At 32.6% G+C, this 72,089-nt stretch overlaps 1 long non-coding RNA gene across 15 annotated transcripts; it reads left to right on the plus strand.

Annotated features, from left to right (window-relative positions):
* The first annotated feature begins 9,717 nt into the window (after window positions 1-9,717).
* LOC139896308 (uncharacterized) lies at window positions 9,718-28,332 on the plus strand. Of its 15 annotated transcripts, none has more exons than XR_011776200.1 (12): window positions 9,718-9,941; window positions 10,027-10,484; window positions 15,246-15,292; window positions 15,535-15,657; window positions 15,745-15,804; window positions 15,961-16,045; window positions 17,311-17,410; window positions 17,497-17,595; window positions 17,680-17,766; window positions 18,125-18,501; window positions 20,920-20,991; window positions 21,490-21,644. It is a non-coding gene; the product is annotated as an uncharacterized lncRNA (long non-coding RNA). The 15 variants fall into 15 exon arrangements; XR_011776197.1 differs by having other exon boundaries at window positions 9,722-10,242; window positions 10,336-10,484; XR_011776206.1 differs by having other exon boundaries at window positions 9,725-10,484; window positions 18,125-18,223; window positions 18,302-18,501.
* The last annotated feature ends 43,757 nt before the right edge of the window (window positions 28,333-72,089 follow it).

Genomic DNA, 72,089 nt, shown 5'->3' on the forward strand with positions numbered 1-72,089 from the left:
ATGGGGGCCCGTTTACCCGTGATGAAACCCGATAATCCAACAATTAGTAAATAAATGGGGACACGACATGTATGGGTCCGGGTTTGGGAGATGGTTTCTTAATCGAGTTTGGGTTTAAGATTACTTAAAGCTGGCCCAAACCCAACCCAATAACATCTCTATTCCATAATCTTATTCTTCCAAAACATATGTTTCGGCAGGGATATGCAAGCCCTGTGTTGACTTTGTCAACCCATCCAGCGGTCCCCCGTAGCCCACTGGAGCCTGGCGAAACACCTTCACCCATAAATCACCACAATATGTCAGCGCCCAGATTCGAGCCTGCGTGAAGTCATTCTTCCAACACTTACATATGTGGGACCGATTGGATCACAAGAGCCGGGTACGGTTAAAGCAATGCTTCGTTGGTATTCCATAATCTTATTAAAGTTACTGAAACTTTATAACTTTATTTATGTTATAATTCAGTAGGCTTATAACTACCTTTAGTGGTTCTTGACTGTAGAAGGTATATAGAGATAGAGATACTGTAAAACGGAGAAAACAAAGGTTGAACAAAAGGTATGAGTAATTGGTTTTTTATTTATAGAAAAATGTACAATGAGAGTTTGGTGGCATTTGGAATTTAGAGAGAGAGAGAGTGTTTTTGTTAACCAAAAAATACATACAATAAACTCTAACTCAACACACCTATTTATACTCAAAATAAAATATACTATGCAATATCTATAATAATAATAAAATTATCATCCAACTATTACTTTTATAACACTCCCCCTTGGATGATAATTTTATTAGTGAATAACTAGTACTGCCTCGTTAAAAACCTTGCTAAAGAAAACCCTTTGGGATAAAACTTTAGCTAAGGGAAAAAGAGTGCAGCATAGAGTTGACTCCCCCTCAAGTAGGCAACGCCTGAGTTGTTACATCTTCTGAACATGCCTCATGCCAATATTATGAACGTGTGTTCTGAAAATAGCAGTTGGAAGTGCTTTGGTGAAAAGGTCAGCAGAGTTTTTGCTGGACTGAACATATCTCATTTCAATCTGGTTGTCCTTAATGAGATTTTGAGTGTATGAGAAGAATCTAGGGGGTATGTGTTTTGTTCGGTCACTTTTGATATACCCTTCTTTCATCTGTGTTATGCAAGCTACATTATCTTCATAGATAGTTGTTGAACTTTTATTGCGTTCTAGTCCACAAGAATCAGTAATGAGTTGTGTCATTGATCTCAACCAAAAACATTCCCGACTGGCTTCATGTAATGCAATTACTTCGGCATGATTTGATGATGTTGCAACAAGTGTTTGTTTTTGAGAACGCCATGATATTGCGGTACCTCCATTTAGGAATACATATCCATTTTGAGATTTAGCTTTATGTGGATCAGATAAATAACCTGCATCTGCATAACCAACCAAATCTTGTTTTGATTCGTTAGAATAAAATATTCCTAAATCAGTAGTTCCTCGAAGGTATCGAAATATGTGTTTGATCCCATTCCAGTGTCTTTTGGTAGGAGCTGAGCTGAACCTTGCCAACAAATTAACCGCAAAAGAAATGTCAGGTCTTGTACAATTTGTAAGATACATAAGAGCTCCAATTGCACTAAGATATGGTACTTCTGGTCCCAGAATATCTTCATGATCTTCACAGGGACGAAATGGATCAGTGTCAACATTAAGTGATCTAACAACCATAGGAGTACTTAATGGTTTTGCCTTGTCCATATTAAAACGTTTTAAAATCTTTTCAGTATATGTTGTTTGATGTACAAGTAAACCATTAGGCATATGTTCAATTTGTAAACCAAGGCAATACTTGGTTTTTCCGAGATCTTTCATTTCAAATTCTTTCTTTAGAAGTTGAATGGCTTCATGGATCTCTTTATTTGTACCTATGATATTAAGATCATCAACATAAACAGCTATGATCACATATCCGGATGTTGTTTTCTTAATGAAAACACATGGGCAAATAAGATTATTGGTATACCCTTTGCTTATCAAGTAATCACTTAATCGTTTATACCACATGCGACCCGATTGTTTCAACCCATATAAAGACCTTTGTAACTTGATTGAGTGCATTTCTTTGGGTTTTGCATTGGTTGCTTCTGATACCTTAAATCCTTCAGGTATCTTCATATATATATCACTATCAAGTGATCCATAAAGATAAGCAGTCACAACATCCATGAGATGCATTTCTAAATTTTCAGAAACTGCCAGGCTGATTAAGTATCTAAAAGTAATTGCATCCATAACAGGAGAATAAGTTTCCTCATAATCAATTCCCGGTCTTTGAGAAAAACCTTGAGCTACAAGTCTAGCTTTATACCTTGTAACTTCATTTTTCTCATTTCTTTTTCGCACAAAAACCCATCTATATCCCACAGGTTTCACATCTTTAGGTGTGAGAATGATAGATCCGAAAACTTTTCTTTTATTGAGTGATTCAAATTCAGCTCGTATTGCTCCTTTCCAATGATCCCAATCATGTCTATTTTGACATTCCATGACAGATTTTGGTTCTGGATCATCATCATCATTCATGATGTCATATGCAACATTATATGAAAATATCTCATCAAGATTTTTCATTTCATTTCGGTTCCATAATATTTTTGAATGTGCGTAATTGATTGAAAATTCCGTATTGACATCATCAATCTCCTCTGCAGAAGGAGTATTGATTTGTAGTTCTTCTTGAACACTTTCTTTTACCTCATTATCAGCTGATTTTCTTTTTCGAGGATTTTTATCTTCGGAACCAATTGATCTTCCACGTTTGATGCGTGGCAAAGACTCAACAGTGACATTATTGCCAGCTTTTGGAATTTCAGTTCGAGCTGGAGCATTTATCGCTGGTATATATGATTTAGTCATTTTTTTATATCTGTAAATGCATAAAGTAATTAATTTGCAAGTTCTTGCATATGCATTATTTTTGAACTTTCGTTTCACATTCTTTTGTGCGAGTTCAATATACCTTAATTGATGTTCGCATCATGAAGCATCATTTTATTTTTTATTTTTATTTCTCCCTCTAATCTAGGGAACAATGTTTTATTAAAATGACAATCAGCAAAACGTGCTGTAAAAACATCACCCATCATGGGTTCAATATATCTTATGATTGAAGATGTTTTATATCCAAAATATATTATCATCTTTCTTTGAAGAACCATTTTATTGTGTTGTGGTGATACAATTGGAACATACACTGCACAACCAATGTTTTAAGGTAGAAAATATTTGGCTCTTGGCCAAAATCAAGTATTAAGTGAAAATATTTTCGACTTCCACATGGTATAATGCGAATTAATGTCGCAGCATGTAAATTTACATGTCCACATATAAATATTGAGAGATTTGTACTCATTATCAATTGTCTAGTTATTAGCTGTAAGCGTTTATCTATTGATTCAGCTAAACCAATTTTGTGTATGCACATGAGCAACTGGATGTTCAACAACAATCTCTGTAGATATATAATGATCATTAAATGCTTGAGATGTTAACTCACCAGCATTATCAAGTCTCATCCTTTTAATGGTGTAATCAGAATAATGTGTTCTCAATTTAATAATTTGTGCAAGAAACTTTGCAAATGCCATATTACGGCTTGATAACATACAAATATGAGACCACCCGCTAGATGCGTCTATTAGAACCATGAAATATCAAAATGGTTCACATGATGGATGAATTGGTTCATATATCTTACCTTGAATTCTTTCAAGAAACATTTGTGATTCTTTTTTACAATATACTTTTCATTAATCACCATATGTGCTTTCCATTAATCACCATATGTGTTTTTTTTTTTTTTTTTTTTTTTTTATAAATCACCATATGTGTTTTTTTTTTTATCATATATCCTTTTCACCATATACGCTTTTAATCATATGCGCTGTGTTTTTCACCATATGCGCTTTTAATCATATGCGATTTTCATCATATGCGTTGTGCTTTTCATCATATTCGCTTTTTATCATATGCGCTTATCATATGCGATGCGCTTTTTATCATATGCGCTTTTTTATGTGAATAGTAAATTAATTAATTTCGTTTTAATCATAAAGAATTGACGGCTGACCTACTTTTGTAAGTGTATTTCGGCTATCATCCCGAAAACGCACGACCTTTTTTTTTTTTTTTTTTATGAACTATTTGTTTCATATCTAGCTTAGGCAATTATTGTGAACATTTGGTCCCTATAAGAGCATTTATTTTTTAGACTTTTAGTTGATTTGTACTTGTCACAATTAGGGATAGCACCCGCGGGTCGTGGATGAGGATCCATTGGATCCATCACCCGTACCCGCGGATTTTTTTTTTTAAGAGACATCCAATTGAACCCTTGTTCGTTGAAACAATTTGACTATATTTTTACTCCCCATTATTAAACGGGCCATTTTGATGCACACTCTTAAAAAAATAATTTGTTTTTTAAGTTTTATTATTCAACCTCCCTTTTTCAACGGTCACGTTTTTAATAAAACATTTGACAAGTTTGGAAAAAATTTTTTTATTGATTATCATCAAAAGTTTTCTATTGTCACTCTACTGGATGGAATTATGGCATACAACCAAAATTGCAACCCAACACTACATAAGAACAAAAAGGTTGTTTTTAATTAACATATGTATATGTGTTAAACTCGGAATAATAATAACTTATTTTAGAAAATTAACATAAGACATGTTGAAACATTTTTGTCACATTTAGCTCATCAAGTCTAATACTTATCATTGATAGATTTTATCACGTCTAGGAGATGTTTACTTTTTTCTTGTATTAAGTCCTACTTTCATTTACCTTTGTTTGGAAAAAAATTTTTTTTTTACTTTGCTTTCCCCCTTTCTGTAAAACTCATTTAAACACTTTCTTTGTTTTTTTTTTTTTTTAAAAAACTTCCTTTTTTTTACGTTACCCGTAAATTATAAATATATAAAAAAAGCTTTTTGTTTAAATTTTTTTTTCTAGTTTTTAAAAGGCCACTTGACCAATTTTTTAATTCTTTCACAACACCTGATATCGTGATCGTGACCTTTCACCAAAGCAAGAGATATTCTTGATAAACTAAACACGGACTCGTGTTTGAAATTGTCGGCCACAAAAAAATTCATTTGATAAAAGTATATATTTTTTTTTTAGTTATAGAAGGAGACCACTTCATTTTCAATACTTCATTTTTGACAAAAAAAAACTATTCCATTTTACCATCCCCTTTTTTTTCTTACTTTAACTTTTAAGATATACTTTTAATAAAAATACAAACTACTTTTTCTTATTTTAACTTTTAAGATTTACTTTTAATAAAAATACAAACTACTTTTTGTATTTTAACTTTTAAGATTTACTTTTAATAAAAGTACAAACTACTTTTTCTTATTTTAACTTTTAAGATTTACTTTTAATAAAAATACAAACTATTTTTTTATTTTAACTTTTAAAATTATAAATTTAAGAATAAACATTAGTATGCATGAAATAAATAATGATTAATTGCATAAGTAATCATAAATGTTAGATAACATATAAAGACCCCGTCGTATTCGTATTGATCGGAATTAATCTCGACCCATGGTACCGTGTTGTCAAATGACGTGTTGCGTACATAAAGTACCGTGTTGTCAAATGACATGTTGCGTACAATCATGAGGTCTTATTAACATAAATATAAATGTTAGTGAAGTTAATAAGAGTTAGATTACAGAAAATATAATTCAGGCGGTATAACCGGCCATATATAACTTAAATAACATAAATATAAATGTTAGTGAAGTTAATAAAAGTTAGTAAACATAAATGATAGTTAGGCGACAGTGTCGACCATATATAATTTAGGTGGCAGAGCCAACCATATAATAAGAACAATACAAATGCACTAAGAACTTAATAAAAATTAGTAGTTCAAAATGTTAGTAGTCCAAAATTTGATATGTCCGAGTCTGAAAAACCTTAATAATTTCATACCTTGATTAGTGACTTGTGATCGTTTGAGATATCCTTTGATTACACTAAGCTCTTCGTGCTGATAACGTGTTATAATTCAGTAGGCTTATAACTACCTTTAGTGGTTCTTGACTGTAGAAGGTATATAGAGATAGAGATACTGTAAAACGGAGAAAACAAAGGTTGAACAAAAGGTATGAGTAATTGGTTTTTTATTTATAGAAAAATGTACAATGAGAGTTTGGTGGCATTTGGAATCTAGAGAGAGAGAGTGTTTTTGTTAACCAAAAATACATACAATAAACTCTAACTCAACACACCTATTTATACTCAAAATAAAATATACTATGCAATATCTATAATAATAATAAAATTATCATCCAACTATTACTTTTATAACAATTTATGTTTAATGTTGATGTTTTTAAAGATTCGAGTTCTTTTTTGTTGAGATGTATTTACGTTTAGCATAATTACATCTTTTGTACCTCAATTATATATAAGTAGTTGATGTTACACCAAAACACCAAGTGTACATGTTACAACATGTGTATATGCAACTATTAGTTTCATGAACATACACTATTGATTTTAGAGTACATACTTTTCAGTACAAAGATATATATTCTAGTTATTCCACCACCATAGTTGTCATTTACTGTAAGTTCATGATCAACCTTGTCTAATTAAAATATTTTTCTTTAATTCGCATAGTGACAGATATATAATCTGAATATGCTAATAAATTAAAACAAAGATGCACATAATGCACACCTAACCGGTAAGGTAGGTTTTTTTTTATTACAATATAAGCGCATACAAATTTGTGATCAATGAAGTTTTCTAGATTTAATGACTAATTGAGACCTTATATTTTAGCACGTTGTTTTAACTGACCTCTTTAGTTTACTATTTGACTCCTCAGATATGAAACACTTTTTTTCAGAAGGCTGTGAAATTTTGTTAATAAAAACCCAAAGAAAAAAACACCAAGATTCACCCACCAGAAATGGGCACAAACCATTACTTAACATACAATTTAAACTTCAGACATTAAACAAACAGGACACCCTCAGATCATTTTATTTTAACAGCTTCCATTGAATTTGACCTCCATTTCTCCAAGTCTTCTATTTTATTGCCTCTGCTTGATAGCCAAAGATGAGAAGGAATTTTAGATCCCTCTAGCACGTCTTCTTTGATGCTTTAACTTTCGCGTGCCTCATGGGACACATCGCTTATGAACATCCTTGATTGTATTTTGTACATGAAAACCCACTGCTTCTTAAATCAAAAGACATCACATATATGTTTCGCTATAACTCGTAATCTACATCAACATTTACACATTATCTCAAGTAATGACGGGTCAAGTAATGGATCAAATGACGGATGAAGTAATGGATCAAATGAGTTGACACGCCAACAACTTATCTTCTAAAATAGTCATAAAACTAATTAGCGTATTAAAATAATGATTCAACCAAGTATTAATTAATCAGTAAGAGAATTTCTTCCCGTGCATACAGAAAGACTAATTCAGTGACAAACAAATTACATAGAGAAAAGTTTTAAGACCTTACGAAGCCATCCAGTGGTATTTCCATGTCTCTGGTCTCATTCCTTCAGCTTGCACCTCAATTCGAGCAACTCCGAAATCATTAATTTTGATTGACATATAAGCTGAAATTAATAGATTATCTGATTTCAAATCTCTATGAATCAGTCCAAGCGCATGTACGTATTACATCCCCTTAGCACATCCAAAGCTTGCTTCGATCACTCCTAGTTTCAAAGGCATGGAGCTGTTCTGTGGAACCGAACCACCTTTGCATACTCAGTAATAATACACCAAAACCATCGTTTTCGGCCAGCATCAATGAACCTAACTATGTTTGGGTGTTTTAATCTTCCAAGCATCATAACTTGGTAGTAATTAATCAATGATACACATATTGTCAAATATGTATAATAATAATTTTTATAGTTTTAAGTATAATACATTCACTTTGGATGAGTTTTAACCTCAGTTACCATTGTATTGTAAGTAATTTTTATGTACTTGTTTGACCCGCGAAAGATAAAGCATGGCCCAAATCAACCCTTTTGTAATTAGTGGGCCACTATTTCCACCAAACCAAAATATATGCTTTTAACATTTTTACCTGTGCATCTATTAAGCGGTGAAGTGTCTTCTTGCTTAGTTCTTGAAGTTCGCCATCTAATAATATCTCATCTAATATATAATAAGCCTGCAACACCAAGAATAATAGGAAAAGGATTAAGTAGTGAAGAACCATAAATAAATGACTAAAGAAAGTATACATACTCAACTTGTAATATGAATGAGCCAATCTATTTAATTGCTTTAAGGTATTCAAGTCATGCTCATTGTATAGATATTGAATGCTATAATTTTATCTGCCTGAACATGTGCAAGTGCAGCTATCTTTCAACCATTGCCTGATATTTGACCATTGCCAACCTTATTAAATCACACTAAACAATCTCATTATATCTTGGTTCATCATGTTCATTTAGTTATAGCATAAAAGAAACTGTATCAGGAATGAATTTAGTGGACCACAAGTTAATGGGTATCAAATTGTTGGGTCAACTACTTGATATAGATATAAGCACTACACAGTTTCTCAAGTTTTTGTACTCATATATGTTTTTCTATGAAAAATTCAGAAAATGAGACACACATTCAAACGTCGTTACCTCTGCAAAGATAGTATATATATTTTTTTTTTTTAAAGGCCACTGCAAAGATAGTATATGCATTCTTTTGACTTTGTTACAGACCACTTCTATTAGACCCCACTTGTGATCTCCCATTGGTTAGTTCTATCAGACTCCATTTGTTTTGGTAATTCCATAAATTGGTCTGCAATTTTTATTTTTATTAGAAATTAGAATTATGTGCCCCTAAAGAATTTGAGTATCTAAATGAAGTATTCACTTATGCAAAATATAGTTTGATATCTCACCATCATGTGTTGCTATCAAACAAACTAAAGTAACAAATTGTCAGACCTTCAAACAATCGTCTTCATATCAATTTTAATCGAGCCTTTTTGCTTCGCAATGCTTATGCCAAAATCGTGAAAAGACGGATAAAAGCTATCATAGGTAAAAAAAACACGTTGTTCATAAATCAAATAAAATCCATGCATATATAAGAACAAAAGTGTCATTTGAGAAGAGTATTGTGATATTCAATGTGTAGTAAGATAATAAACCATTTTTATATAGCTGAAATGATTAAAAAAAAAAAAAAAAAAAAGATAGGAACAATTTCTTAAAGTTTTCATATTCAAGATAATGCAGCATATCACCTTTCAACACTTTAATGTCTGCAAACATATCAACTTCTATTTCTTACTGACATAGTATTAAGATAAAGATCTTCATTTAAGTGGGATTACTATACTTTTTTTTTTTTTTTTTTTTTTTTTTGAAAGGCAAGGTTAGTTGTTAGTTGTTAGACTCGAACCTGGATCACTCTCGAATCCATGAAACATGGATACCAATGAAGCAAGGCCTCATTGGCAAGTGGGATTACTATACTACATTCGCAATAGTCTACAGAGAAGCAATAGTATTAAGGAAAACTCAATCCGCTCAAAGTTAACGATGCAAAAGGAGTAGGCCAATGAAATAACCAAACAACCCAATTAAAAACCCTAATAAAAAACCTAAAATTAAAATCAAATTACCCAATTCATTTATGTAGACCACGAAACCATATCTAACGTCTTCTTTATACTCTGACTAAACAATTAAACTCATGACAAATATCGATTCTATTTTTACCATGAAACATATAAAAATATAAGCATGTTTCAAGCACACCACAAACAGGTTTCAAAACCCAAATTAATGTTATGATGCAAGATTATAAGCACCAGAAACAATATAAAATCTAATTTTACAAACCTTTGGTGATGGTTACGACGGTGGTTGTTATGCCGGTGACTCTTCAACCGGCTGTCTTTTTTTTTTTTTGTCTTCAACCGCTGTTCCATCAATCGATTCATATTTATGATTTGGAAACAGGTTTCTAATGGTCTTCATACGCACGATTCAGTCACCGGCGACGGTTCCAGCAATCTATTATTCCAGATATGACTGTTTGAAGATGACGATAATGATGGTGCTTTTAAATCTGGATCTGGCCAAATCTTCAGTCGAATGAATGAATTGATGAAAGAATAATAATCAATTACCTATATAATCAAGGATAGATCATTATTATCCTATATACTAATTAGGGTAATTTTATCGGCTAAACACCCATAATTCCACTGTTATACTGTAGCGGGCTTCTTTTTTTTTTTTTTTAACGAATCAATCTACATATAACAGAACGAGATCTTCAAGGTCTCAATCAATAATCTCCATCGCCACCATCTCCATCAGTTGCCATCGCCGTCGTCACCACCAAAACCCACCGCTCTCACAAAGCGACTACCCCAAAAATCGTGCCGGAACGAACGAATTGTGCAATCTTTCAGGTTAACCCTTCTTCTGATTCATTATTGGGTTCTATTTTCAGTTTGTGGCTGCAAAATTACTTTAGCGATGAACGTCATTGCTAGGGTTTATTCTACATAATTCTTTTTTTTTATTTTAAGCAATTGATACACGAAAATAGGGCTAAATCTTGCAGCTTATGGTTTGATTGATTATTAGGTATGGTTTTATCCTTTATTTGATTGATATGTCTATGTTGTTGAATCCATATAACAAGGAGTTAGCTTACATAAGTTTCCTTCCATTATTTCAATATACTTTTGCACCTAACGGTGCTGTTTACACTTCTATTTGATTCTTCATTACATATAACTACTTATTATTTTTAGTTACAATTTTTTCCCATATACCTACTGTTTTTTTTTTTTTTTTTTTTTTTTTTTTTTTTTTTTTTTTTTTTTTTAGCATTATTCTGTATTTATAATTTATAATATAGATTCCTTTAAAAAAAATTTTGAGACCCCACTTACCCTGTATTTGTTTTTAACGGGTTAAGGGTACTACTTACCTTTGTTTGTAACTAGCTGCCTCGTTTGGTTAGAAGGTTAGTGTTAAATAGCTTTGATTTTCAACCTGTAGGAATCCTGTTATTCCTGTTACTACTTATTACGGTATTTGTTTTTTTTTTTTTTTTTTTTTTTTTTTTTTTTGCACTCTTGCTATCGTTAGCGTTTTTGCTAGTTGTTTCTACTTTGTCTTTAGCAACTCTTTTCTACTTAGTGCGCTGTTTATAGGGTAAGATTAACTCGTCACATACGCATGGTTACTTGAGGTCATGTCCTATTAGTTTAGGGGCGGGTAGGTCTAGAGGGAGTAGAGATACTCGCGTTAGGATTAGAGTAGGTAGTTGGAATGTAGGAACTTTGACTAGCAAAGCCCGTGAACTTGTAAATACGCTACGTAAGAGTAAAGTGGACATATTGTGTGTTCAAGAGACCAGATGGAGGGGTGAAGCGGCGGTTGACGTGGACGACTACAGGTTGTGGTTCTCGGGTTCTAGAGTAGCTAGAAACGGGGTAGGGATCCTTATAGGACCCCTTTATAAGGATAATATTGTGGGTGTGGATAGGTGTAGCGATAGGATTATGTCGGTTAGGGTAGTTATCCAGGAGGAGACTTACATGGTCATTTGCGCTTACGCACCCCATGCTGGTTTAGGAGATGATGAAAAAGTTCGCTTTTGGGAAGCGTTAGATGAAGTTGTGAGGAGTTGCCCCGCCGACCATCGATTGGTTATTGGGGGAGACCTTAATGGTCATATAGGAACGATCTCGGACGGATATACGGGTGTCCATGGGGGCTTTGGGTACGGAGTTCGGAATGAAGAAGGACGATCTATTCTCGAATTCGCTGTTGCCCACGAACTGGTTGTTGCAAACTCCTCCTTTAGGAAGACGGAAGCACAACTAGCTACTTTCCACAGTGGGGGACATAGTACCCAGATTGACTATTTGCTGCTTCGCAAAGGGGACCTTAGAGCTTGCAGAGACTGTAGAGCCCTGACTACCTGGACTTGTTCCACCCAACACAGATTATTGGTCATGGACTTGGTTCTGCAGAGGCGGGTTACTAAAAGAGTGAGACCCGTCCAACCTAGGATCCTTTGGAAGAATCTGATTGAAGGGAAAGCCGAAACTTTTAAAACTTCAGTGTTGGAAAGAGTAGAGGCAGGAATGGATACCGTTACTCAAGTGGACGCAGATCAGATGTGGAATAGGATGGCATCTGCTATTAGGGATGTTGCCAAGGAAACCTTAGGTGTGGCAGTAGGGACATCGAGAGGACATAAGTCTAATAGAGAATCATGGTGGATTAGTGATGAGGTTCAAACCAAAGTCGCACTTAAGCAACAGAGGTTTAAGGAGCTCATTACATGCCGGGACGGGACACGTGAAGATAGAACTAGGGCAGAAGAGAGGTATAAAGAAGCCAACAGAGAAGCTAAGAAGGCCGTTGCACGTGCAAAAGATAAAGCGTATGAAGACTTGTATAGGAAACTAGACTCCAAAGAAGGAGCAAATGATATTTACAGGATTGCAAAAGCTAGGGAGCGTAGGAGGAGGGATATAGATAACATCAAGTTTATCAAGGATGAAGCCGGTCAAACCTTAGTGAAGGAAGAAGAAATTAGGAAAAGATGGGAAGGGTATTTCTCAACTCTTTTCGTGGGTGAAGGACCTGGGCGCCAAGAAGTTCCGCAGGACTTGGGAATAGGACAATTCCGGAACAACAGTTTCTGTAGGAGAATCAGGAAGGAAGAAGTAAGTTCGGCACTACGAAAGATGGGTAGAAACAAAGCTGTAGGACCAGACCAGATCCCAATAGAGGCGTGGCGGTGCCTGGGCGAGGATGGTGTCAGGTGGTTGACGTGTCTTTTCAATAAGACGCTTAGAAGTTATAAAATGCCTACGGAATGGAGACTCAGCGAGATTATCCCTATTTACAAAAATAAAGGGGATGCCCAAATCTGCGGTAATTATAGAGGCATAAAATTACTTAGTCATACTATGAAGCTTTGGGAGAGAGTGATTGAGACTAGACTTCGACGCGAGACTACGGTTTCAGAAAACCAATTTGGTTTCATGCCAGGGCGCTCTTCGATGGAGGCAATTCATATTTTAAGAAGCGTTATGGAGAAGTATAGGGAGAAACAAAAGGGCCTAGAGATGGTCTTCTTAGACTTAGAAAAGGCCTATGATAGCGTACCGCGAAAGCTGATTTGGAAGACACTTAATGTTAGGGGTATCCCAAGTAGATATATTAGAGCTATTATGGATATGTATGATGGGGCGAAGTCCTGTGTCAGGACGCCTGTGGGAAACACAGAGTATTTCCCGATAGAAGTAGGCTTGCACCAGGGATCGGCCCTTAGTCCTTTCCTTTTCGCTTTGATTCTCGACGAGCTGTCTCGAGGAATACAAGAGAACATCCCTTGGTGTCTGATTTTTGCCGATGATATCGTGCTTGTATCAGAATCAAATGAGGAGCTTAACAGAAGACTAGAACAATGGAGGGAGGCCTTAGAACAAAATGGGTTACGGATCAGCAGACAAAAGACAGAATATCTTAGGTGCGAATTCAGTAGGACTGAGGATGAACTAAATGGTGGAGGGATTATCAACATTGGGGACCAGATCTTGCACCCACAAGAGTCGTTTAGATATCTAGGTTCGGTCCTCCACAAATCGGGGAGGATAGACGAAGACGTGACTCATCGTATTAAGGTAGGTTGGTTGAAGTGGAGAGCGGCGAAAGGGGTCTTGTGCGACAAGAAGATCCCACTCAAATTAAAAGGGAAATTCTTTAAAGTAGCTATTAGACCTGCCATGTTGTACGGATCAGAATGTTGGCCAATGACGAAGGCCCAAGAGAGAAGGATGGAAGTAGCAGAAATGAGGATGCTTAGGTGGACGTGTGGTAAAACCATGTTAGATAGGATCCCAAATGGTGTGTTTAGGGAAAACCTTGGAGTCTGTAGCATCATCGACAAGCTAAGGGAAGAACGGCTTCGATGGTTTGGGCATGTGATGAGGCGACCTCGTATTGCCCCGGTAAGGAGAGTCGAGGCACTCACGGTCGATGGCGTAAGGAGAAGGGGTAGACCTACACGTAGGTGGATGGATAGACTTAGGCTCGACATGAGAGAGCTTTCGCTGACTGAGGACATGACTTCTGATAGGGGTGCGTGGAGGGCTAGAATTAGAATAGTCGAGTAGGGTTACGTCCTATTATGTTATTTTTTATTTTTAATAGTATTTCTCATTAGGTTTCTTACTTTTGCTTTTTTTTTTTGCTTTTTATTACTTTTTTTATTATTATTATTACTATATTTATTATTATTATTATCTCTATATTATTATTGTTAGTTTTTATTATTATTATTATTTTTATTATTATTATTTTTATTATTACTATTATTTTTATTATTATTATTATTATTATTATTATTATTATTATTATTATTATTATTATTATTATTACTATTACTATTAGTATTATTTTTATTATTGTTACTACTACTATAATACTCTTGGTATTACTAGTACTGGTACTATTACGACTACTACTATTACTTTTATTATTATTATTTTTATTATTATTATTATTATTATTATTATTATTATTATTATTAGTATTATTACTATTATTATTATTATTACTATTATTGTATTATGGGTGTGTTAATATTAATTATTAATATTATTTGTGGTATTAATATTATTACTATTGCTTTTAACTATTTTTTACTAACACTAGTACTAGTATTAGTATTTTTATTTTTTAGCCGCTTAGAGCCTAAATTGATTTTCAGGGAGACTTTTAAACCCATGAAATTTTGATTCTATTATTTTCATGGCGTCTCAATATATATATATATACATATATATATATATATATATATATATATTTTTATTTTTTTTTTTTTTTTTTTTTTTTACTATTTTTATAAATAAATCAAAAAAGGCCGGAGGTCCACTCGGAAGCAATCTCTTTATCCGCCGAATAAAGAGAGGGATGACTTTCTCTACTTTTCTGGGTGGAGAAATGACTTGTTTTTATTCTCGGATAAGGGAAGGATTGTCTACATCTCACCTCCCCCATACACCACTCAAGTGGTATTGGGTACTGTTGTTGTTGTTGTTGTTGTTGTTGTTTTGTTTATCATTCATTATGCATATCTATTAATCTGCTGTGATTTCAACAAGTTTGAATAGAATTGATTTTTTTCATTGTTGTTTCAGGTTAGTGAAGTTGCCAAAATAACTTACAACTTTTTTTGGCTAAACAAGTAATCGGCTTTACTTCTTTTTATTAGTTGTTTCTGACTTATGTGCTAACTGATTCATTATTTTCATTTTTTTACAATTGACATTTGAAAGGTGTTGGGGAAAAAAAGATGAATATAAAGTAGCATTTATAATAGTAGTCGTGATGAGCTTGCCATGATGAGTGTAGCTTTGTAGCTATTTCATCTTGATTTGGTTCCCCATCTATTTTTTTCCAGTTTTTATATCCATTTTTATACAATAGGCAAGTTGTTGCAACAATTTGAAGCCAATGGGTGTTAGTACAATTTGAATAGAAAAGACATGTACTGATTTGTTGATCTCTTGCGAGTGGCGAAAATCGGGGAATGAGGAACAAGGTGTAATGGTATTCATGAGATTAATTGTTAGAATATCTTGCTAATTATGTTTGCAGTTGCTAATGGTCTGTTTTTTTCTCTCTCTTTTTTTTCAGGTTATGTGCAAATTTACATATCCTTTTCCGATTTGCGACTGCTGTTCTCTTTTCTTTAAGGTAATCTATTTAGTTGTTATTGTTTTTGTCCATTTGTTTTGTATTATTATTGCTTCTTCTGATTTTTTGTTGTCTTCTATATTTATTTGGTTTTGTATGTCTTAAATAGGTAACGAAAACGTAATCAATAGCCTTAACTAATAGGATGTATAATAGGTATCGACAGAGAAGACATAAAAACAGTAGTGTTACGTTGATGTTTAATAGATATGGGCAGAGAAGACATATTGTATGCGCACTGGTATGTCCTTTCAGGTTAATGTTTTGTTTAATTTTTTGCTTGCTTTTGTGGTTTTTTCAATATGTATTATTTTGTGGTTGTTGAGTGGTTTATGGTTAATGATGTTTTTCTTCTAAGTTACACACTTATATTTGCGATACTGATATCAACATATGTCTCTAGGCAACCTGTTGCATATTTGATAAATGCGAATCAAATGGATATTGTATAAGATTAGTCAAACTTTCAAATAAACAACACTATTTGGTGATTGCGAAAAAAATTATATATCAATTCAGTAAAAGCTAAAGTTTAAGCGTTGAATTGGATATGAGTTTGCTGTTATTTATATTTGAACTGAGTTTAAGATTTGATGTCAACATCATTTGCACTAAATATCACTTACATTGTTCGTTAACTCACTGATTTATTGTTATTAGTGAAAGGAAACACTTGCAGATATTGAAACGTCTTAGTTTTGACTATTTGGACAATTGACCCGTTTAGGTAAAACTGGGTCAATTCAGGTAACGGTCAATCTAGACACGTCCCATATGTCAAATTAGATGAGTATGAAAGTTTTGGTGTCTTGAAAATTAGCTATGGGCATATATTTTGGTTAAAAAAGGAAATTTATAACCCGTTTGAGTCATACGTAGTAATTTTGATCCGTGTGCCTAATTTTCAGAAACGGAAGTCACCAACACATTTAAAATGTCATTTTAAGCTTATGGTATGAATTGGATCAGCCCAGGTTAGTTAGTTGAAATTTCAAGTCATCAGCGGGAAACTTTTACCATTTTTGTAAAAACGCCAAAAACGACTCTCAAGTCTACTTTGAGGTCGGTCTCATTATTTTCTATGCTCATATAGGCAACATTTATGTGACTACCAGTTTTATTGATCTATATATAACATTACATGTTTGTGATTACAAAGCTATGACATTTTATCTTTGCTCCAGACTGTTACATGCTTAATGTGATAACCATTCTTTTTTATTAAAATTTTTATTTTAAAATATAAAAAATCTCATAAAACAATATATCATAAAAGTGATTTTCAACTTATATATCTGTATATGTAATTATACAGTCATATGTTTACCTATTTATCATTTAAGGTTTTGCTTCATATGCTTCCCAGTTCCCACTTTATATCAATATGCTATATGCAAAGTGGTTGTTTGTTTTGGGTACACCCTTATTTTCTACCACCAGCTTACCTAACTTATACACTTTATCCTATCAGACATTCACATATCTGTCAACATAAATGTAAAACAGATTACATTGGAGGTGTCCAAGATGTTGGAGAAGTACAAGAAAGCACAAGCTCTAACGAAGACCAAAATCTGAGAAGATCTATCGACATAATCAACCTAAAGTGAGTCACACTATATATAATACAGTAGTATACACAAAAACAAAAAATAACCAATTTTCCTTTTCCTTTTCTCCTACAACTATCAGGTCATGCAACTAACACTATGGAATGATCAACCGACAAAACTTTGAACTCGAAGGCAGTCATAATAGCTTCCAGTGCCTAGTGGGTAAAAGAAAATAAGTGTAAGCACCCGTTTCACAGATATATACAAAACCATGAACAATACCATCATGATTCTACTAACCATATATTTTAACATACCCCAGTCAAAGCAGAGCTGTAACTATCTGGAACATCAGGAACACACGACTATTTCAAGCGGATATCCAAGAATGTTAACAATCGCTACCAGTGTAAGTAGCCTTCACTTACAATCTAAAGTTCCAGATTTTTTAGAGGTTTAACCAGTCGATTTGAACGTCATTATTGTCATTGTCACAGTAATTGAACATATTAAAAATCACTTTTACCCCATTATCGTACCCGCTTATGCTCAAATCGTGCTAAACCGACTATCCCCGCCGCAACGCGCAATTAACTCAGATTTTGAGGTCTATAAAAACTATCGGATTTAAAGTGATAGTCTTCAGCTTTGCTGTTAGATTAGGAATCATTTATGGGTAACAAATTCTTAGGCTAATTTTGTACTGCATTTAATTTGATTTTGTTTTTATAAACAATTTATCGCGAATTGTTCGACTAAATTTGCAGATATATATAACGTTGATGATTATTGGTCGCATAACGGTATAAGGATTCAAAGATTGGTGATATGGCGTGATGAAATAATTGATGTACCTATTTGAGAATGTAAGAAATCAGCGATTTGGCGATTGTCGTAGGCATCGTCTTTTATGTTGGTCGATTTGATGTTAAACAATCACCCAGATTATGTTAATGGCCAACAGGAGAAGGGATACACCCTACCTTATCATTTGGCACACTATCCTACCCCGGCTAGTATTCCAATAGCAAATGAAAGAGAGCCGGTGGCTGTTGGTTGGCCGCCATGCCTTGCTGCAGTTGCCGGCAAAGCAACTACAGGATGAATACGAACAGAAGCAGATTCTTCCCAACAATTGAACAAGGTTTGTTCTTTTTTTGTTTAATCCATTGCAGACTTTTGCACCTCCAATATCAGTATATGATGCATTCTTTACCATCACTTTATGCTAATAAGCCATATGGGTATATCAAGAGTGTACATGGTGCACTATATATCATAATATTTTCTCTGAAAACGAATTGGGTAGGTGTTTGGACGCGTCAATTTAAGACTTCGAATTCACCATATAATTAGTCAAAGTGAATTAGTTTTTTGAAGTTCCAGTGATAATTTATTTTCATATATGCAATTCAGTAAATATATCAAATACTTTAGAATGCTTATGATAAAACAACTACTTATAGTCATTTACATTTTTGTTTAAAACTTTAGCATAGACTCTATTTGTGCACCATATACACTCATCTATTCTGAATTATGTACTATCTCAATATCGTTTCATCCCTTTCAAAACATCGGACAAAAGAATATACGGATGTGACAACTCGGAAATTTTTGACCAAATTTAAACTTTATCTTTAAATGATTTAACGTTTCCGACAAGATAAGCAAAGTTTGAAAAACCGAATCTCAAAATTTTTGAACTATTCAAGTACCCTTCGGTTGTTCTCAACGATTCGCGAACCATTATATGTAAATAGATACATATATATACTATAACTTGAAAACGTAACAAAGTTTTAATTGCATGATACCATACATTAAACTTATTGGTTTATATATCTATTTGAATATATATGATTTCAAGTTATTTAGTAAACGATAGTAACATTCGATTATTGATTCGATTGATATTTAGATAAGTTAACTAAAATGTTTTAGATGAACCAGTAAAACACTAATTTGCTACAGTATTTTCGAATTGCTACAGTACCCGAAAAGCTACAGTGTTTTCGAAAATCACTATTTGCTACAGTAACTTTGCTACAGTAAAACACTATTTTAAAATGAAAATGTATATATGTATAGATGTATATGTATATACTACGAGACAATAATGTATAGAAGTAAATGACCAAAACACTCGAAAGTTTAAGATACACTTTGAGTGATATAGTTTATGGATAATTTAAGGCTATATTTTGACAAATGTACGTGTCACGAAACGTAAAATGCAAGTTTTCTCAGCGTACGAAGGGACACTCAAAAAATCGGAACCGGGACATAAGTCGCGTGATGACGTACGACTTATCGGAACAAAAATTACAAGTCAACTATGCACGTGAATTTAATATAATATATAATTAATTATATAAATTATATATTATAAATATAATTAATAAATATGTCGACAAGCGTAGGACAAAAACATTTGTGAGCTGTCATACCTTCCCATGCGATCGCATGGGAAATGGCTTGGGAAGCCATGCGATCGCATGGCACCCTTTTGCTGGCCACATCTATAAATTCGCGATTTCTGTTTCTGATTCATTCATATATCTATCTCTCGACTCTCTCTAAATATATATTATTATTATTATTATTATTATTATTATTATTATTATTATTATTATTATTATTATTATTATTAATCTTATTATTAATAGTATTAGTATTATTATTTTTACGATACAAAAATAATAATATACATAAAATATTACGACAAGGTTATGTCCAAACGATTTCAAAAATGGTTATCGAATGAGTCAAAGCTAAGGAAACTATGGGATATAGCTATGGAGGTTATAGGTAATGTCGTGGGTATTATTGGCAAGACAAACCTAGTGTTAATCATCTCCGTTACGTCTACGTACTTTCCTACAATATTGAATCTCAATATTAATACGTAAGCACTCATATTTTATCTTTTATATATTAATTGTGTATCCATGTCTAGTGCTCGAATATATGTTTATACATGCTTGTATGCTAAATTTCGTCGTTAAACAGTTTATAATGAATCATGAATTAAATACATATATTACTGGAAAAAGGTATATGATATGCATGTTTTTGAAAAGCTGGCAAAAAATCAATGACTTTTCATTTAGATATCAAATAGTTTCGATGAACGGATTAAAAGATATGATCAACTGAATTATGATTGACGTTAATTGAAATTTCTTTTGAATTTGCAATTAAGATTTAAACAACTTGTTTACGAGTTTGATAAAATGAATTTTTAAATATTACCAACCGAGTAAATGAATTCTTATATAAGGCACGTCTCGTTTTGTTGAACAATTGTCAAAACTGATTGTTTTATCATATTTTAAAGCCTTATAAAAACTATAGTTTAATTTTACAAAAATTGGGAAATTATGAGAAATGTTAAAATGATTCGATTACCATGATTATTCAACTATTGTATTGAGTCAGATTGATTTTTTTGAAATAACTTTTGATAACTTTTGTATGTCGATCTCGAGCATTAGGATTGTGATACACTATGACCTGACCTAGCTTGATAGACATTTATTGACCAACATATGTTCTCTAGGTTGAGATCTACGGTTATTTGGTAATCCGAGTTTCGGTCGCGTTTTGGTGAACGACTTTATATGCTGCTAAGGTGAGTTTCATTGATCCCTTTTTAATTGCTTTTGCAATACATTTTTGGGCTGAGAATACATGCACTTTATTTTAAACGCAATGGATACAAGTACATACTAAATTATACACTGAGTTTGAACCGAAAATCTCTTAGCTTTGGTAACTAGTAACTGCCAGTTATAAGAACTGGTGGGCGCGAGTAGTAGTATATGGATCCATAGGGCTTGACATCCCCATCTGTTCCAGGTATAGAAACCCTAGCCTGAACTATAAAACAGACGTATGCTATTTGAGTGTATCGTACATGTTGGTTGCATGCTAAACACATGGGTACTTATTAGATAGACGGTAAAGCTTAGTTACCAGGGTGCTCAATCTTGTAGAATAATTTGATAAACGTTTCTGGATGAAACAACTGAAATCTTGTGATCCACTTTTATATACAGATTATGCGAAACACTAAAACTATGAACTCACCAACCTTTGTGTTGACACTTGTTAGTATGTTTATTCTTAGGTTCCCTAGAAGTCTTCCGCTGTTTGCTTATATGTTATACAAGCTATGTGCATGGAGTCTTGCCTGCTTTATTCAAGAAAACGTTGCATTCACAAAACCATCATCATGTATCTATTTCGACTGCATTGTCAACGGAAGTATTATTGTAAACTATTATTTACGATGATTGTCTATATGTAGAAATCATCAGATGTCGAAAACCTTGGATTTAAATATTCATTTATGGTATGCCTTTTCAAAAGAATGCAATGTTTACAAAACGTATCATATAGAGGTCAAATACCTCGCAATGAAATCGATGAATGACGTGTTCGTCCATATGGATTTGGAGCGATCGTCACAGTTGGTTTCAGAGCGTTGGTCCTAGTGAACCAGGTCTTGCATGAGTGTGTCTAACTGATAGTTGTTAGGATACATTAGTAAGTCTGGACTTCGACCGTGTCTGCATGTCAAAAGTTTTGCTTATCATTTCTTGTTGGAAATTACCTGCTTATTATTCCTAGTCTAGACACGTCTTACTGCATTGATTGCATGAATAGTGTATAGACAAAATTCGTATCATAGCGTATATGCTAGTTAATATCTTAGCGTATATGTTACTGTAAACTTTGCTTGACAGCTTTCGAAAGTTCCTCCGTAATTTACGGATCCCTTGTATTATATATAGATATTCTATGTAATTAGAATATCATCCGATATCCAAAAATCATTTCATATCAAAAAAAAAAAAAAAAATCCTTTATCCAAACCGTGTAAGATGAATTCCGCATCTAGTTCAAATCCCTTAAACTCCGACAGCTATTCCGATATGGATATTCACCTGAATTCCGAAGACAGTGTAATCGGAATGGATCAACCAATCAGCCATCACCTATTCTGGATGAATTATGGATGGGTTCGTAGCTTACTTAATCATTGGAGACAAGAAGAAGGCGATCCCTTCCATCCACCACATTGCCCTTTTGGCGAAGAACCTGAAGCACTTACCGGCGAACCTGTTCGTAATACCATTTTCTCCCTCATCTCCAGAATATCTCGTCATGATCATATACTCTCTCAAATTCTGGATCTTATTCATCCGCTCGTCTGAACCGCCAATCATCCCGGTGTAGTAGAAGAAGTCAACGAGCTTCGCGCTCGGGTAGTGGCTTTGGAGAATATGGTGCAAAGGTTACAAGCACCAGCAGAATCACCGGCATCAACAGTACCACCGACAACAACACCAACAGTACCATTACCACCACCAACAACATCCGCACCGCAAGCCTCAACATCACAATATGTACATTGAACATCAACGTCATACGCATCATAGTTACCAAGAAATACCAGCAACAATAACCGATGAAGTATTAACTCATTTCCCCTGAAGAAATTTTATGTATATTTTATATATATGAATTTTGAAATCAAAATAAATCTTTTCATACTAAGCTATTCAATGTGAATCTTAACTGGTAGGTACTACTCGGTTAGTTCATATTACTAATATGCAATGATGTACATCCTTCCTTAACAACTTAACCATTGTTAACTATAATCTCTGTTTCAACTTAATGAATTCCATTTCATAATAAATCAAGTGTATTATTCAATTACATAATTGATTTTACATTTTCATTTTCGATGTACTCGAAACTTTCCAGAAAACATCATCTGTGCCTTGTAAGGTTCACAAAAATTCCACGAGCATCAACATCCTTCACCGAGGAATGAGAATAAATAATGTAATATCGATTACATTAGCGAAATACTCCGCAAAGATTATGTAATCTTTAATGTTTTAGAGATTAATCATTTCTAAGTCAAGCCGAAAATTAAATGATCTTAATATGATATTAACTCATTAAATCTGTGTTACATCTGAAGAAAATATACATACATATATTTTCATAAAGACAGTAATAAAAATTCTTTTGTACAAAGTATTAATTATGAAATCTTTAACGGGTAGGTAATACCCGAAAAATATATAAGTTCGCAATTAATATGTTATATTGTACATTCTTCAACTTTGATTCAAAAAAATTATTAACAATGCTCACAATGATACACAATCGTTTTCATACAAATTCAATTACATATTCTGATATTGACGGATCAGAATTCAAGTCATAACTCTGAACCGGTGACATCATTCTTAGATCTCTACATCTTTCAAAGCTATACTTTAAGTTTAAATCTGTGCAAGATCCATTAGCATTGTTTTTACCGAAAATAACCTTGCAATTCCTTTTCAAAAGTATCCAGTATTATCAACCGTTCAACCTGTCAACGACGACCTTTCAGACTTGTAACTTTGGCATATACGTTTTTGTTACTGGGGAACCTTTCATGTTCCACCACATTAACAGTAAATGTACCAGTAAATTCATTAATCTGTAACTTAAAGTCTCTCCGAAAAACCATTATAATTGTTCATTGAAACCCTATCATGTACTCATCCACATCTTGTAACGGTAATTGCCATACCAACTACCGGGAATTAGCAATCAGTATTTCGAATTTCGCAGCAATTCTACGCCAACAGTTATATATATATATACATATAATGTCTATCTCCTAGACTTACTTACTTCGAATGTGAAGTTTCTGAAAAACACCCCAAACTGTGAAACTAGTCCTCCGAATTTTGGAAAAATGCTGATGAAGCAGCAAAAACTGTAAACGACCTCAACAGTCGAAAGTTTGATGATAAAGAATAGTATGGTGGTAAAGCTGAGAAAAAGAGAAGGTTTGGAACTGAAAACGGATTGAGCAGACCATGAAGGAGGCTGTGGACAAATCACAAAGAATAAACCTGCCTTCAAAGAATACAAATGATTCAATATCTGCTGAAGTCATTAATGAATACCTTACTCCTGACTCAAAATCCGTTACGAACAAATCTTCTTCATTATCCTTCGATATTAGAAATTCTAAGATATTATCATATCTTTCATTATAAATATCTTCTATATTTCTGAAGATATCTTCATAACTATTATCATCCGAAATTATTTATCTCTTCACGCTATCTGTGTTACATCATAAAAGAAACTATTTTAGTTTCTAATTTCTGAAAATTTCGAAAAATGGATGTTTTTGAAGTAGTGTTGGGAATTGAAGCATGAGTTAGTATAATATAATGACATTTGATCAACGTGATTATATTACAGTAAGTCATGCTGAGTTTTTAATGGAACGTGATAAAGGTTCACAGATCATACCCTCATCATGAACCATGTTACATAACTCTTTCATTCTATTTAACCTCTAAACATATCAAGAAAATATTTTTCTTGATGATTCGGTCTTTTTCGAGGTATTCTGGTAATTTGACAAGTCAGATTGTGCCATTACCGTTTCTTTCTTAGAACATTAATTATGTTCATTCTGAAATTCATACCTACGAATTCTGGACCATTATTCGCTTGACTTAAAGTCGGGAAGAAAAAAAAATGAAAGCATGAAGCTCCGAAATATAATGAAAAATATAAAGCCCAAAAACAACCCCGAAATTACAAACCGTGTATATCAATGCGTATAGCAATATAAAGACACGGGAGAATGAAAAACAATATAACCCCAAGGTAATAGTAGAAGAAAATAACCTCCTCTGGTGGCAGATGAAAAAGAAGAATGAATGATATGATAGCCAAGAAAATATCAAGAATCAGAACTGGATGAAGCATTTTCACAAATCTTTTGTAAGTATGAAATAAGAAAGAAGATTATAGGAGTGGTGAAAATAAATGAAACGGAAGAGGTCAATTTATAGCAAAATATCAGACATAGCAATCGAGGCAGATTACGCATTTAATCAAAGGAAATCCCAATTTCCTTAAATTTCGAAGAATCAAATCTAATTTAAATTATGAAGATTTTCTATTCCTTAAATTCCGGAAATCAATCGTTACTACATCAAGAGATAAGACGAATCTCTATTCTCCATTTCACTATATTACGATAACTTCTCTCATACGCTTTGAGTAATCGGATTGTTTTATCCGTATTATTCAATGGTGATAAAATTCTATTTACCAACTCATATTCGTCATGAAAACATTTTTATTGTTAGCCATGACGACCTCACTCAAATTTCGGGACGAAATTTCTTTAACGGGTAGGTACTGTGACAACTCGGAAATTTTTGACCAAATTTAAACTTTATCTTTAAATGATTTAACGTTTCCGACACGATAAGCAAAGTCTGAAAAACCGAATCTCAAAAATTTTGAACTATTCAAGTACCCTTCGGTTGTTCTCAACGATTCGCGAACCATTATATGTAAATAGATACATATATATACTATAACTTGAAAACGTAACAAAGTTTTAATTACATGATACCGTACATTAAACTTATTGGTTTATATATCTATTTGAATATATATGATTTCACGTTATTTAGTAAACGATAGTAACATTCGATTATTGATTCGATTGATATTTAGATAAGTTAACTAAAACGTTTTAGATGAACCAGGAAAACACTAATTTGCTACAGTATTTTCGAATTGCTACAGTACCCGAAAAGCTACAGTGTTTTCGAAAATAACTATTTGCTACAGTAACTTTGCTACAGTAAAACACTATTTTAAAATGAAAATGTATATATGTATATGTATATACTACGAGACAATAATTTATAGAAGTAAATGACCAAAACACTCGAAAGTTTAAGATACACTTTGAGTGATATAGTTTATGGATAATTTAAGGCTATATTTTGACAAATGTACGTGTCACGAAACGTAAAATGCAAGTTTTCTCAGCGTACGAAGGGACACTCGAAAAACCGGAACCGGGACATAAGTCGCGTGAAGACGTACGACTTATCGGAACAAAAATTACAAGTCAACTATGCACGTGAATTTAATATAATATATAATTAATTATATAAATTATATATTATAAATATAATTAATAAATATGTCGACAAGCGTAGGACAAAAACATTTGAGAGTTGTCATACCTTCCCATGCGATCGCATGGGAAATGGCTTGGGAAGCCATGCGATCGCATGACACCCTTTTGCTGGCCACATCTATAAATTCGCGATTTCTGTTTCTGATTCATTCATATACCTATCTCTCGACTCTCTCTAAATATATATATATATATATATATATATATATATATATATATATATATATATATTATTAATATTAAGATTATTATTATTAATCTTATTATTAATAGTATTAGTATTATTATTTTTACGATACAAAAATAATAATATACATAAAATATTACGACAAGGTTATGTCCAAACGATTTCAAAAATGGTTATCGAGTGAGTCAAAGCTAAGGAAACTGTGGGATATAGCTATGGAGGTTATGGGTAATGTCGTGGGTATTATTGGCAAGACAAACCTAGTGTTAATCATCTCTGTTACGTCTACGTACTTTCCTACAATATTGAATCTCAATATTGATACGTAAGCACTCATATTTTATCTTTTATATATTAATTGTGTATCCCTGTATAGTGCTCGAATATATGTTTATACATGCTTTTATGCTAAATTTCGTCGTTAAACAGTTTATAATGAATCACAAATTAAATATATATATTTCTGGAGAAAGGTATATGATATGCATGTTTTTGGAAAGCTGGCGAAAAATCAATGACTTTTCATTTAGATATCAAATAGTTTCGATGAACGGATTAAAAGATATGATCAACTGAATTATGATTGACGTTAATTGAAATTTCTTTTGAATTTGCAATTAAGATTTAAACAACTTGTTTACGAGTTTTATAAAATGGATTTTTAAATATTACCAACCGAGTAAATGAATTATTATATAAGGCACATCTCGTTTTGTTGAACAATTGTCAAAACTGATTGTTTTATCATATTTTAATGCCTTATAAAAACTATAGTTTAATTTTACAAAAATTAGGAAACTATGAGAAATGTTAAAATGATTCGATTACCATGATTATTCAACTATTGTATTGAGTCAGATTGATTTTTTTGAAATAACTTTTGATAACTTTTGTATGTCGATATCGAGCATTAGGATTATGATACACTATGACCTGGCCTAGCTTGATAGACATTTATTGACCAACATATGTTCTCTAGGTTGAGATCTACGGTTATTTGGTAATTCGAGTTTCGGTCACGTTTTGGTGAACGACTTTATATGCTGCTAAGGTGAGTTTCATTGATCCCTTTTTAATTGCTTTTGCAATACATTTTTGGGCTGAGAATACATGCACTTTATTTTAAACGCAATGGATACAAGTACATACTAAATTCTACACTGAGTTTGAACCGAAAATCCGTTAGCTTTGGTAACTAGTAACTGCCAGTTATAAGAACTGGTGGGCGCGAGTAGTAGTATATGGATCCATAGGTCTTGACATCCCTGTCTGTTCCAGGTATAGAAACCCTAGCCTGAACTATAAAACAGACGTATGCTATTTGAGTGTATCGTACATGTTGGTTGCATGTTAAACACATGGGTACTTATTAGATAGACGTTAAAGCTTAGTTACCAGGGTGCTCAATCTTGTAGAATAATTTGATAAACGTTTCTGGATGAAACAACTGAAATCTTGTGATCTACTTTTATATACAGATTATGCGAAACACTAAAACTATGAACTCACCAACCTTTGTGTTGACACTTGTTAGTGTGTTTATTCTCAGGTTCCCTAGAAGTCTTCTGCTGTTTGCTTATATGTTATACAAGCTATGTGCATGGAGTCTTGCATGCTTTATTCAAGAAAATGTTGCATTCACAAAACCATCATCATGTATCTATTTCGACTGCATTGTCAACGGAAGTATTATTGTAAACTATTATTTACGGTGATTGTCTATATGTAGAAATCATCAGATGTCGAAAACCTTAGATTTAAATATTCATTTATGGTATGCCTTTTCAAAAGAATGCAATGTTTACAAAACGTATCATATAGAGGTCAAAAACCTCGCAATGAAATCAATGAATGACGTGTTCATCCATATGGATTTGGAGCGATTGATAATGCTAAAAACGAACATATATTTCATAGCATTATTCCTCAAGAAAGACAAGCTTTTAGTTGCAATTGTTCTATTTACAAGTGATATTCGTTTAAATAATAAAAGGTGAAGACAAAAGACAGATTCGACGAATTGAAGACGCAAACGACCAAAAAGCTCAAAAGTACAAAATACAATCAAAGAGGTTCCAATTATTGATAAGAAACGTCTCGAAATTACAAGAGTACAAGATTCAAAACGCAAAGTACAAGATATTAAATTATACGCAAGGACGTTCGAAAATCCGGAACCGGAACATGAGTCAACTCTCAACGCTCGACGCAACGGACTAAAAATTACAAGTCAACTATGCACATAAATATAATATAATATTTAAATAATTCTTATAATTATTTAATATATTATATTATTTATAAAACCGTCGGCAGAAGAAAACAACCAAATATGAGCCTCCCCAGCTGGCCATGCGATCGCATGGCCTGGAAGGCATAAATCCATGCGATCGCATGAGCCCCAGTTCCAGCCCACACGCCTATAAAAATCGAGCTTTGGTGCACCACAAATCCATCTATCTTTCTCTTTTCTCCATTCATACGATATATTTATATTTATATTTATATTTTAATTTTAATTTTAATTATAATTCTAATAATAAGGGTATGTTAGCGAATATTGTAAGGGTGTAAGTCGAAATTCTGTCCGTGTAACGCTACGCTATTTTTAATCATTGTAAGTTATGTTCAACCTTTTTACATTAATGTCTCGTAGCTAAGTTATTATTATGCTTATTTAATCCGAAGTAATCATGATGTTGGGCTAATTACTAAAATTGGGTAATTGGGCTTTGTATCATAATTGGGGTTTGGACAAAAGAATGACACTTGTGGAAATTAGACTATGGGCTATTAATGGGCTTTATATTTGTTTAACTAAATGATAGTTTGTTAATGTTAATATAAAGATTTACAATTGGGCGTCCCTATAAATTACCATATACACTCAATCGGACACGATGGGCGGGGTATTTATATGTACGAATAATCGTTCATTTAACCGGACACGGGAATGGATTAATAGCCACTAGAATAATTAAAACAGGGGTGAAATTATGTACAAGGACACTTGGTATAATTGATAACAAAATATTAAAATCTTGGGTTACACTCAGTCGACATTCTGGTGTAATTATTAAACAAAGTATTAAAATCTTGTTACAGTTTAAGTCCCCAATTAGTTGGAATATTTAACTTCGGGTGTAAGGATAATTTGACGAGGACACTCGCACTTTATATTTATGACTGATGGACTGTTATGGACAAAAACCAGACGGACATATTAAATAATCCAGGACAAAGGACAATTAACCCATGGGCATAAAACTAAAATCAACACGTCAAACATCATGATTACGGAAGTTTAAATAAGCATAATTCTTTTATTTCATATTTAATTTCCTTGTATTTATTTTTAATATTTTACATTTGGTTTTAACTGCGACTAAAGTTTTAAAATCGACAAACCGGTCATTAAACGGTAAAAACCCCCCATTTATAATAATAATATTACTTATATATATATTTGTATTTTTATAAAAGTAAACTAATATAGCGTTAAGCTTTGTTTAAAAAGATTCCCCGTGGAACGAACCGGACTTACTAAAAACTACACTACTGTACGATTAGGTACACTGCCTATAAGTGTTGTAGCAAGGTTTAAGTATATCCATTCTATAAATAAATAAATATCTTGTGTAAAATTGTATCGTATTTAATAGTATTTTCTGTAAAAATATAAGCTATTTTATATACTACTCTGCTAAAACATCAAGTATTTTTGGCGCCGCTGCCGGGGAACATCATTCTAGCTTAAAAGCCGGAAGCGCAACGCTAATATAAAAAAAAAAAGATTTTTATTTTTAGTACGCTTTTGTAAAAATACGTTTTAAATATTCAAAAATATTAAAAGAAAAACAAAAATATAAATATTTTTTTAAGAGTTTGGTAAATATTTAAGTTTTATAAAGTTTCTTTATTTCTATTTTTTAGTTTGTAAAAATTTAAGTTTTATTTAATTTATAAATATATTTTATATTTTACAGCAAAAACAGAAAAAAAAAAAAATTTAATTTATTAATTCGGCCTGTACTGTAGCAGCCCACTCTGTGGCCCGAAACCCTAGCCCATGCGATCGCATGGCTGGGCAACTGAGGACTCATGCGATCGCATGAGCCCATCTGACACGCCCTACTGAACCTGCCGACAGCATTAATTACGGAATATTATTAATTATTATTAATATTAAACCCTAATTAGGTTTAGTTATTATATTAATTAATTTTAGATATTAATTAATTTGTATATTTAGTTTAATTAGTTTATTTAAATTGTAAAATTAATAGTTTTATAAAATAAATAATATAAAAATAATATTTTTTTATAAAAATTGTACTTTTTACAACTTTTTATATATTTTTATATTTTTTCCTTTTTAATCGTTTTAGCGTAATATTTGTATTTTTAGCTCATATTTAGTTTTAATTCATAAGTTTTTGCCATAATTATTTTTACTTCTAGATTTTTAGGCTTTGCCGTAGAATTCCTTAAGTTTTTTTTTTTAGACTAAGATTTAAGTGCTTTAGAATTTTGCGACGCCTTTTTAAGTTTTAGTTTCTTTTTAAGTTAATTCCATTTGGGATTTAGTTTTTCCTGTAAGCTTTAATATTTTTAGACACCTTTTACTATGTATCAATTATCATTCCAATTAGTAATCTCAATTTGCGATTATAATTTTAAGTTAGTTGTAGTAATAAGGTTAGGTTAGTCAAGTACTTTTAAGTTTTATAAGTTTCTTTAATTTTTCCGTCACCTTTTATTTTTCAACCATTTTTCTTTTTCGACATTTTTCCGACGAACTCTTTTTCTTTCTTATTTCTCGTTATTCTAGTTTTAGGACATAGATTTTTGTTCTACTCCTTATCTAAATTTCTTAAAATTACGAAAATTTATTTTAAGTGGTTAAATTGATAGACATCAAAATTTTCTGGTTCGTAGTAATAGTTGGATTTGTACGTGGACCGGGTTATTGGAGCCAAACAGTCCTCAATTATATTGAGACCAAACGAATCCTGCCCCTCTGCTGCATCTTTTGGCTATTCGAAACGTGGGCAAAATCAGAAAAGTCTATTGATTGGATAACTTATTATAATTTTTCTTTCCTTTTTAAAACTAATAGGATATTCAGTGAATGCACCGAGCAAGACGTTCACCACCTTTTGTACGTTCACAACCTGTAACTAGATTAAGACATTTAGCAAATATAACCGCCGTTGATTTCTCTTTAGAATCGTCATCCAGTCGACCAAGTACTTCAGTTCAAATTTCCGATAATCCATTTTTTGAACCCGACCTCACAATTGAGAATCCGGAGAATATTCAGGAACGGTTCGTAGATCTTGAACCACTAAACTTTCCCCCGGAACCACCAATCATTCAAACAGAGATTGTTGAGGAACGAACCATTAAATCAGAATCCTCTAGTGATTCCGATTCAACAAATTCAATTATGGAGAATCTGAAACCTTTAAGTATGGAAGACCGAATGAGAGCTAAACGCACTGGCCAAGGTCACGCAATTACTCATCCAGACATTAATGCGCCAGATTATGAAATCAAAGGACAAATTCTACACATGGTGACTAATCAATGCCAATTTAGTGGTGCGCCGAAGGAAGATCCAAATGAACATCTACGTACCTTTAATAGGATCTGCACACTATTTAAAATCCGAGAAGTGGAGGATGAACAGATATATCTCATGTTATTTCCCTGGACTTTAAAGGGAGAAGCCAAAGATTGGTTGGAATCGTTACCTGAAGGGGCGATTGATACATGGGATGTTTTAGTTGACAAATTTCTTAAACAATTCTTTCCTGCATCTAAAGCCGTAAGACTTCAAGCAGAAATTGTTACGTTTACACAGAAGCCAAATGAAACTCTATATGAGGCATGGACAAGATATGGAAAGTTGTTAAGAGGATGTCCGCAACATGGTTTAGACACCTGTCAAATAGTATAAATATTCTACCAAGGATGCGACATCACTACAAGGAAAGACATAGATATAGCAGCTGGTGGTTCTATTATGAAGAAAACCGAAACTGATGCTTACAAAATTATTGATAACACTGCTTCCCACTCACATGAGTGGCACCAAGAAAAAGATATCATTAGATCATCTAAAGCAGCTAGAGCCGATTCTAGCCATGACTTAGATTCCATTTCCGCAAAGATAGATGCTGTGGAGAGACGAATGGAAAAGATGACTAAAGATATTCACTCAATACGAATTAGTTGTGAGCAGTGTGGAGGACCACATTTGACAAAAGATTGTCTCAGTATTGAATTAACAATGGAACAAAGAGAGAATATTTCATACATAAACCAAAGGCCTGGAAATAATTATCAGAATAATTATCAACCGCCAAGACCGATTTACAATCAAAACCAGAATTATAACCGAAATATTCCATACAACAACCAACAAGGTCCTAGCAATCAACAAGTATCCAATAATAATTACAATCAGCAAAGACCGAATTTTCAAAACAAACCACCACAACAAACCGATGATAAAAAGCCGAATTTAGAAGATATGATGACGAAGCTAGTTGAAACTCAAACGCAGTTTTTCACCTCTCAGAAACAAACCAATGAACAAAATGCTCAAGCATTTAGAAATCAACAAGCTTCTATTCAAAATCTGGAACAAGAAGTAAGTAACCTAGCAAGGTTAATAGGTGAAAGAAAACCGGGAAGTCTACCTAGTGATACAAATGCTAACCCCCGGAATGAAACAGCTAAAGCCATTACCACAAGAAGTGGTACAACACTTAAACCACCGGAAATACCTGTAAATTCTGATGAAACTATTCCTACTCCACAAGAACCACAACCTGATCAAGATAAGGAAAAAGAACCGGTAGTTGAAAAGGTTAATGATGATAACACAGTTAAGGATAAACCTTATGTTAAACCATACCAACCACCACTTCCTTACCCGAGTAAAATGAAGAAAGAGAAACTTGAAGCCGAGCAATCCAAATTCTTGGATATGTTTAAACAGATAAATGTAAATCTTCCTTTCATTGATATGATTTCAGGAATGCCTAGATACGCTAAATTCTTGAAAGATCTAATCTCAAATAGAAAGAAAATGGAAGAACTCTCGGCTGTTACTATGAATGCTAATTGTTCAGCAGTGCTATTGATTAAGATACCAGAAAAACTATCTGATCCAGGAAGTTTCACAATTCCATGTTTTCTGGGTAGTCTTAGTTCAATAGAAGCATTAGCAGATTTAGGTGCTAGTATAAATTTAATGCCGTATTCACTATACGCTAAACTAGACCTTGGAGAATTGAAACCAACTAGAATAAGCATACAACTAGCCGATAGATCAATAAAATATCCTAGAGGGATAATGGAGAACATGCTAGTTAAAGTTGGTACTTTAGTATTTCCAGTAGATTTTGTTGTTCTGAACATGGAAGAAGATTCTCAAGTTCCTCTCATATTAGGAAGACCATTTTTAAACACGGCTAAAGCAATGATAGACGTGTTCGGTAAGAAATTGACCCTAAGTATAGACGAGAGTGTTACCTTTTCAGTTGATAGAGCAATGCAACAACCACAATCTGCAGATGATACATGTTATTATATTCAAAATATAGATGCACATGCAGAATTGTTAGAAGAATTTTCAGAATTACAAGGAACAGGAGAATGTTCTTTAGGAGAAGGTAATGAACCAATTGATGAAGCTGAAATGTTAGCTACACTTATAGCTAATGGATATGAACCAACAACAGAAGAAATTCAAATGCTAAAAGAAGAAGACAGATATCGATACAAATCATCGATAGAAGAACCTCCGAAATTAGAGTTAAAGCCACTTCCAAACCATTTGGAATACGCTTATTTACATGGTGAATCTGAATTACCTGTAATAATATCGTCTTCTCTTACTGAAAATGAGAAATCACAACTCATTTCTGTGTTGAAAGCTCATAAACCAGCCATTGCATGGAAGATTCATGATATTAAAGGAATAAGTCCTTCGTATTGCACACATAAAATCCTTATGGAAGAAGGTCATAAAACGTATGTGCAACGCCAACGAAGACTAAATCCTAATATGCAAGATGTAGTTAAAAAAGAAATTATTAAACTGCTAGACGCAGGTCTAATTTATCCAATCTCTGATAGTCCATGGGTAAGCCCAGTTCAATGCGTGCCTAAGAAGGGTGGCATGACTGTCATTACAAATGAAAAAAATGAGCTTATTCCTACTAGAACTGTAACAGGATGGCGTGTGTGTATTGATTATAGAAAATTAAATGACGCCACCAGAAAAGATCACTTTCCCTTACCTTTCATTGATCAAATGTTGGAAAGATTAGCCGAAAATAGTTACTATTGTTTTCTAGATGGATTTTCCGGATATTTTCAAATTCCAATAGCACCCGAAGATCAAGAAAAAACCACATTCACGTGCCCTTATGGTACTTTTGCTTACAAACGCATGGCATTTGGACTTTGTAACGCCCCTGCAACCTTTCAAAGGTGTATGATGGCGATTTTTCATGACATGATAGAAGAATGCATGGAAGTTTTCATGGATGACTTTTCAGTCTTCGGTGATACATTTGAATCATGTCTAGTTAATCTGGAACGAATGCTTATTAGATGCGAACAATCAAATCTAGTACTTAATTGGGAGAAATGCCATTTCATGGTTAAAGAAGGTATCGTTCTTGAACATAAAATTTCAAAAGAAGGAATTGAAGTGGATAGAGCTAAAGTAGATGTAATTGCTAAACTTTCACATCCCACCAATGTTAGAGGAGTTAGGAGTTTTCTAGGGCATGCCGGTTTTTACCGACGTTTCATAAATTTTTTTTCTAAAATTGCCACTCCTATGAATAAACTCCTAGAAAAGGATGCTCCATTCATCTTTTCAGATGAGTGTATCAAATCTTTTAATATTCTTAAAGAGAAACTCACTAATGCGCCGATCATGATAACACCAAATTGGAATCTACCATTTGAACTAATGTGCGATGCAAGTGATTTTGCAATGGGAACCGTTTTAGGACAAAGGATTGAAAAACGATTTCAACCTATATATTATGCTAGTAAGACGTTACAAGGAGCACAAACGAACTATACAACTACTGAAAAAGAACTCCTTGCTATTGTCTTTGCTTTTGACAAATTTTGATCATATCTCGTTCTAGCAAAAACGGTGGTTTATACCGACCATTCTGCTCTTAGATACCTATTTTCAAAACAAGATGCTAAACCAAGATTAATCCGTTGGATCTTACTCTTACTAGAGTTTGATATTGAAATCCGAGATAAAAGAGGAGCAGAAAATCTCGCCGCTGATCATCTTTCTCGTCTTGAAAATCCTGAGTTAGAAGTTCTAAATGAATCGGCCATACAAGACAACTTTCCTGATGAATATCTATTGAAGATAGATTATAAAGAAATTCCATGGTTTGCAGACTATGCAAACTACTTAGTTTGTGGATTCCTTGAAAAAGGATTATCGTACCAAAAACGAAAGAAATTCTTCAGTGATATAAAACACTATTTTTGGGAAGATCCACATTTGTTTAAAAGTTGTCCCGATGGAATAATACGCCGATGTGTATTTGGAGATGAAGCTAGTAAAATATTAAACCATTGTCACACAGGACCAACAGGAGGGCATTATGGGCCTCAATTAACAGCAAGAAAAGTTTATGATGCTGGATTCTATTGGCCTACAATTTACAAAGACGCACACCTTCTTTGCAAATCCTGTGATGCTTGTCAAAGGGCCGAAAAAATAAGTCAACGTGATGAAATGCCACAAAATGTCATCCATGTATGTGAAGTATTTGACATTTGGGGTATTGACTTTATGGGTCCATTTCCAAAATCTCATAATAATCTATATATACTCGTAGCCATTGATTATGTATCTAAATGGGCGGAAGCACAAGCTCTCCCAACTAACGATGCACGAGTTGTAGTCAACTTTTTAAAACGTCTTTTTGCAAGGTTTGGAACACCGAAAGCTTTAATAAGTGATCGGGGTACTCATTTCTGTAATAATCAACTTGAGAAAGTTCTTAAAAGATATGGAGTAACTCATAAAATCTCCACCGCATATCATCCACAAACAAGTGGACAAGTTGAAAATACCAACCGAGCTTTAAAACGTATTCTAGAAAAAACCGTAGGATCAAATCCGAAGGAATGGTCCATTAAATTGGAGGATGCACTCTGGGCTTTTAGAACAGCCTACAAAACTCCAATTGGAACCACACCTTTTAGACTTGTTTATGGAAAAGCATGTCATCTTCCAGTAGAAATTGAACACAAAGCATTTTGGGCTTTGAAGACATGTAATCTTGATTTACATGAAGCCGGACGTCTACGATTAAGTCAACTAAATGAATTAGAAGAATTAAGACATGAAGCATACGAAAATTCGTTAATCTATAAAGAAAGAACGAAGAAATGGCATGATAAAAGAATCAGAAGTTCAAAAAAATTTAAAGAAGGAGACAGAGTTCTTCTTTTCAATTCACGATTCAAGCTATTTCCTGGAAAATTAAAATCAAGATGGTCTGGACCATTCGTAGTGAAAAGAGTTTTCCCATACGGAACGGTAGAATTAATAAATTCAAATGGGATTGAATTTAAAGTTAATGGTCACAGAGTTAAACATTACATACATGGTCCGATGGAAGTTGACAACGAAGTTAATCACAATTTCGATACCACAGCTAACTAAGTGTGGGGAGAATCAAGGGGTTTATGTATTTCTGTTAGAGTTAGATTGTCTGTTTTCGTGTAGTTCTCGAAAATGGAACCCGAATGGTCTTTCCCTAGCAGACCCTAAAGAACTAGTCTTCTCCCCCCATTCTGAATTTTTATTTTTTTTAGGTTTTTACAAAATGAAGACTGCCTGTGAACTAAACCATGGTCTAATGCTACACGCTTTGATCACTAAACGTAATAATGACACACTACCGAGTGAAATAGTATCAGTAATCAGAGAAAGATTGGACGGAGTTAGAAAAGAATCCAGATGCGAAGATAATAAGTTACAATTTGGTAAAGGAAAATCAAAATCCGCAGCGAAAAGAAGAGCACGACACCTAGAAAGATGTCACAAATGCGGAAAATGGTCACATGGAGGTAAATGTTCAAATAATCAAACCTATTCAAATACCGAATTTGTTACTTTATGCAGAGACGGACCGTTCATATGTTTAGAAGAAAAGACACTGAATGCTCGAGGTTACGCCTATGTAGCTATGGAAAACCAATTAAACCGACTATCTTATGAATGGGATAGATCATATAACTAAGAAATCTATTTCACAGGTATGTTTGTACAGTTTTTATTTTATTTTTTTTATTTTTAACCTTTTGATAATAAACGCTAATTTGTTCGCTATAAAGTATTAAATTGGTATTAAATAAAATTAGGTTTGGCGACCGAAATTATTGATATCATTCAAAAATTTATTACATCACTGCGAAATTTAACGTTTATTCTTAAGGTATAAATATCTTTAATCAATCAACCCAAAATATTTCAAAAATTCGTCATGAGTTAAATTAGGTCTTGGAATCGAAATTACTTTACCGAAAAGAGGGGCGCATATTTTTGATAATATTTGATTGATTAAAGTGGGATAAAAAGCCAAAAAGATTTTTAATTTTATTTTTACCATGTTTTTAAAATTAATATATAAATCTTAAATTAATATTGTAAACTTTATAAAATCAAAATATTTAAAATTATAAATATTTGAAAAATTAATATAAGTTTGGTGTGAATTTATAATATGAATTTTTAAATTAAGTTTGGTGTGAATTTTTAATTTTTAAAATATGAATTTTATTTTTATGCATTTTAAATTTTAAGTTTGGTGAGAATTTTTAATATTAATTTTGAATTTTATATTTAAATTGTGTGAATTTAAAAACAAAAATTTACTTTATCTCATTAAGTTAAAAATATGATTTTTAAAATTCGTCGTAAGTTGAAGACTAGGTCGTTGAACCGAAATTGCTTTACCCGAGGGAGGGACGAGAACTTTTATTATCATTATTTTTAATCTTATTGAATTAAAGTATGCCAAAAACATTAAAAAACCCAAAAATCTTAGCTTTTAAAACAATCGCTACAAAAAGACAAATTTTAAAATTTTGTCGAAGGACGGACTAGGACATCGATCCGAAACGACCTCGTCCTAAATAACAAGGGAAACAAAATTTTAAAATTAATTACTTAATTGTTTTAATTAGTATAAGATGTTTAAAAAAAAAAAAAAAAACAAACTCCGCGAGTCGCGGAGTTTGAAGGGTAATATACCGCGACTCGCGGAGTTCCTAAAATCCAGAAAAAAAATATAAACGCAGAACTGATCAGTCCCCAACCCACAACACACAAAAAACTGCGAAAATACTGTCGAAAAAACCCGCAAAAACAACCCCAAAATCACAATTTTTAACCGTTAATCATCAAATCTTTTACTAAAATCATGTTGAGAAGGATGCTATCAAGGAATTACTCAAGAAAAACGGTAAATTTCTACACCTAAACACCATTTAATCCGAAAATTAGTGTTCTTGAGCAATTTTTCTCCAATTTGATTTTGATGCTTTTTAGTGTAATTATGCTGAAATTGTTTATGTATTATGCTTGTATAACCTAGATTGATGCTATTTAACATGATTAGAAGCCTTAAACTTCAAATTTTGAGTAATCTAGGGTTTGTGTTCTTGAGAAATTTGGGGCTTTTTGATATAAACAGGTTATGGCCGATTTTTGTCATGAATTGTTGCTAAATTAAGTAGTGTAACATGTTTAGGTAGTTAAATGATCCAAACTTTGAGCCTAAACATGATTTTGAGAATTAAAGTGGACTTTTTCAAGTCTAAAAATTCATGAACTTGATTTTTGAGAGATAATGCCATTTGAAACTTGTTTAATTGCTAGTAATGATTATTTTGACATGTTATTTGAGTTAAATGCTTATGAACTTGGCGAACATTTTCGTATATGCTTATTTGAAAAAGTGTAGATTTGATGAAAATATGAAAATGAGCTTAAGTTTGATATAAATTGATCATGTCATTGTAATTATTTTGATTGATGATTTTGCTGAAACTAATGCATATTTGGATGCACAAAAATTGTATTTGATGTGTTTTGCAGACTGAAAGGGGTGAATCTTCATCCCAAGCTCGCAATGCTCCTAATGAGAATGCGGAACAACAGGAGGTGGATAACTACTACAAGCAAGATATACCTCATCCAGTCATGACATTTTCTGATATGCACTTGGAAGATTTGCACCCGAACCTGAGATTTGACAGACTTTGGATAGATTATCCAAAATACCAAAGGGGTTTGCATACTCTTCATTCTAAAGTTGTTGAGGTACCTAGGGTCATAGAATGGGGACCATTAGAAGCTGTAGAATTGGCCGGGCCAATTAGGGAATTACTTGCACAGAGATATGGTAATTCTACTTTTAACGACTGGGTACGTTTATTCACCATGCGTAGAATTGTATATAAAGTATGGTGTGAAGAATTGTTGTGTAGTATAGAATTAAATGATCGGGTAGCTAGTTTAACCGATCGATCTTTTATTAGATTTTTGTTAGGAGGTTCGATGCGCCACATGTCTTTACTAGACATGGCTCAAGCTTTACGTATATATACGCCTGAGGAGTTAGCATCTGCCGATTGTAGAGGGTTGATACTAAATGGTAGAAAGATAGATGAAAATTTTGATACACATGGTGTATGGAGTCAAATGACAAGCCATCACCGATTCAAAGGGGGAAATTACTCTTATTTGGATATAGATAGAGCTGAATTAAGAGTGATTCATAGGTTTTTAGCTAATTCGATTACACAAAGAGGTAAGAACAAGGAAAAGGTAAATGAACAGGATTTGTTTTACCATATGTGTATTCGAGACCCACAAAGCGCTGTAAGTATACCTTATTGTGTGGGTTATTATTTATCAGCTATGGTTAGAGGGATGAGACCGCATAGCATAATAGGAGGTGGTATTTTTATTACTTTGATTGCTGAATATCTCGGTGTGAATATAAGTCAGGGGGGATTATTAGTCGAAGAACCAGAACCCCGCTATACAATAGGTTTAAATGTATACCATGGTGCGAAAGTTTTGAAGAGGCGAAATAACGCCGCAGTACAATACCATGGTAGACATCCACAGGTTGAGAGAAACCAACAGCAAGGTAATGTAGGAGGGGGAAATGAAATGCAAGAAATGCAAAGGTTTATAGCTTCACAGGAGTACGAAAATGCTAGACAGATAGCATTTGAAGATTGGCAAGTTTATCAAAACCAAATCATAGCTCATTGCCAACATATAGGTAGAAACTATATTCCTACTCCAAAACCCATATTCCCTCCCTGGTCTATAGAGATGCAACCACCGTATCCTACATATAACCCAGCCGAAGCATTCTATAGCACCTATGGTTATGCATGGAACCCCTATTGGTATCAGTATCATCCCTAGTCTACTTAGTTTTATTTATTTTGTAATTTGTAATGTTGATACGTTTAATACTTATGTTAATATTGTAATAGTTTTTATAATTTTCTAACTTTTATTCTTAGATTTTAATAATTTTTGAATGTGGGGTAATATACCAAACTTCAAAAATATGTATATATGTTTGCAGTTTATCTTATGTACACAACAGGGTAAAACAACGCATTTTCAAAGACTGGCATTAAGTTCAGCAAAAGCAACTAATTTTGACGACAAGATGCAAAATATATGTGAAATAACAACAAGACGAAATGAACAAATGATGTGCACCATTTATCATTCAGCAAACAAACGCCAATATATTTGGAAACTTTGGTAAAAATTTAATCATTTTCACACAAATCACCCTCAATAATTTAAATTGTTACTGATTTCTTGCAAATGAGGGCATTGCAAGATCTTAAGTGTGGGAAGGGGTTAAATTCTTTCGGATTTTATAATTTTTATCTTAAACACTTGGTTACTATTAAAAATACTAGTAAAGCAGTAGTTGTATTAGAATCTAGTGCTCTCTGATAATAAAGAACAGCCCTAGTCTTATATACTGACTACCCAATTCTAGTAAAATTTTTCAAAATTTTCAATTAAATGAACTCAAAATCATGTTTATACATATTTATGACCGATAAAACTAGGTTTTAACACCGAAATTATTGTAACCTCGGAAAGGACATAAATTGAGAAACAAACCAAAATGTTAAAATTCATTTAAAATGGAATAGAGGACAATAAAAAGGAAAATAAAAGCCAAGTGTGGGAAAATTCTCCAAGTTATTCAAAACATATATCACATATTTTTGTACAAATAACTGAAAATACTTTTGCTTTGGACTAAACTAAAAGTTTTACCTGATTTACTGTAAGAAAGATGGATCTACACGATGAATCAATTCCATCATTAAAAGGAAGTAAAGTCTTCCGAAAAAGACACGCGCTTCTTGATTTAGGTCAAGAAGTTGTCGTCCAGACCAGCTGTAGGTTGACGAAAAATCTAGAAAAGTCATCACTAAAATCAGCAGGAAATCCACGGACCTCAGCATTAAACAGGGTCGCCAAGTGGTCAGATTTATCCTAACCATGAGAAATGCAAATTAGCTTGATAAGACTAATGAGTCAGATCCCCAGAAAGGATAATCTCCTTAAAGATTAAAAATCAGCTTTTAAAGCCTGATATTACTCAATCCTAGAGATTGACCTTAAAGATTGAGAATTCAAACTCATGGAATTCAATGATATCTAAACTCGAGCTTGAATGAGAAAATATTTTGATCAAAAATAAAACCGATTTGTTTTCTGAAAACCCTATTTTCAATGCGTTCATTACCATTGAACGTAAAATCCTAGGAATTCACCTGAAATTCATTAGGTCACCTGAACCAAATCGGGTGTCAACCGTAAGAACGGTGGTTGCATAGCATGGTCAAAGACAGGACCTTGTGCCAGACCGAAAAATTATAAGGATGAGCTTTACTATTGCTCCTACCAAGGATAGTAATTGCGTCTGACACGTTATAGACCATAATTAAAAGCATGTCAGGGGACATTGCCTTAACAGTTGCTTGTTCAACGCTTTCCTTTACAACCGGACGGTAGTTTACCGAAAGGTAATATACGGGACAAGTAAACTGGACGTGTTGCTTTCCAAATACAAGGTTAGCAAATGGGTGACACAAAACCATAAGTTTTGAGCTAAAATTTTCAAATTTGAAACCCACCAAACCCACAAAAATATTTTGCAAACACCGGTGAAGGGTTATTCCGGAAAAATTATCTAGGGTAAAAACTAGATTTAATTTTCAAAAGATCAAATGTTTTCATAAAGATCCAATTTCCTTAATGGATCTAAATTTTTATAGTTATGTGGGACTGTAAACCATATCATTACTACCATTGTTTATACCGCCGTATAGAAATCACTGATGTACAAAGTGTGAAGAATAAAGAAGTAATTCTAGTATTTCAAGACGATATTGCTTGAGGACAAGCAACGCTTAAGTGTGGGAATATTTGATAATGCTAAAAACGAACATATATTTCATAGCATTATTCCTCAAGAAAGACAAGCTTTTAGTTGCAATTGTTCTATTTAAAAGTGATATTCGTTTAAATAATAAAAGGTGAAGACAAAAGACAGATTCGACGAATTGAAGACGCAAACGACCAAAAAGCTCAAAAGTACAAAATACAATCAAAGAGGTTCCAATTATTGATAAGAAACGTCTCGAAATTACAAGAGTACAAGATTCAAAACGCAAAGTACAAGATATTAAATTGTACGCAAGGACGTTCGAAAATCCGAAACCGGGACCAGAGTCAACTCTCAACGCTCGACGCAATGGACTAAAAATTACAAGTCAACTATGCACATAAATATAATATAATATTTAAATAATTCTTATAATTATTTATATATTATATAAATAATAAAAATCCGTCGGCAAGAAAGACTCCAAAGTTGGTGAGCTGTATTTTCAAACTCCGCGACTCGCGGAGTTTGAAGGCAAAAAGAGCCGCGAGTCGCGGAGCCCCAAATTCTGAAACTCCCTATAAAAGCAAACGAATTCTGATCGCAAAAAAAAACAACATATATATCCATCCTCTCTATATCTATACGTAAATATTTATATTTATATTTTAATTTTAATTTTAATTTTAATTTTAATCCTAATAATAAGGGTATGTTAGCGAATATTGTAAGGGTGTAAGTCGAAATTCTGTCCGTGTAACGCTACGCTATTATTATTCATTGTAAGTTATGTTCAACCTTTTTAATTTAATGTCTCGTAGCTAAGTTATTATTATGCTTATTTAATCCGAAGTAATCATGATGTTGGGCTAATTACTAAAATTGGGTAATTGGGCTTTGTACCATAATTGGGGTTTGGACAAAAGAACGACACTTGTGGAAATTAGACTATGGGCTATTAATGGGCTTTATATTTGTTTAACTAAATGATAGTTTGTTAATGTTAATATAAAGATTTACAATTGGGCGTCCCTATAAATTACCATATACACTCGATCGGACACGATGGGCGGGGTATTTATATGTACGAATAATCGTTCATTTAACCGGACACGAGAATGGATTAATAGCCACTAGAATAATTAAAACAGGGGTGAAATTATGTACAAGGACACTTGGTATAATTGATAACAAAATATTAAAACCTTGGGTTACACTCAGTCGACATCCTGGTGTAATTATTAAATAAAGTATTAAAATCTTGTTATAGTTTAAGTCCCCAATTAGTTGGAATATTTAACTTCGGGTATAAGGATAATTTGATGAGGATACTCGCACTTTATATTTATGACTGATGGACTGTTATGGACAAAAACTAGACGGACATATTAAATAATCCATGACAAAGGACAATTAACCCATGGGCATAAAACTAAAATCAACACGTCAAACATCATGATTACGGAAGTTTAAATAAGCATAATTCTTTTATTTCATATTTAATTTCCTTTATTTTATATTTAATTGCACTTCTAATTATCGCATTTTTATTGTTATTGTATTTAATTGCACTTTTAATTATCGTACTTTTTAATTATCGCAAGTTTATTTTATCGCACTTTTATTATTCGCAATTTCATTATCGTTATTTACTTTATGCTTTAAATTAAGTCTTGTATTTATTTATTATTTTACATTTGGTTTTAACTGCGACTAAAGTTTTAAAATCGACAAACCGGTCATTAAACGGTAAAAACCCCCCATTATAATAATAATATTACTTATATATATATTTGTATTTTTATAAAAGTAAACTAATATAGCGTTAAGCTTTGTTTAAAGATTTTCTCTGTGGAACGAACCGGACTTACTAAAAACTACACTACTGTATGATTAGGTACACTGCCTATAAGTGTTGTAGCAAGGTTTAAGTATATCCATTCTCTAAATAAATAAATATCTTGTGTAAAATTGTATCGTATTTAATAGTATTTTCCTGCTAAAATATAAAGCTATTTTATATACACTCCGCTACCACATCAGTAAGTAACAAAAGTGATGCTTTTGGATTGTGATTTAATTCGAAACAGAAATATAAAAAAAATTGTAAGATAGTTTGTTGATGTGCAGGTGTAGCAGCAGCAGCATGTTAATAGCATAATAATGGTGTTTGGTTTCTGTTTGATCTCGAAATAAAAAGGTACCGGATAGTATAACTGTATTAGCAGCTTTTTCAATTGAATTAGTCATATGAAACCTGGTATGTAGCAGTAGGCAGTTTGCTGAGGTGATGGTTGTCGAGCATCCTAATCAAAAGTGTTAGTGGTGACGTTTTAATGATTTTCAAAGAGAGAAGGAACAAGGTGATGTAAAATGATTTGTTAACAGCTGTAGAAGCTGTTGGAACAGCAGCCTGAATAGATAAGAAAAAGTTGCAGGTTTTGCAGTAGGTTTGGTGGTTGCTATGATGGTTTGTGGTGATGTTTTGTGGTCTGCAGCAACAGCAAGAAAAATACCGTGGTTTAAAGGGTGAGTGATGTCGAACGAGGTGTATATAAAATAGCTTATATTTTACTAGGAAAATACTATTAAATACGATACAATTTTACACAAGATATTTATTTATTTATAGAATGGATATACTTAAACCTTGCTACAACACTTATAGGCAGTGTACCTAATCGTACAGTAGTGTAGTTTTTAGTAAGTCCGGTTCGTTCCACAGGGAAATCTTTAAACAAAGCTCAACGCTATATTAGTTTACTTTTATAAAAATACAAATATATATATAGGTAATATTATTATTATAAAGGGGGGTTTTTACCGTTTAATGACCGGTTTGTCGATTTTAAAACTTTATTCGTAGTTAAAACCTAATGTAAAATATAAAATAAATACAAGACTTTAAATTAAAGCGTAAAGTAAATAACGATAATGAAATTGCGAATAATAAAAATGCGATAAAATTAAATTGCGATAATTAAAAGTACGATAATTAAAAGTGCGATTAAATAACAATAAAAGTGCGATAATTAGAAGTGCAATTAAATATAAAATAAAGGAAATAAAATATGAAATAAAAGAATTATGCTTATTTAAACTTCCGTAATCATGATGTTTGACGTGTTGATTTTAGTTTTATGCCCATGGGTTAATTGTCCTTTGTCCTGGATTATTTAATATGTCCGTCTGGTTTTTGTCCATAACAGTCCATCAGTCATAAATATAAATTGCAAGTGTCCTTGTCAAATTATTATTATACCCGAAGATAAATATTCCAACTAATTGGGGATTCGAATTGTAACAAGGTTTTAATACTTTGTTTAATGAATACACCAGGTTATCGACTGCGTGTAAACCAAGGTTTTACTACTTTGTTAACAATTACACCAATTACCCTTGAATGTAATTTCACCCCTGTTTTGATTATTCTAGTGGCTATTAATCCATTCCCGTGTCCGGTTAAATGAACGATTATTCGTACATATAAATACCCCGCCCATCGTGTCCGATCGAGTGTATATGGTAATTTATAGGGACGCCCAATTGTAAATCTTTATATTAACATTAACAAACTTTCATTTAGTTAAACAAATATAAAGCCCATTAATAGCCCATAGTCTAGTTTCCACAAGTGTCGTTCTTTTATCCAAACCCTAATTATGGTACAAAGCCCAATTACCCAATTTTAGTAATTAGCCCAACATCATGATTACTTCGTTTTAAATAAGCATAATAATAACTTAGCTACGAGACATTAATATAAAAAGGTTGAACATCACTTACAATGATTAAAAATAGCGTAGCGTTACACGGACAGAATTTCGACTTACACCCTTACAACATTCGCTAACATACCCTTATTATTAGAATTATAATTAAAATTAAAATATAAATTATAAATATAAATATATTTACGTATGAAGAGGAAGAGAAAAAAAGATGATTAAAACTCGGCACAAAACTGGCTTTATATAGGACCTGACCAGCAATCTCACTCCATGCGACTCGCATGATTTTGTGCTTCTGGCCATGCGAGTCGCATGGCCACCCTGGATCCAGCCAACTACTTTGTTTTCTTCTTGCCGACGTAATATAATAATAATAATATATATAATATATAATTATATATAATTATATATATATTATATTATATTCTTGTGCATAGTAGACTAGATATTTTTGGTCCGTTGCGTCGGGCGTTTCTTCTTGGCTCAGGTCCCGGTTCCGGATTTTCGGACGTCCTCGCGTATTATTTTAAATCGCGTACTTTGCGTTTTGTAACTTGTACTCTTGTCATTTTGAGACGTTCCTCATCAATATTTTGAACCTTTTTGATAGTCTTTTGTACTTTTGAGCTTTTTGGTCGTTTGCGTCTTCAATTCGTCGAATCTGTCTTTTGTCTTCACCTTTTATTATTTAAACGAATATCACTTGTAAATAGAACAATTGCAACTAAAAGCTTGTCTTTCTTGAGGAATAATGCTATGAAATATATGTTCGTTTTTAGCATTATCAAATATTCCCACACTTGAGCGTTGCTTGTCCTCAAGCAATATTGTCTTGAAATACTAGAATCACTTTTTTATTCTTCACACTTTGTACATCAGTGATTTTTATACGGCGGTATAAACAATGGTAGTAACGATATGGTTTACAGTCCCACATGACTATAAAAATTTAGATCCATTAAGGAAATTGGATCTTTATGAAAACATTTGATCTTTTGAAATCTAGTTTTTACCCTAGATAAGTTTTCCGGAATAACCCTTTACCGGTGTTTGCAAAATATTTTTGTGGGTTTGGTGGGTTTCAGATTTGAAAATTTTAGCTCAAAACTTGCGGTTTTGTGTCACCCACTTGCTAACCTTGTATTTGGAAAGCAACACGTCCAGTTTACTTGTCCCGTATATTACCTTTCGGCAAACTACTGTCCGGTTGTAAAGGAAAGCGTTGAACAAGCAACTGTTAAGGCAATGTCCCGTGACATGCTTTTGATTATGGTTTATAACGTGTCGGACGCAATTACTATCCTTGGTAGGAGCAATAGCAAAGCTCACCCTTATAATTTGTCGGTTTGGCACAAAGTCCTGTCTTTGACCATGTTATGCAACCACCGTTCTTACGGTTGACACCCGATTTAGTTCAGGTGACCTAATGAATTCCAGGTGAATTCCTAGGATTTTACGTTCAATGGTAATGAACGCATTGAAAATAGGGTTTTCAGAAAACAAATCGGTTTGTATTTTTGATCAAAATATTTTCTCGTTCAAGCTCGAGTTTAGATATCATCGAATTCCATGAGTTTGTAATTCTCAATCTTTAAGGTCAATCTCTAGGATTGAGTAATATCAGTCTTAAAAGCTGATTTTTAATCTTTAAGGAGATTATCCTTTCTGGGGATCTGATTCATTAGTCTTATCCAGCTAATTTGCATGGTGCCCCCCCATTGTACGAGATAAATCCTTCTCATGGTTAGGATAAATCTGACCACTTGGCGACCCTGTTTAATGCTGAGGTCCGTGGATTTCCAGCTGATTTTAGTGATGACTTTTCTAGATTTTTCGTCAACCTACAGCTGGTCTGGACGACAACTTCATGACCTAAATCAAGAAGCGCGTATCTTTTTCGGAAGACTTTACTTCCTTTTAGTGATGGAATTGATTCATCGTGTAGATCCATCTCTTCTTTTCTTTCATCGGGTAAAACAGTTTAGTTTAGTCCAAAGCAAAAGTATTTTCAGTTATTTGTTACAAATATATGTGGCATATGTTTAAAATAAATTGGTAAATTTTCCCACACTTGGCTTTTTATTTTTCTTTTTATCGTCCTCTATTCCATTTTAAATGAATTTTAACATTTTAGTTTGTTTCTCAATTTATGTCCTTTCCGAGGTAACAATAATTTCGGTGTTAAAACCTAGTTTTATCGTTCATAAATATGTATAAACATGATTTTGAATTCATTTAATTGAAAATTTTGAAAAATTTTACTAGAATTGGGTAGTCAGTATATAAGACTAGGGCTGTTCTTTTTTATCAGAGAGCACTAGATTCTAATACAACTACTGCTTTACTAGTATTTTTAATGGTAACCAAGTGTATAAAGTAAAAATTTTAAAATCCGAAAGAATTTAACCCCTTCCCACACTTAAGATCTTGCAATGCCCTCATTTGCAAAAAATCAGTAACAATTTAAATTATTGAGGGTGATTTGTGTGAAAATGATTAAATTTTTACCAAAGTTTCCAAATATATTGGCGTTTGTTTGCTGAATGATAAATGGTGCACGTCATTTGTTCATTCCGTCTTGTTGTTATTTCACATACATTTTGCATCATTGTCGTCAAAATTACTTGCTTTTGCTGAACTTAATGCCAGTCTTTGAAAACGCGTTGTTTTACCCTGTTTTGTGCATAAAATAGAATACATACAATACAAATATAATCATACATGCAATTTGAAATGGAACTTTGGCATCCCACTTTCAAACTATAAGAAAAATATTAGTACACAATAATAATAAGAATATCAAACATTACATAAACGTAATAAAATGTTAAGTGTTTAAAATAAAAATAAAAATTACCAACTTATCTCTACTGATCAGGAGGTGGGTTATGAGGAAAATTAGGATATGGATCCCAATTCATGTTTGCGTCCGGGTTCCATGGCTGATTATAGGTGAACTGGTATGCTGCGTCATAATCATATGAATCATAGGGTGGTCTCATTTCTGGCTGATGTGCGGGATAGTATGCGGGTCGGGTCGGATAATACATCTCGCCAGGCTGCAACTGGCTTATGATTTGGCGCTGATGATAATCCCATCGGCCATGCTCTCGTTGCCGGGAATGCTCGTAGTCATTCCGGCGTTGCCATGCCTCGTACTGCATATGCCTATCATAGTTCGTCATGTATTCATCCTCCATACGAACGCCTAAATCAAGAGCAGTCTCCCGAACAACTCCTATAATGTTGTTCGCATCCTCCATCTCGTCATCCGAACCTCTCTCTACCTGTCGCTGAGGTCCCTCGTATCGATATACCCGACCACGTCTCATCAATAATACCCTTGCACCGTGATAAAGGTTTGAACTTATAGTTTCACCTCCGTCCTCTATTTCGTTCATTGGACCCCCTTGGTGCTTATCTACACCTAAATACTCTCCAATGAGAGTAATGAAAATACCACCACCTATAATACTCCCCGATTTCATCCCCGAAACTACATTAGCGAGATAATAACCAACACAATAGGGAATGTTAACGAAACTCCTCGGGTCTCTAATACACTTGAGGTAGAACAAATCGTTTACGGTCAATTTCTCCTTATTCCTACCCCTTTGTGTAATTGTGTTTGCTAAGAATCTATGAATCACCCGGAGTTCAGCTCTGTCTATATCTAAGTATGTATGATTTCCACTGGCGTGAAATTCATTAAAGTGGGACATACGCCTCCAGACAGCGTTAATATCAAATTCCCTATCTACCCTTTCTCCTTGGGCAATCAAGCTATTACAGTCGGGGCTCAAAAGTTCAGCAGGGGTGTAAATCTGTAAGGCCCTAGCCAAATCTATAATGGACATTCTGTACATGCGTCCACCTAACAGAAATCTAATAAAGCTTCTATCATCTATCCTCCTAACATCACTGTTTAACTTAATAGTACTAAGTAATTCTATACACCATTCCCTATATATGGTTCTACGAATGGAAAATAGGCGCATCCAATCGTTAAACTGAGAATTACCATACCTTTGCACCAATAATTCCCGAATTGGTTCGGCAAGGTCAACTGTTTCCAAAGGTACCCAGTCAATTGCCCTTGGCATTTCAACAACCTTAAAGTAGAGAATGTGCATGTTCTTTTGATAATCTGGATACTCTATCCAACATCGATCAAATCTCAGATTTGGGTGTAACTGATCTTCATTAATGTCTAAGCTCAGAATCCTTTGATATGGAGCGAATTGACGAAACTGATTCACGAATAATTGATCTTGATCGTGATAAGGAATATGTTGCTCCTCATGTTCTTCTTCTTCTTGTTGCATATGTTGTTCTTGTTCATGAAACATTTCCGGTTCGGGCTCTGGTTGCCTGGATGATGATGCTCCTGAACCTCCAGTATCGGCTCTCTGTAAAACACATTTAAACACAAAAATTGTGCATCCAAATATGCATTAGTGTTAGCAAAATAATAACTTGAAACAATTATGATGACATGTTCAATTCATAACACATTTTCTTAACAATAACAATTCTACACTTTTACATACGAAAATGTGTACAATGTTTTATCACATTTAAACTCTTAAACATGTCAACAATAATCATTATAGCAATTAAACACTTGTTACATGGCATTCAAATCAAACTAGTGCTCATTTTCATATTTTTGTCAAGTCTATACTTTGTCAAATAAACATATACGAAAAATGTACATCAAGTTCATAAGCATTTATCTCAAATAACATGCCAAAATAATCACTACTAGCAATGAAACAAGTTTCAAATGGCCTTTATATTAAATTATCCAAGTTCATGAATTTTTAGACTTAAAAAGTCCACTTTAATTCTCAAAAACATGTTTAGGCTCAAAGTTTGGATCAATTAACTACCTAAACATGTTACACTACTTAATTTAGCAACAATTCATGACAAAAATCGGCCATAACCTGTTTATATCAAAAAGCCCCAAATTGCTCAAGAACACAAACCCTAGATTCTTAAAAATTTGAAGTTTTTAGCTTCAATTCCTGTTAAATAGCTTCTATCTAGGATATACATGCATAATATAACAACAATTTAGCTCTAATTACACCTAAATTTAACAAAATCAAAATATAAAATTTCTAGCTCAAGAACACAAAAATTCGAATTTAAAGAGATTAGGGGTGAAATCTTTACCTTTCTCCTGAAGGGGTTGAGACTACTGAATCTAGGCATGATTATTGTGAAGTTTTGCAAGAAATTTGATGAAAAATGATGAATTTTTGAGAGGGTTTTGGAGAGTTTTCGTGTATATGTGTGTGTATTGTGAGAAAGAAACAGAACTCGACTGAAACTTGATCCTGTCCAGTTTTTTATGGCCATGCGACTCGCATGGTTTTTGCCTTTCCCCCATGCGAGTCGCATGGGTGTATTTTCCAGGTTTTTTTTTTTTTTTTTTTTTTTTTTTTTTTTTTTTTTTATAAAAACCTTATACTTTTAAAACATAAAATTTAATAAAATTTAAAAATTTTGTTTCTTTTTAAGACGAGGTCGTTTCGGGATGATGCCCTAGTCCGTCCCTCGACAAAATTTTACAATTTTGTCATTTTCAAGCGATTGTTTTAAAAGCTTAGATTTTTTTGAATTTTTTCAATGTTTTTGGCATACTTTAAATCAATAAGATTAAAAATAATGATAATAAAAGTTCTCGTCCCTCCCTCGGGTAAAGCAATTTCGGTTCAAAGACCTAGTCTTCAACTTACGACGAATTTTAAAAATCATATTTTTAACTTAAAGAGATAAAGTAAATTTTTGTTTTTTTTTTTTTTTTTTAAATTCACACAACTTAAATATAAAATTCAAAATTAAAAATTAAAAATTCACACCAAACTTAAAATTTGAAATGCATAAAATTAAAAATTCATATTTTAAAAATTCACACCAGACTTAATTTAAAAATTCATATTATAAATTCACACCAAACTTAAAATTTGAAATGCATAAAATTAAAATTTCATATTTTAAAAATTAAAAATTCACACCAAACTTAATTTAAAAATTTATAAATCATATCAAACTTATATTAATTTTTTCAAATATTTACAATTTTAAATATATTGTTTTTATAAAGTTTACAATATTAATTTAAGGTTTAAATATTAATTTTAAAAACATGGTAAAAATAAAATTGAAAATCTTTTTGTCTTTTTATCCCACTTTAATCAATCAAATATTATCAAAAATATGCGCCCCTCTTTTCGGTAAAGCAATTTCGGTTCCAAGACCTAATTTAACTCATGACGAATTTTTGAAATATTTTGGGTTGATTGATTAAAGATATTTATACCTTAAGAATAAACGTTAAATTTCGCAGTGATGTAATAAATTTTTGAACGATATCAATAATTTCGGTCGCCAAACCTAATTTTATTTAATACCAATTTAATACTTTTTAGCGAACAAATTAGCGTTTATTATCAAAAGGTTAAAAATAAAAATAAAAATAAAAACTGTACAGACATACCTGTGAAATAGATTTCTTAGTTATATGATCTATTATATTCATAAGATAGTCGGTTTAATTGATTTTCCATGGCTGCATAGGCGTAACCTCGAGCATTCATTGTCTTTTCTTCTAAACATATGAACGGTCCGTCTCTGCATAAAGTAACAAATTCGGTATTTGAATAGGTTTGATTATTTGAACATTTACCTCCATGTGACCATTTTCCGCATTTGTGACATCGTTCTAGGTGTCGTGCTCTTCTTTTCGCTGCGGATTTTGATTTTCCTTTACCAAATTGTAACTTATTATCTTCGCATCTGGATCCTTTTCTAACTCCGTCCATTCTTTCTCTGATTACTGATACTATTTCACTCGGGAGTATGTCATTATTACGTTTAGTGATCAAAGCGTGTAGCATTAGACCATGGTTTAGTTCACAGGCAGTCTTCATTTTGTAAAAACCTAAAAAAAAATAAAAATTCAGAATGGGGGGAGAAGACTAGTTCTTTAGGGTCTGCTAGGGAAAGACCATACGTGTTCCATTTTCGAGAACTACACGAAAACAGACAATCTAACTCTAACAGAAATATATATTATCCTTTAAAGACTTGATTCTCCCCACAATTAGTTAGCTGTGGTGTCGAAATTGTGATTAACTTCGTTGTCGACTTCCATCGGACCATGTATGTAATGTTTAACTCTGTGACCATTAACTTTAAATTCAATCCCATTTGAATTTATTAATTCTATCGTTCCGTATGGGAAAACTCTTTTGACTATGAATGGTCCAGACCATCTTGATTTCAATTTTCCAGGAAATAGCTTGAATCGTGAATTGAAAAGAAGAACTCTGTCTCCTTCTTTAAATTCTTTTGAACTTCTGATTCTTTTATCATGCCATTTCTTTGTTCTTTCTTTATAGATTAACGAATTTTCGTATGCTTCATGTCTTAATTCTTCTAATTCGTTCAGTTGACTTAATCGTAGACGTCCGGCTTCATGTAAATCAAGATTACATGTCTTCAAAGCCCAAAATGCTTTGTGTTCAATTTCTACTGGAAGATGACATGCTTTTCCATAAACAAGTCTAAAAGGTGTGGTTCCAATTGGAGTTTTGTAGGCTGTTCTAAAAGCCCAGAGTGCATCCTCCAATTTAATGGACCATTCCTTCGGATTTGATCCTACGGTTTTCTCTAGAATACGTTTTAAAGCTCGGTTGGTATTTTCAACTTGTCCACTTGTTTGTGGATGATATGCGGTGGAGATTTTATGAGTTACCCCATATCTTTTAAGAACTTTCTCAAGTTGATTATTACAAAAATGAGTACCTCGATCACTTATTAAAGCTTTCGGTGTTCCAAACCTTGCAAAAAGACGTTTTAAAAAGTTGACTACAACTCGTGCATCGTTAGTTGGGAGAGCTTGTGCTTCCGCCCATTTAGATACATAATCAATGGCTACGAGTATATATAGATTATTATTAGATTTTGGAAATGGACCCATAAAGTCAATACCCCAAATGTCAAATACTTCACATACTTGGATGACATTTTGTGGCATTTCATCGCGTTGACTTATTTTTCCGGCCCTTTGACATGCATCACAGGATTTGCAAAGAAGGTGTGCGTCTTTGTAAATTGTAGGCCAATAGAATCCAGCTTCATAAACTTTTCTTGCTGTTAGTTGAGGCCCATAATGCCCTCCTGTTGGTCCTGTGTGACAATGGTTTAAAATTTTACTAGCTTCATCTCTAAATACACATCGGCGTATTATTCCATCGGGACAACTTTTAAACAGATGTGGATCTTCCCAGAAATAGTGTTTTATATCACTGAAGAATTTCTTTCGTCTTTGGTACGATAATCCTTTTTCAAGGAATCCACAAACTAAGTAGTTTGCATAGTCTGCAAACCATGGGATTTCTTTATAATCTATCTTCAATAGATATTCATCAGGGAAGTTGTCTTGTATGGCTGATTCATTTAGAACTTCTAATTCGGGGTTTTCAAGACGAGAAAGATGATCAGCGGCGAGATTTTCTGCTCCTCTTTTATCTCGGATTTCAATATCAAACTCTTGTAAGAGTAAGATCCAACGGATTAATCTTGGTTTAGCATCTTGTTTTGAAAATAGGTATCTAAGAGCAGAATGGTCTGTATAGACCACCGTTTTTGCTAGAACGAGATATGATCTAAATTTGTCAAAAGCAAAGACAATAGCAAGGAGTTCTTTTTCAGTAGTTGTATAGTTCGTTTGTGCTCCTTGTAACGTCTTACTAGCATAATATATAGGTTGAAATCGTTTTTCAATCCTTTGTCCTAAAACGGCTCCCATTGCAAAATCACTTGCATCGCACATTAGTTCAAATGGTAGATTCCAATTTGGTGTTATCATGATCGGCGCATTAGTGAGTTTTTCTTTAAGAATATTAAAAGATTTGATACACTCATCTGAAAAGATGAATGGCGCATCCTTTTCTAGGAGTTTATTCATAGGAGTGGCAATTTTAGAAAAATCTTTTATAAAACGTCGGTAAAAACCGGCATGCCCTAGAAAACTCCTAACTCCTCTAACATTTGTGGGATGTGGAAGTTTAGCAATTACATCTACTTTAGCTCTATCCACTTCAATTCCTTCTTTTGAAATTTTATGTCCAAGAACGATGCCTTCTTTAACCATGAAATGGCATTTCTCCCAATTAAGTACTAGATTTGATTTTTCGCATCTAATTAGCATTCGTTCCAGATTAACTAGACATGATTTAAATGTATCACCGAAAACTGAAAAGTCATCCATGAATACTTCCATGCATTCTTCTATCATGTCGTGAAAAATCGCCATCATGCACCTTTGAAAGGTTGCAGGGGCGTTACAAAGTCCAAATGGCATTCTTTTGTAAGCAAAAGTACCATAAGGGCACGTGAATGTGGTTTTCTCTTGGTCTTCGGGTGCTATTGGAATTTGAAAATATCCGGAAAATCCATCTAGAAAATAGTAGTAACTATTTCCGGCTAATCTTTCCAACATTTGATCTATGAAAGGTAAAGGAAAGTGATCTTTTCTGGTGGCGTCATTTAATTTTCTATAATCAATACATACACGCCATCCTGTTACAGTCCTAGTAGGAATAAGCTCATTTTTCTCATTTGTGATGACAGTCATGCCACCCTTCTTAGGTACGCATTGAACTGGGCTTACCCATGGACTATCAGAGATTGGATATATCAAACCTGCATCTAGCAGTTTAATAATCTCTTTCTTAACTACATCTTGCATATTAGGATTTAGTCTTCGTTGGCGTTGCACATACGTTTTATGACCTTCTTCCATAAGGATTTTATGTGTGCAATACGAAGGACTTATTCCTTTAATATCATGAATCTTCCATGCAATGGCTGGTTTATGAGCTTTCAACACAGAAATGAGTTGTGATTTCTCATTTTCAGTAAGAGAAGACGATATTATTACAGGTAATTCAGATTCACCATGTAAATAAGCGTATTCCAAATGGTTTGGAAGTGGCTTTAACTCTAATTTCGGAGGTTCTTCTATCGATGATTTATATCGATATCTATCTTCTTCTTTTAGCATTTGAATTTCTTCTGTTGTTGGTTCATATCCATTAGCTATAAGTGTAGCTAACATTTCAGCTTCATCAATTGGTTCATTACCTTCTCCTAAAGAACATTCTCCTGTTCCTTGTAATTCTGGAAATTCTTCTAATAATTCTGCATGTGCATCTATAGTTTGAATATAATAACATGTATCATCTGCAGATTGTGGTTGTTGCATTGCTCTATCCACTGAAAAGGTAACACTCTCATCCTCTATACTTAGGGTCAGTTTCTTACCGAACACGTCTATCATTGCTTTAGCCGTGTTTAAGAATGGTCTTCCTAATATGAGAGGAACTTGAGAATCTTCTTCCATGTCCAAAACAACAAAATCTACTGGGAATACTAAAGTACCAACTTTAACTAGCATGTTTTCCATTATCCCTCTAGGATATTTTATTGATCTATCGGCTAGTTGTATGCTTATTCTTGTTGGTTTTAATTCTCCAAGGTCTAGTTTAGCGTATAGTGAATACGGCATTAGATTTATACTAGCACCTAAGTCTGCTAATGCTTCTATTGAACTAAGACTACCCAGAAAACATGGAATTGTGAAACTTCCTGGATCAGATAGTTTTTCTGGTATCTTATTTAACAGCACTGCTGAACAATTTGCATTCATAGTGACAGCCGAGAGTTCTTCCATTTTCTTTCTATTCGTGATTAGATCTTTCAAGAATTTAGCATATCTTGGCATTCCTGAAATCACGTCAATGAAAGGAAGATTTACATTTATCTGTTTAAACATATCCAAGAATTTGGATTGCTCGGCTTCAAGTTTTTCCTTCTTCATTTTACTCGGGTAAGGAAGTGGTGGTTGGTATGGTTTAACATAAGGTTTATCCTTAACTGTGTTATCTTCATTAACCTTTTCAACTACCGGTTCTTTTTCATTATCTTGATCAGGTTGTGGTTCTTGTGTAGTAGGAATAGTTTCATCAGAAGTTACAGGTATTTCAGGTGGTTTAAGTGTTGTACCACTTCTTGTGGTAATAGCTTTAGCTGTTTCATTCCGGGGGTTAGCATTTGTATCACTAGGTAAACTTCCCGGTTTTCTTTCACCTATTAACCTTGCTAGGTTACTTACTTCTTGTTCCAGATTTTGAATAGAAGCTTGTTGATTTCTAAATGCTTGAGCATTTTGTTCATTTGTTTGTTTTTGAGATGTGAAAAACTGCGTTTGAGTTTCAACTAGCTTCGTCATCATATCTTCTAAATTCGGCTTTTTATCATCGGTTTGTTGTGGTGGTTTGTTTTGAAAATTCGGTCTTTGCTGATTATAAGTATTATTGGATACTTGTTGATTGCTAGGACCTTGTTGGTTGTTGTATGGAATATTTCGGTTATAATTCTGGTTTTGATTGTAAATCGGTCTTGGCGGTTGATAATTATTCTGATAATTATTTCCAGGCCTTTGGTTTATGTATGAAATATTCTCTCTTTGTTCCATTGTTAATTCAATACTGAGACAATCTTTTGTCAAATGTGGTCCTCCACACTGCTCACAACTAATTCGTATTGAGTGAATATCCTTAGTCATCTTTTCCATTCGTCTCTCGAAAGCATCTATCTTTGCCGAAATGGAATCTAAGTCATGGCTAGAATCGGCTCTAGCTGCTTTAGATGATCTAATGATATCTTTTTCTTGGTGCCACTCATGCGAGTGGGAAGCAGTATTATCAATAATTTTGTAAGCATCAGTTTCGGTTTTCTTCATAATAGAACCACCAGCTGCTATATCTATGTCTTTTCTTGTAGTGATGTCGCATCCTCGGTAAAATATTTGTACTATTTGACAGGTGTCTAAACCATGTTGCGGACATCCTCTTAACAACTTTCCATATCTTGTCCACGCCTCATATAGAGTTTCATTTGGTTTCTGTGTGAACGTAACAATTTCTGCTTGAAGTCTTACGGCTTTAGATGCGGGAAAGAATTGTTTAAGAAATTTATCAATTAAAACGTCCCATGTATCAATCGCCCCTTCAGGTAACGATTCCAACCAATCTTTGGCTTCTCCCTTTAAAGTCCAGGGAAATAACATGAGATATATCTGTTCATCCTCCACTTCTCGGATTTTAAATAGTGTGCAGATCCTATTAAAGGTACGTAGATGTTCATTTGGATCTTCCTTCGGCGCACCACTAAATTGGCATTGATTAGTCACCATGTGTAAAATTTGTCCTTTGATTTCATAATCTGGCGCATTAATGTCTGGATGAGTAATTGCGTGACCTTGGCTAGTGCGTTTAGCTCTCATTCGGTCTTCCATACTTAAAGGTTCCAGATTCTCCATAATTGAATTTGTTGAATCGGTATCACTAGATGATTCTGATTTAATGGTTCGTTCCTCAACAATCTCTGTTTGAATGATTGGTGGTTCCGGAGGAAAGTTTAATGGTTCAGGATCTATGAACCGTTCCTGAATATTTTCTGGATTCTCAATTGCGAGGTTTGTTTCAAAAACTGGATTATCGGAAATTTGAACTGAAGTACTTGGTCGACTGGATGACGATTCTAAAGAAAAATCAACGGCGGTTATATTTGTTAAACGATGTCTTGATCGAGTTACAGGTGGTGAACGTACAAAAGGTGATGAACGTCTTGCTCGGTGCATTCACTGAATATCCTATTAGTTTTTAAAAGGAAAGAAAAATTATAATAAGTTATCCAATCAATAGACTTTTCTGATTTTGCCCACGTTTCGAATAGCCAAAAGATGCAGCAGAGGGGCAGGATTCGTTTGGTCTCAATATAATTGAGGACTGTTTGGCTCCAATAACCCGGTCCACGTACAAATCCAACTATTACTACGAACCAGAAAATTTTGATGTCTATCGATTTAACCACTCAAAATAAATTTTCGTAATTTTAAGAAATTTAGATAAGAAGTAGAATAAAAATCTATGTCCTAAAACTAGAATAGCGAGAAATAAGAGAGAAAAAGAGTTCGTCGAAAAAGGTCGAAAAAGAAAAAAATGGTTGAAAAATAAAAGGTGACGGAAAAATAAAAGAAACTTATAAAAACTTAAAAATACTTAACTAATTTAACCTTATTACTACAACTAACTTAAAATTATAATCGCAAATTGATATTACTAATTGGAATGATAATTGATACATAGTAAAAGGTCTAAAAATATTAAAGCTTACAGGAAAAACTAAATCCCAAATGGAAATAACTTAAAAAGAAACTAAAACTTAAAAAGGCGTCGCAAAATTCTAAAGCACCTAAATCTTAGTCTAAAGAAAAAGCACTTAAGGAATTCTACGGCAAAGCCTAAAAATCTAGGAGTAAAAATAATTATAGCAAAAACTAAGTTTAAAATTAAATATGAGCTAAAAAATATAAATATTACGCTACAACGATTAAAAAGGGACAAAATATAAAAGTTATAAAAAGTTATAAAAATATTAGATTTTATAAAAATATTATTTTTATATTTTATAATAAAAGTATTAAGTAAATAAATAATAAAACTAAACAAAAAGTAAAAATAACTAAATAAATTAAAAACTTAATTATAATAATAATATCAATTAGGGTTTAATTATAATAATAATATATTATACTCCGTAATTAATGCGTTTTTAGGGTTTGTTTGTGGCCCTGTCAGACCCCTCATGCGACTCGCATGGTTTAAGGGGGTGGGTCATGCGAGTCGCATGGCCACCCTGAACTGGTTCAATTTGTCTGGTTCAAATGACAGGTCACGTAATTTATTTAATATTTATTTTCTCTTTTTTTTTTCTGTTTTAAAATAAAATATATATATATAATTAAAATAAAAACTTAAAAATAAACTTAAAATACTTTATAATTTTGTAAAAATAAAAGAAAAACTTAATAATATATTTAAAATACTCTTTTTTTTTTTTTAATTTTTTAATTTTTAAACAAAAATATAAATTTTACAAAAACTAATTATAACTTAAAAATTAAAAATATGGCGTTTCGCTTCGGCGAATGTTCCCCGGCAGCGGCGCCAAAAATACTTGATGTCGAACGAGGTGTATATAAAATAGCTTATATTTTACTAGGAAAATACTATTAAATACGATACAATTTTACACAAGATATTTATTTATTTATAGAATGGATATACTTAAACCTTGCTACAACACTTATAGGCAGTGTACCTAATCGTACAGTAGTGTAGTTTTTAGTAAGTCCGGTTCGTTCCACAGGGAAATCTTTAAACAAAGCTCAACGCTATATTAGTTTACTTTTATAAAAATACAAATATATATATAGGTAATATTATTATTATAAAGGGGGGTTTTTACCGTTTAATGACCGGTTTGTCGATTTTAAAACTTTATTCGTAGTTAAAACCTAATGTAAAATATAAAATAAATACAAGACTTTAAATTAAAGCGTAAAGTAAATAACGATAATGAAATTGCGAATAATAAAAATGCGATAAAATTAAATTGCGATAATTAAAAGTACGATAATTAAAAGTGCGATTAAATAACAATAAAAGTGCGATAATTAGAAGTGCAATTAAATATAAAATAAAGGAAATAAAATATGAAATAAAAGAATTATGCTTATTTAAACTTCCGTAATCATGATGTTTGACGTGTTGATTTTAGTTTTATGCCCATGGGTTAATTGTCCTTTGTCCTGGATTATTTAATATGTCCGTCTGGTTTTTGTCCATAACAGTCCATCAGTCATAAATATAAATTGCAAGTGTCCTTGTCAAATTATTATTATACCCGAAGATAAATATTCCAACTAATTGGGGATTCGAATTGTAACAAGGTTTTAATACTTTGTTTAATGAATACACCAGGTTATCGACTGCGTGTAAACCAAGGTTTTACTACTTTGTTAACAATTACACCAATTACCCTTGAATGTAATTTCACCCCTGTTTTGATTATTCTAGTGGCTATTAATCCATTCCCGTGTCCGGTTAAATGAACGATTATTCGTACATATAAATACCCCGCCCATCGTGTCCGATCGAGTGTATATGGTAATTTATAGGGACGCCCAATTGTAAATCTTTATATTAACATTAACAAACTTTCATTTAGTTAAACAAATATAAAGCCCATTAATAGCCCATAGTCTAGTTTCCACAAGTGTCGTTCTTTTATTCAAACCCTAATTATGGTACAAAGCCCAATTACCCAATTTTAGTAATTAGCCCAACATCATGATTACTTCGTTTTAAATAAGCATAATAATAACTTAGCTACGAGACATTAATATAAAAAGGTTGAACATCACTTACAATGATTAAAAATAGCGTAGCGTTACACGGACAGAATTTCGACTTACACCCTTACAACATTCGCTAACATACCCTTATTATTAGAATTATAATTAAAATTAAAATATAAATTATAAATATAAATATATTTACGTATGAAGAGGAAGAGAAAAAAAGATGATTAAAACTCGGCACAAAACTGGCTTTATATAGGACCTGACCAGCAATCTCACTCCATGCGACTCGCATGATTTTGTGCTTCTGGCCATGCGAGTCGCATGGCCACCCTGGATCCAGCCAACTACTTTGTTTTCTTCTTGCCGACGTAATATAATAATAATAATATATATAATATATAATTATATATAATTATATATATATTATATTATATTCTTGTGCATAGTAGACTAGATATTTTTGGTCCGTTGCGTCGGGCGTTTCTTCTTGGCTCAGGTCCCGGTTCCGGATTTTCGGACGTCCTCGCGTATTATTTTAAATCGCGTACTTTGCGTTTTGTAACTTGTACTCTTGTCATTTTGAGACGTTCCTCATCAATATTTTGAACCTTTTTGATAGTCTTTTGTACTTTTGAGCTTTTTGGTCGTTTGCGTCTTCAATTCGTCGAATCTGTCTTTTGTCTTCACCTTTTATTATTTAAACGAATATCACTTGTAAATAGAACAATTGCAACTAAAAGCTTGTCTTTCTTGAGGAATAATGCTATGAAATATATGTTCGTTTTTAGCATTATCAGTGAGTATCTGAGTTGGTTCAAGGTTGGGTGACGATTGTTCATGCCATAAATAGTTAATAGTTATAGCAGCTGTAACAGTAGCACTTCTATTTGGTTTTTGGTGATCTTGTTTGAAAACAGGAATTTAGAAAACAAGCTGCAACAATTTGTACAAGTAAGGGTTATGGTGGTGGTTGTTTTAGATGGTACCGGTGATGAAAGGTGGAAGAATTTGAGTTCCTCTTTATGTATATGCCTATAAGTTTATATGTATGTAAATATATATATCCTATATGAGATAGATTAGGTAGCTGGAAAGGGAAAGAAAACATATAAAGTAAGCTCAATTGTTCTTTTGTAGGTGTATGTATTGTAAATAATATATATTCTTAATCAACAACAATAATTCGTTCTACTTGAAACAATAATATGAGTACAGTATTAGGAATATGGTTTTATATAATTGAAGTGGTGAAAAGTGGCGAGGATTCTCGGTGTCCGATTGTTGAAAATGAAGATGATATGTTTGATCTTGAATTTGTGGATATATATATATATATATATATATATATATATATATATATATATGAATATATGTATATATGTATATAATCTATATATATACATATGGTTATGTATGTATATATAGGTAAAGAAAGTTTACATTAGGTAGATAAGAGAAGAAGAAAGAAATTGATGTTTTGATAATCATAAAAGAATTCAAAAGCATAAAAACAAAATGGGTTATTTGGATGTCGATAGAAAAGAAAAAAAATGCAAGTGGGGGTGGTGGGTTTGTTTGTTATATCATGTATATGTATATCTAATGTATCTATAGAAAATGATATCATGAAATAAATTAAGATATATAGGTTCGATGGATGATAACATACAAACACACAGAGTAACTCACTAATACAAATTATCAAACACAGTATAAATCTTGATCTCAATCTTTTAACATACAGTGATTGAGTAATGTTATTAAAATTTAAATCCATTGCCTCTATGATTGTAAGAAAGGTGTTTGTAACAATCTCGTACTCTTTTCATTATATTTATAATTATTATTAATAATTAATTAAACACACTAGTAATATTAACATTGATTAATTATAATTAAAAATACTGATTTGTAATAATAGGAATACAAATTTTATTAATGATATTAATAATAAATTGTATTATTTTCTAATAATAATAACAACCATAATGATATTAATAATACTAATATTGATTAAGATAATAATAATCATGAAAGTAATAATAATATTACTATATCAACTATATTTTACATATTTAATTCAAATGATTAAATTGTATTTTATCAATTCAATTTATTATATACTTATATTTATAATTATATATATATATACACCATATTTATTTATAGTTAATTGATCGTGAATCGTCGAGAACAGTTGAAGGTCAAATGAATATATTAAACACAGTTCAAAGTTTTTAAGATTTCAATATTACAGACTCTGCTTATCGTGTCGAAATCAAATAAGATTCAGTTTAAATTTGGTCGGAAATTCCCGGGTCAACACAGTACCTACCCGTTAAAGAAATTTCGTCCCGAAATTTGAGTGAGGTCGTCATGGCTAATAATAAATATGTTTTCCTGACGAATATGAGCTGATAAATAGTGTTTTATCATTATTGAGTAATATGGATAAAAATAAATCGATTATTCGAAGAGTACGAATGAAGCTATCACCAAAGAGTGAAATAGGAAAGTAAAGATTCATCTTAACTTTTGACAGAGTCAGGGTTGAATTCCGAAATTCAAGGAATTTAAAGAAAATATTCGAAATCTAAAAGATTTGATTCTTCGGCGAGTAAGGAAATTAAGATCTCTATAATTAAATACGGTGATCTGCCTCGATTACTCTGTCTGTATTCCATTATAAATTAAGCTCTTCCGTTCCATTATTCTCACCATTCCTATACTTTCTTTCTTAATGCATACATCCATAAGATTGTGAAAATACTTAATCCAGTTCTAATCCTTGATATTTCCTAATTATCATTTCTGTCATCATTCTTTTCAATCTTTCACCAGAAAATCTGTTTACTTCTACTATCGCCTTGGGGTGATACTATTCTTACTTATACCGTGTCTTTATATTGCTATTCGTATTAATATCCATGGTTTGTAACCTCCGTGTTATTATTGGGCTTTATATTTTCTCTTATATTTTGGAGCTCTTTGCCTTTTTATTATCCTCCCGACCTCTAGTAAAGCGAGTAACGGTCCAGAATTCGTAGGTATGGAGTTCCGAATGAACTTAATGTTCTAAGCAAGAAAGAACGTAATAGCACGATTTGATTTGTCAAATTACCAGAATCACTGAGAATAGAACTATCAAGAATATATTTTATTGATATGTTCAGAATAATTTGAATGGAAGAGTTATGTACATGGCACGTGATGACGATATGATCTGTGAATCATCACGTTCCATTAGAAACTCAGCATGACTTACTGTAATATAATCACGTTGATCAAGTGTCATTATATTATACTAACTCATGCATCAGTTCCCAACATTACTTCAATAACATTCATATTTTAAGCTCGAAAGTTTACAGAATATAGAAACTAACAGTTTCTATATGATGTAACACTGATAGCACGAAGAGGTTAATGATTTCAGATAAGAATAGTTATAAAAATATCTTCAGAAATACGGAGGATATTTATAATGAAAGATACGATAATATCTCGGAATATCTAAGATCAGAGGATGATAGAAACTATTGTCTGCAAGGGTTTAGAGTAATGAGCAAGATATTCACTAAAGACCTTAGCAGACATTGAATCATTTGGATTCTTTGAAGTCAAACTTATTCTTTATGATTTGTCCACGGCCTTCTTCATAGTTTCGCATAATCTGCTTTTCGGTACTAAATTTTCTATTGAATGTTTCCATTATAATGATACACAGGAAGCACGAAGAGGTATATAATTTCGGACGAGAATATTTATGAAAATATCCTCAGAAATATCGAAGATATTGATGATGATATTTTGGAATTTCTAAGTTCGATGGTTGATAAGGAAAAATTTTCCGCAAGATTTTTAACATGACTTCGGAGCAAGATATTCTCTAAAGATTTCAACAGATCCATAATTACCTGGATTCTTTGAATATAGGGTATGGTCCTTGTATTTGTCCTTGGTCTCCTTCATGGTTAAATTTATCCATTTTTCAGTTCCAACGTTTCTGAGCTTTTCTAACATATTATTCTTTATCATCAAACTTCCGACGACTAAGGTCGTTTACGGTTGCCTACAGTTTCTGCTGCTTCATTCAGCTTTTTCAACATTCAGGGAATCGATTCATAAACTAGGTGCCTTTTCAAAATTTCAGAATTGAAGATCGCAATTCTAGGAGATAATTGTTATATGTATACATATAACTATTGATGTAGAAATGCTACGAGATTTGAAATACTGATTGCTGATTCTCGGTAATTGGTATGGCAGTTCTCGTTATAAGATACGGATGAGTATATGATAGGGTTTCAATGAATGTAATAACTTTTAAGAAAGTCAAAGATCAATGAAGTTGCTGGTAAGTTTACTGCTAATGTGGTGGAATATAAACATATCTTCAGTAATGATGACGAAAGGGCAACGTATATATCGAGGTGATAATAAGGCTAGTCCGACTGAAAAGTTGAAGTTGACTTGTTGAAGCTGTGACAAAATTGGCTATTTTGAAAGGGATTTCCAAGTTATTTTGGGTAATAATAACACTAAGAAATTAGCATAGCTACGTTTTAAACGTTTACTCAGTTGCCGAGAGTTTCTCAGGTGCATGACTATATGCATCAACCTTTTCTTCCGTAGATGGAGTGCGGTTGGTTCATCCTCTCGATTGAGGTGTTTTCAAGAATTATGAAAGGTTTGAATGCAGATTGTAATCGACGAGATACAAATGAGGTTTAAGATGGAATCAAGTGGCAAGCTTGAAGAATTGTTTAGTTTCATATGTTATAGTCATTATTTTAATTCATTTTAATTGTCCAATGTCATTAGTCCACAGTCGATAGTCCACAGTTAACAATTCAATAATTCTTATATATATATTCGAATCAATTAATACGTATCGTGACCCGTGTACATGTCTCAGACTCGATCACAACTCAAAGTATATATATTATTATGGAATCAACCTCAACCCTGTATAGAGAACTCGATCATTACTGCATATAGAGTGTCTATGGTTATTCCAAATAATATATATATATATGCGTCGATATGATATGTCAAAACCTTGTATACGTGTCCCGATATTTAAAGTGCGTAAAATGAATACAGAAATTAAATGACAATAAATAAAATTGCGAGAATGTAAATTGCGAGAATGTAAATTGCGATAATTAAAATGTAATCAGTTAGCTAGGAACAGTTAGCGTGGATTCTTAACACAATTTCTCATAGTTAATTAGTCTGTTTCTAACAAATTTTATTTTGTCATATGTTTTCTTCATTATGCCACTTGTTGGATTTTGATAGGTCAAAATCCGAATATGAAATTGAATAAAAATGGTTATTCTGCGGTGAACGGATACGTATATCGGTGGTTGTAAGTAAGATAGTAGATGACTGTTGAATCAGATTCGAAGAATGTACAGTATAACTTATTAATGTGAAATCTAAATATTCCCCGGGTATTACCTACCCGTTAAAATATTTTCACCATTAATAGTTTGTACGAAAGAATTTTTAATTACAATCTTTATGAAAATATATACACATATATATTCTCTTCAGATGTAATCATGGATTTAATGAGTTAATATGATATTAATCTCATTTGATTTACCGTTTGAACAAGAATATAAAATCTCTAAAACATTAGAGATTACATAATTGCCATGTCGAACGAAGATAATTGATGTAGAACGATATGTAGTATGATGATTATAATCGAGGTACAGAATGAGATGTTGAAGCGTGTGTTGTTGATGGTACGGGTATTGTTACTGATGGTACTGTTGGTGCCGGTGATATTGCTGAAGCTGCTATGTTTTGCACCATATTTTACAAGGCTACAACTCGGGCGCGAAGCTCGTTGACTTCTTCTATTATACCAGGATGATTGTCGGTTCGGACGAGCGGATGAATGAGGTTTAGATTCTGAGATAGTATATAATCGTGATGAGATACTCTGGAAATGAGAGAGAAAATGGTGTCTCGAACAGGTTCGCCCTTCAGGTTCATTGTCAAAAGATGAATTCGGTTGGTGGAAGGGATCGCCTTCTTCGCGTCTCCATTGATTAAGTCGACTACGAACCCATCAGATGAATTGGGGATGGTTGATTGATTGATTCATTCTGGTGACACCGCTCTCGGAGCTTAGGTGAATATCCATGTCGGAATAGCTGTCGGAATAACTATCAGAATAGCTATCGGAATCTGAGGGACTCGAACTGGTTGAGGGATTCATATCGTATGATCAAATGAAGGATTTTCGATAAGAAATAGATTATAGGATATAGATTAGTACCGTGCAATACATAATTTACATATGCATATATCATACTAAAATCCGATAAGTTACGGAGGAATCTACAGAAGTTGACAGGCAAAGTCTACAGTAACAGATACGCTAAGATATGAATAATCAGATACGCTAAGATATGAATAATCAGATACGCTAAGATATGAATTTATCTATACATTGTCTATGCAAGTCTAGGCAGTAAGACATGTCTAGACTAAGAATGATAAGCAGGTAATTTCCTAAGGATGATAAGTAGATGATTTTCGACTAGAAATGATAAGCAAAACTTTTGACATGCAGACACGGTCGAAGTCCAGACTCACTAATGCATCCTAACTACTTATCAATTATACACACTAATGCAGACCTGGTTCGCTAAGACCACCGCTCTGATACCAACTGTAGAGACCCGTCCTAATCCATCCGGTCGAAGTCCATATCGATTATAAACGATTCACACCAGTTGATTACATCGCGAGGTACTTGACCTCTATATGATACATTTTACAAACATTGCATTCGTTTTTGAAAAGACAATCTTTCATTACATCGAAAGTTGACAACATGCATACCATTTCGTAATATATCTTACTATAATTGACTTAATAATAATCTTGATGAACTCAACGACTCGAATGCAACGTCTTTTGAAATATGTCATGAATGACTCCAAGTAATATCTCTAAGATGAGCAAATGCACAGCGGAAGATTTCTTTCGTACCTGAGAATAAACATGCTTTAAAGTGTCAACCAAAAGGTTGGTGAGTTCATTAGTTTAACATAAATATCATTTCATAATTTTAATAGACCACAAGATTTCATATTTCCATTTCTCATAAACATATGTCCCATGCATAGAGACAAAAATATCATTCATATGGATTGAACACCTGGTAACCGACATTCACAATATGCATATAAGAATATCCCCATCATTCCGGGATCTTCCTTCGGACATGATATAAATTTCGAAGTACTAAAGCATCCGGTACTTTGGATGGGGCTTGTTGGGCCCGATAGATCTATCTTTAGAGTTCGCGTCAATTAGGGTGTCTGTTCCCTAATTCTTAGATTACCAGACTAAATAAAAAGGGGCATATTCGGTTTAATAATCCAGCCATAGAATGCAGTTTTAAGTACTTGTGTCTATTTCGTAAAACAGTTATAAAAGCAGCGCATGTATTCTCAGTCCCAAAATATATATTGCGAAAGCATTTAAAAAGGGATTAATGAAACTCACGCATATAATTATTGTAAAACAGTTAATAAAGCATTTGCATGTATTCTCAGTTCCAAAAATGTAAAGAGTAAAAGGGAATCAAATGAAACTCACTGTACTGTATTTTGTAATAAAAATACATATGACGACATTTGAACAATGCAGGGTTGGCCTCGGATTCACGAACCTATAACATTTGTATATATATATATATATATATATACATATATATATATATACATATATATATATATATATATATATATATATATATATATATATATATATATACATATATATATATATATATATATATATATTAAAACAAATAATCGTAATCAAACAAGTGTATACTTATTATTGTATGTATTAAGATTAATATTCTTATATATATATATATATATATATATATATATATATATATATATATATATATAATTTTATTAATACTTTCTTTACGTTATAATACTTATTTGATATTTAATTAATGTTACTAGTTAAGACGAAATTTTTATGTAGTATTAATATACTTTATTTAATAAGTATATTTGTATTTATATAAAAATATATCTTTTGTTTTGTAAAATTATCAATTGTAGTAATACTAGTTTAAGGATAATAATAATACTGATAATAGTAATTTTAATAAAAATGGTAATTTTATTAATGATGATAAGTAAAAATAACAGTTTTAGAAAAAAACAGTATTTTCAATAGTAATGATAAGTTTAATAATAATTATCGTTTTAATATAAATTTTAATGATCACAGTTGATATTACTAAAATTTATGTTGAAAGGTTACTTCTAGTATACTAATATAAATGATAATAATACATAATGATATTAATGCCAATAATAACTATACATAAGATAAAAATGCTAATATTAATGATAATAATAACAATTTGCATAAAAACACTTAATAATACATAATCATCATACTTAGTACTAAATTTAGTGATAATAATATTAATTGTATTGATGATAGTAATAAATATAATAATAACACTACAATACTAACTAAAAATAATAATAATAATAATAATAATAATAATAATAATAATAATAATAATAATAATAATAATTATAATAATAATAATAGTAATAATAATAATTATAATAATAATAATAATAATAATAATAATAATAATAATAATAATAATTATTATTATTATTATTATTATTATTATTATTATTATTATTATTATTATTTATACCTAAATAAAGAATAACGCGTTTGATGGCTCCCAAATCAGATCGATAATAGCAAGAACAAACCGCAGGGAAGAAAGAAAAATTCATCATCGTACTACCAATCAACAATCATCTTCATCATCTTTATATCAATCGAGCAGCGAGCAGGTCATCTAATCGTCATCATCATTGTTCGATCATCATCAGTCACCATCGTTGATTATCATTATCATCAGGTATAACGATTTTGCTTAATTAATTGGATTCGAAATTAGCTGTATATTCAAAAGCATCTATCATATCGACAACACGATTAGCTCTTCGATTTCACTTCTCATTGGCGTATTGGATTGTAGGTGAATTTAGGGTTTTGAACCTAGATTTAAAACTGTACCGGTTTTTCTCCTGGTCTGTACTTTCGATAGAGAAATAAATGGATAATCTAACTAAGAGTAAGTAACAAAAGTGATGCTTTTGGATTGTGATTTAATTCGAAACAGAAATATAAAAAAAAAAATAGTAAGATAGTTTGTTGATGTGCAGGTGTAGCAGCAGCAGAATGTTAATAGCATAATAATGGTGTTTGGTTTCTGTTTGATCTCGAAATAAAAAGGTACCGGATAGTATAACTGTATTAACAGCTTTTTCAATTGAATTAGTCATATGAAACCTGGTATGTAGCAGTAGGCAGTTTGTCGAGGTGATGGTTGTCGAGCATCCTAATCAAAAGTGTTAGTGGTGACGTTTTAATGATTTTCAAAGAGAGAAGGAACAAGGTGATGTAAAATGATTTGTTAACAGCTGTAGAAGCTGTTGGAACAGCAGCCTGAATAGATAAGAAAAAGTTGCAGGTTTTGCAGCAGGTTTGGTGGTTGCTATGATGGTTTGGTGGTGATGTTTTGTGGTCTGCTGCAACAGCAAGAAAAATACCGTGGTTTAAAGGGTGAGTATCTGAGTTGGTTCAAGGTTGGGTGACGATTGTTCATGCCATAAATAGTTAATAGTTATAGCAGCTGTAACAGTAGCACTTCTATTTGGTTTTTGGTGATCTTGTTTGAAAACAGGAATATAGAAAACAAGCTGCAACAATTTGTACAAGTAAGGGTTATGGTGGTGGTTGTTTTAGATGGTGCCGGTGATGAAAGGTGGAAGAGTTTGAGTTCCTCTTTATGTATATACCTATAAGTTTATATGTATGTAAATATATATATCCTATATGAGATAGATTAGGTAGCTGGAAAGGGAAAGAAA

This window comes from Rutidosis leptorrhynchoides, chromosome 3, assembly GCF_046630445.1.
Source record: "Rutidosis leptorrhynchoides isolate AG116_Rl617_1_P2 chromosome 3, CSIRO_AGI_Rlap_v1, whole genome shotgun sequence".
Taxonomy (NCBI): Eukaryota; Viridiplantae; Streptophyta; class Magnoliopsida; order Asterales; family Asteraceae; genus Rutidosis; species Rutidosis leptorrhynchoides.